The 71661-nt window shown below is 45.8% G+C and overlaps 1 protein-coding gene across 8 annotated transcripts; it reads right to left on the bottom strand.

Moving 5' to 3' along the window:
* Positions 1-17849: 17849 nt before the first annotated feature.
* On the bottom strand, positions 17850-69977 carry LOC128816782 (E3 ubiquitin-protein ligase TRIM39-like). Of its 8 annotated transcripts, XM_053994694.1 has the most exons (14): positions 69802-69975; positions 52663-52761; positions 49800-49901; positions 39112-39264; positions 38679-38846; positions 38180-38347; positions 37598-37762; positions 36749-36913; positions 35684-35848; positions 35209-35343; positions 33907-33933; positions 21695-21780; positions 21081-21158; positions 17850-18472 (listed from the first exon to the last, which is right to left on the bottom strand). In XM_053994694.1, the coding sequence occupies exons 2-13, from the start codon at positions 52721-52723 to the stop codon at positions 21117-21119; spliced, it is 1437 nt and encodes a 478-aa protein (XP_053850669.1). In that variant the 5' UTR covers positions 52724-52761; positions 69802-69975; the 3' UTR covers positions 17850-18472; positions 21081-21116. The 8 variants fall into 8 exon arrangements, with proteins under 8 accessions (XP_053850669.1, XP_053850670.1, XP_053850671.1 ...); XM_053994695.1 differs by lacking the exon at positions 33907-33933; XM_053994693.1 differs by lacking the exons at positions 17850-18472; positions 21081-21158; positions 21695-21780 and adding exons at positions 32849-32942; positions 33162-33276.
* Positions 69978-71661: the final 1684 nt, after the last annotated feature.

Genomic DNA, 71661 nt, shown 5'->3' with positions numbered 1-71661 from the left:
AGGTGCAGCAGCAAGCAGCCTGAAAATATTTGGGACTCAATGAACCAAACTGTACAGCCATAAGTAATTCAATTTTCAACCAGAATTCAGACTCTAAATGGTGCACAAAACCTTTTGGTACTATCAATTGGGTCAGATTGTATCTAGGATTAACCAATTCAAAACTAGCACCCTTATTTGTCCTCCTAAAAGGTGATTCTGAATTAACTTCCCCCAGAAAATTAACCCCAGAGGCAAAAGCTGCTCTCAAAACAGTAGAGCAAGCTATCACAAACTGACAAGTCCACCGGATATGCTCAGAAGCGTGTATCACTGTGTTCATTCTTATTGTTAATTGTAATCCTACAGGTATTATTGGACAGTGGAATACACACTGGCCTGACCCTTTCCACATTATAGAGTGGGTGTTTTTACACCCAACCAAAAAAGACCAACCAAAAAAGATGGCACCAATGGTCTTTGAGCTAATTGCACAGTTAATATCAAATGCAGTCAATTTGCAAACACGTGTTTGCAACTGAATGCTAGAGATCCTTCCAAAATTATTATTCCTGTGACATAAGAGCAGTTTGGATGGTGTTTTGCCAACTGTACAGCCTTGCAAAGTGTTTTGCAAAATTTTTCTGGACTAATCACTTACCACTTACCAAGCTATAGATTGCTAACGTTATCTCTAACAGAGATAGAGTTACTATCTCTGAAACCCCTAAATAGCCGAACACCCTTAAAAGGTGCTACAGTGTTTACTGATCATTCTGGGAAAACAGGAATGGCCATTGTGACATGGAAAGAGGAAGCTGAGTGGCAAACATTGGAGGGATATGAGAGAGCATCACCTCAAATAGCAGAACTATGGGCTGTAGCTATGGCTTTACAGCATTTTCCCCACACTCCTCTAAATGTTGTAACTGATTCTGCATATGTGGCTGACATCACGCCAAGATTAGACCAAGCATTACTAAAGGAGATTGATAATTCACAACTATTTAAATTACTAGAAACTCTATGCCTTACTATCCAAGACAGAACATGCCCTTATTACATCAGGAGTCACACAAGTTTACCAGGTTTTATCACAGAGGGCAACACCAGAGCAGATATGCTAGCTAGCCCTGCTTGGACAGCACCACAACAAGATACGCTAGCACAAGCAAAAGCATCACATGACTTTTTCCACCAAGGTGTTCAAGCCTTACAGCAGCAATTTCAGCTGTTAAACACAGACACTTGTAATATTGTTAACACCTGAGCTGCACCACTACAGATGGGGGTGAACCCCCGTGGGTTACACGCTTTGTAAATCTGGCAAACTGATGTCACACACATCCCTGAATTGGGCCATTTAAAATATGCACATCTCAATTGATACTTTTTCATCATCAATGTGAGCTACAATACACACAGAAGAAAAAGGTCGGGATGTCATCACATGCTGGCAATCAGCTTTTGCAGCTTTGGGCATCCCTCACACCATCAAAACAGACAATGGCCTTTCATACATTTCACAGAAAACTAGACAGTTTCTACAGCTCTGGAGTGTGTCATGCCAAACCGGTATTCCCCATTTAGCAACTGGACAAGCAATAGTGGAAAGAGCACACAGTACTTTAAAAGGTATACTTAATAAACAAAAAGGAGGTATGCGTGGTGAGACCCCACAGAGCAGAAGAGCTAATATACACTAAATCATTTAACAGTATTAAAAAAGTCCCAGAACCCTGTTACTTTAAATCACTTCTTATCAGTACAATCATCCTGTGATGTTCAGCTGCCCAAACCCCAGGTAATAGTGAGAGACCTCCTCACCAATATATGGGGGGAGCGGGGGGGGGGGGGGCGGTGCTTAGGATCTTATTACTTGAGGACAGGGATATGCATGTGTTTCAAAAGACAGTGGGACATGTTGGATACCTGCCAGATGTATCCAGCCTGCACTACCTCCTGCCTGGGACTGCAGCATCCTCCTGATGACCCCTCAACAGATATCACAGAGCCGTGTAACCAGAACATTTGATCACCTACTTCATGGAATCTAGAGCTCTTGAAGTGACAGTTCATATAAGGACTTCATTTGTTTACAAATTATTTTTTCCTGTTTACAAACTCTTCTTTCTGTTTATCAATTGTTTCTCTGCTAGTTGGGTTTTTATCAAACAGTTCTAAGTGTTAAATAGTTTCTTATTTTTAGAGTTAAATTGTAACTTGTTGTTGTAGTGTACAGCTACGCAAACGGAGCAAAAAGGCTTTGTGAATTTGAAATGGGAGTTTCTGTTTCCTAAACCTAAAGCTGGAGTTTCTATTCTGTATTTTTACATGTATTCATCCTTCCCCCTGAAGTTATTCCCATTGGATCTTACCTAAAATGTATTCATGCTGGGCATTGTTCTATTGGTTTCACCTTATCTCTTATTTTCCCCTATAAAACCTATGTCTCGACCCCAGACCATTGTCACTTGTATGTGTGGCGTTCGAGCAAATACAACCTACTTTGGACTGCACAAGAAGTGTCCAATCTCTTGAGTCTCTTTATCCCAGTTTTGATTGCGCTCTCTAAATGACTCTGCCTGTATCAAACGAACCCACAAAGGTGTTTGTTGCTTCTCTCCGGCTGCTTCCAGAAGCGCCCAGCCAGCGCCCCGGGAAAGAGGAGCCGGGTGAAAACAAGGAAGTCGGAGAGAAAAGAAGCAACAAGTGGCACCCAAACACGGGGCTCTGATACGGCAGCTGTTTTTAAAGCGCAACAGATAGCGCTCCGGTTTGGGGCTTTTCCAGACGCTGATTTCCACCGCCGTCACCGCGGGAGACACGGCTGCTGATGCCACCACCATTGAGCCGTCAGCGCCAGAGTCCGCCCAGCAGGAAAAGCCTCTTGGACCACGGCGAGTCCAAGGGGGTTTCCGCTCCTTCTGCTCTGCCCCAGCAGCACTATCGCCGCTGAGAAACTGTTCTGGCTCCTGCCCGATTCCAGGTTTCCAGCGGAGTGAAGACGCAGCTTCTGCACACCCCAGAAGACGACTTCAGACCAGGAACTGCTGTTCTTTTTTTGTTTTCTAAGGGTCAACGGTTCGGTAAGATTCAATACTAATGCGGGAGGGCCCCGGTTAGTGGATCTGGGTGGAGGCACCCCTGTTCCCACGGAGGGAAAGGGCACGTGAGCGCGCAGCGTGCGGTGTGCCGCCGTCGGTTTTTAGACTTTTTTAGTTTTTTTTCTTTGTTTTTTCAGCAGCAGGCGGGTGAGGCTTGCTGGTGGGCAGAATGGGTGGGAAATTGTCCACACAGCAGAAAGAGATTTATAACCAAGTAAAAGTAACCCTGACAGAGTCAGGAGAAAGTTTTTCTAAAAGTTTTGTGAAAAAATTTATAAAGTGGTTGATTTTAAGATTTCCAAACATCTCAGCTCAGGATGTGAGGAAAATGGGTTTTTGGAAGCATGTTGGGGCAGTTTTAGCAGAAGGCACCAAGAAAGGGGATCCTTCAGTGAAAAAAGGCTTCATGAGGATCTTTTTGTTAGTTTATGATATTGTCAAAGAAGGTGCAGACAGTCGGGAAATGCGGGAAACTGAAAAGAGTCCATCTGCTTTGTTTTCCCCTTCTCCCCGATCCCCACGGTCTGAAAATGCTAATCGCTCTGTTGAAACTTCTCTTCCTAACGCCTCTTCTGATTCTTTTCACAGTTGTGTCCCAAAAATGCTGTACTCCTTCTAACCCCTTCCCTCAACCCCCACAGGATGAACCACCACAAGATGGCGGCGGCTGCGTGGTGGGGGTCTTTGTCTCATCACAAGATGGACAAAGAAGCGTGGTGGGAACTCCTCCTTCCCAGGTACCCCCCCACACCAGTCCCTGACCCTCCTTCCCTTTCTCCTGACCCCTCCTCCTCCTCTTTTGCGGCAGACCAAATCCCTCTCAGGTGCTGTTGCAGGCCTCCACCCACAGCACCGCCCCTCCAGGTGGTTCCTTCAGCTCCACCCCTCGAGGTTGCACCACCCGATCCTGCCCCGCTCCACACAGCATCACTAACCTCAACCACTCCCACACCAGCCTCCACCCCCGAGCCTCCGGACCCTGCCCCCCCTCCTCCTGCTTCCCAAGCCCCGGCCTCTGATTCCCATGGCGAAGGGAAAGGCGGGGAAGCCGAAGCTGGGAAAGAGAAAGCAAGCAAGGATTCAAATTCCTTGTTTCTCGCGCCAGTGTTGTACAACGCAAGAGGGCAAAACCCAGATGGGAACCACTTTCATACGAAAGCATAAAGGAACTCAGCAAAACAAAATGTGAATATGGACAATAAAGCAAATTTTTTAGGAGCATGTTAAAGGCAACTTTCAATTCTAACACCTTAGTTCCCGCTGATTTAAAGCACTTGTTCAGTTGCTTGCTCCCTCCATCAGAATACAGAATGTGGGAAAGAACTTGGAAAAGGTTTGCAGGAGACCTTCTTCCAGGAATTTTGCAGAGTCCCGATTATGCAAAAGATATAGAGGATGATGAGATCACCCTCGAACATCTTGTGGGTGAAGGGGATTGGAACCAAGCCCAAGAACAAGCAGCAGGGATTCCAAAACCAGTGTTAGACCTCACAAAAGACGCAGCAGAACGGGCATTTCTTAGTATGCCCTCAAAAGAACCTATAATACCTTATATCGCTCTCAAGCAATCTGTTTCAGAGCCATTCATGGATTTTGTTGATCGAGTGAGAGACACGGTCGAGAAAAAGGTGGAAGGGCAAGAAGCATGAGACGAAATCACGTTTGAAATTGTCACCACAAATGCAAATGATGCCTGTCGGTGAGTCATCATGGCTCTTCCAGCGTCTCCTCCACCTACGCTGGATCGGCTCATCGAGGAGTGCACAAGAAAAGCCACACTGATGGCAGAGGACTTGGTGGAAAGTCCTCAGGAAAAAGTGGTTGCTCCAACATCAGCAACCCCAGAAACTCCAACATCGAGTTCTCCTCCTCCCAAACGCAGGTGTTTTTACTGCAATCAGGAAGGCCATTTCATCAGCCAATGCCCGTTTCGGGGGACAGTGACTCCTCGGGGGGGAGGGAGTGGGGAGAGAAGTCTCCAACCAGTAAAAAACTAACTGGGGAGCGCGGATCCACCCCCCGTGATGATACAAATGGGGTGGGTCAAGGGGTTGTTGAAGACCCCACAGATGACGCAGTTGCGTCAAACAGGAAACGCCGCAAGGGAGGAAGAGAACCCTATTTCCTGTTTTTCCTTTATACTGGCAGAATTTTTATAGTTAGTTTACCCTGTTGTATGATTTCATTTTTCTTTCAGACTAGCAGGATGTCAATTCCTACATTCCTGCTCCTCATTTGGCTCCAGAAAAGCAGGAGAATGAGGACTGGTTAAAGGGCATGTTTAAGGGCTGGGATCTTTCTGGGTGGGTGTTGTCCCTTCTAAAGGACATTTGTTATTTTGTAGTTGCAATCTTTTTAGTTTTGCTATCATTTGGGATTTTTAAGTGAATCATTTCTAGCATTGCCTCCTCCAAGTCTGCAGCCTCCGCACCTGTTGTAGTTGCTGCTGCCACCACGAGAGGAGAATGGTGCGAAGATGGAAAACAAAACAACACTGCAGTTTGATAGCCGCAGTTTCTCCTTCCCCCAAAGCTCCGTTCATTTTATTAAACAAAAAAGAGGGAGATGTTGTAGTGTACAGCTACGCAAATGGAGCAAAAAGGCTTTGTGAATTTGAAATGGGAGTTTCTGTTTCCTAAACCTAAAGCTGGAGTTTCTATTCTGTATTTTTACATGTATTCATCCTTCCCCCTGAAGTTATTCCCATTGGATTTTACCCATAATGTATTCATGCTGGGCATTGTTCTATTGGTTTCACCTTATCTCTTATTTTCCCCTATAAAACCTATGTCTCGACCCCAGACCATTGTCACTTGTATGTGCGGCGTTCGAGCAAATACAACCTACTTTGGACTGCACAAGAAGTGTCCAATCTCTTGAGTCTCTTTATCCCGGTTTTGGTCACGCTCTCTAAATGGCTCTGCCTGTATCAAACGAACCCACAAAGGTGTTTGTTGCTTCTCTCCGGCTGCTCCCAGAAGCACCTGGCCAGTGCCCCGGGAAAGAGGAGCCGGGCGAAAACAAGGAAGTCGGAGAGAAAAGAAGCAACAACTTGTAACTATAACTAGGTCGCCTGTGGCATGCTAGCCCAAAGGACTGTGATCCCATCTAACAGCTCCTAGACATGAGTGCTGCAGCTCAAGTGGTACATGGAACGCATTGCTAGCTGGAGAAGCTAGGTTTGTCAAATTAAGTAAAAGGCCTCATTCAAATTGAACCAATGCCGTCTCCTGCCACCCTGTTTGCAAAGGGCCCTTGCAGATAGGTGACAGAGACCAGGCTGCAATTTTTAATAAAGAAAGGAAGGGGGAGATGTTACTGTACAAGCTGGCTTGTACTGGGCAATTAATTCAGTTATAAATAAGAAACTCAGCCTGATTCCAGAAATCAGCCCCTGGGTTGACAGACAGGGTGCTCAACCAATGCTGTTCCATCCTAAGCTGCAGACATCTCACTGGTCAGGCAGCTGGGCAGTTTTAAGAGCAGACCAATGAGCATTTTAGACTGGGATGTTTAAAACCCCCTATATAAGGCTGGGTTCATACAGTGTATTTATGACCCCTGGATCGGCCCATGTTGCATCCCGGAGTTTGGGTTTAGATTAGGGTTTTTAATTTATGTTAAAATAAGTCAAGTTCTGTAATCCCGCGTTTCCCCCGTGTTGTTCCCGCCCGCGGTTTCTGGCCCCATGTTGCCTGCTGCCGGCTCTTACCCCTGTGCCGCTCCTGTAACCACCCTGCCGTCCAGCCCCAGGAAACCCCGTGCTGGCCACCCCGAGCCACACGGTCCCGCTCAGCCCGCTCTGGCTCGGTGCCCGCCCCTGCGGGGTTCTCTGGTTGGTCGCTGTTGCTGGCGTCACCGCCACGGCAGCCGCCCCTATTGGGCGGCCGGCCGTGGATCCTCTCGCCACGCCCCTCCATAAAACCCTATCCCACCGGCAGTCAGCCGCCATTTTCTCCCATGCGAGTGCCGGGAGCGGTCGCGTCTTTCCATCGAACCGCGCCACGTGACCAATAAACCGTTCCTGCCAAGCACGGAGTAAATGGACAAATTCCTTCCTCTTTGCCGGGTCCCTAGCGCACGGTAACAGCGGTTGGCCAGCCCACGCGCCCGAGACACGGAGCCGTGTCCGGGAACCCGCGGCAGCAAACCCTGGTAGCACGTGGAAGCTACACCACAGCCGGGCTCCCAAGAGCCGCGTGCGGCCGGGGAGAGCAAAAACCCACGCCGCAATTGGCACCCGAACGTGGTGCCGAGGCCAGCGCTGAGCTGATTGCGTGGACGGAGGTTCACCGCGGAGCTCCAGGAACAGCGCCGGGAGCCGCCGCCGCCGGCCAGGGGCCGCGCTGCCGCCAAGGGGGGAGCGCCGCCGCCAAGCCAGAGCGGGCAGCGATCCGCGCCAGACCACAGCTCCGTGCCGGACGGAAACCAAGAGCAGGGGCTCTCCAAAGTACGTCAGTGAAGTCTCCGTCGCCCACGAGGGACCAGACAGTGTGTCCCGCGTGGGACAGGAAGTGCAAACTTTCGCAGCCAGGAGGGCGGAAGAAAGAACACTTCCCGGGACTCCCGGACCCTGGTAGCAGCTTTTCTTTGCAGAGACTTCAGTCTGGTAAGTATTAGTCGTGGAAACGTGTCCAGCTAATAGGGGGAGGGCTGGCCGTGTTCCCGAGGTTGGGACGTGCAGCGCGCAGCACGAACGGCAGCCGCTGGAGTCGCCTGCGTTTTCTTGCTTTTTTTTCCTCTTTTTTACTGCCCCAGAGGTGAGGTGGTTTGGGTGGAAGAAGCATGGGGACCGTGCTATCTGCCCAACAAAAGGAATTTTATTCCCAAGTTAAAGAAATCCTTTTGGTGAAGGGCCGATACCCAAAAAATTTAGTTAAGAAATTTGTCCGGTGGTTGTTCTTTGCTTTCCCCCGTCTGTCTACCGAGGACGCGCGCAAAACAGAATTTTGGGAGCAAGTGGGAAAAAGGCTAGCAGAGGGGATCGGTAGGGATCCCTCCATAGATGACTGCTTCCCTAAATTCCATTTGTTGATCACGGATGTAGTAAAATCAGACCCCGCGCGAAACTCGGTTGGGGAAAGGAAAGAACCATCCGGAAAATCTGTTACTCCCTCTGAATCTGTTTCCCCATCCCCTTCTCCTACCCCTTCTTCCCCTAACCTGGGTGGGCGAGGGGGGGCACCCCGTCAGTCTGAGACGCAGGGCAGCTCCACAAACGTGGACTGTGCGCCTGGCTCCCCCAAGCCACCCCGGCGTCCCCGCCTTAGCGAGATCGGTCGATTCGCTGAGGCCACGACCCTAAACCCCTTTTCCAATCCCTTGTTCCCAGTTGAAAATCCCAGTTTCGGCGCTACCCCCGCGCAGTTCTGTTTCTTTAAACCCCTTTCTTTGTCCCCCTGAGGAGGCTGAGGCCACGTGGTCGATCTCTTTGTCTTCCCAAGATGGAGGGCGGCCACATGGCAGGGTCTCTTCTTCCCACAACCCCTTTCTGTTCTTTGTTCCTGGTGTCCCCGCCTTTGACCCAACCCCCACCTGCCTCCCCGTGGGCGTGGGCGCCGCCCCCTCGGGAGTTCAGGTTACTCCCTCACCCATTGTTCTCCCTCGAATGGGTGTTCCCTCCAGTCCTTTGCATGTCGTCCCTGCTGAGTCATCAACTCCGCCCTCCTCCACCGGGGAGAGCTCTGCCATCTCCACCCCGCTGCCTGAGGGAGGCAGCCCCCGTCCTATTGCCCGTACCCTGTCCCCATCTTCCCATGGGTCCCGGAGATCCGGGCGGGAGGGAAGAGGGGGGAGGGAGGAGCGGGAACCCCTATCCCCATCTTCCCATGGGCCCCGGAGAGCCGGGCGGGAGGGAAGAGGAGGGGGGGGGGGACGGGAACCCCTACCTCCAAGTTCCCATGGGCCCCAGACGTCTGGGCGGGAGGGAAAAGGAGAGGGGGGGGAATCGGAGCCCCTGCCTCCACATTCCCATGGATCCCGGAGACCCGGGAGGGAGGGAAGCAGGGGGATGTGGGTTTCTGAGCATTTTCCAGATTCCGTGGAATGGGTCGAGCCGACAGATGAGAGGCATGTAGAGGGATCGGAGGTTCAGGACAAGTCTGTCCTGGAAGTGGCATCCATGAACACTGCTGCCTTGGATGCCGTGCCTCCAAAGAACGCTGGTCCGAAGCAGCCTCCAGCAAGACGCCAGTGCTTCCACTGCAATCAGAGAGGACATTTTGTGGTTCAATGTCCGTTTCTGGGCAGGGCACCCCCAGGGACAGTGGGAGGGGGGAGAGGGGGGGGAGGGAGATCCCATTCTCCCAAAAAACTGAAGGAACAACGCGTACCTGCCTCGCGTGAAGATAAAAGTAAGGCAGGCCACAGCACCTTAAGGAGAGCTGTGAGTTATCAAGTAACTGTGCAGGTGGTAGTTCAGAACATCAGGGTGCCTTTGAGCGTGGCAGATGACCCCACCAATTGGGGGGTTGCATCAAACCGCAGGCGACGCAAAAGAAAAAGGACCCTACAATCTCCCTAAAAAAATGTTTTTCCCCAAAGCCCCAGTCTGTGTGTGTCCCAAATCCCCATGTTTGTAATAAAGTTGTCCCAGTTTCCCTATCCCTAAACACCCTGAGAAGAACCAGCCCCAGCACCATCTCCAGGCCCTCTCCACCTGCGTAGCAGTCACCGCAGTTGCAGCACCAGAAGAAGCTGGGAGAAGAGGCCACCGCTTGAGAGACTGAATCAACACCACTGCTTTCTTTTTATATTTTATTAAGCGGGGAGATGTTGCATCCCGGAGTTTGGGTTTAGATTAGGGTTTTTAATTTATGTTAAAATAAGTCAAGTTCTGTAATCCCGCGTTTCCCCCGTGTTGTTCCCGCCCGCGGTTTCTGGCCCCATGTTGCCTGCTGCCGGCTCTTACCCCTGTGCCGCTCCTGTAACCACCCTGCCGTCCAGCCCCAGGAAACCCCATGCTGGCCGCCCCGAGCCACACGGTCCCGCTCAGCCCGCTCTGGCTCGGTGCCCGCCCCTGCGGGGTTCTCTGGTTGGTCGCTGTTGCTGGCGTCACCGCCACGGCAGCCGCCCCTATTGGGCGGCCGGCCGTGGATCCTCTCGCCACGCCCCTCCATAAAACCCTATCCCACCGGCAGTCAGCCGCCATTTTCTCCCATGCGAGTGCCGGGAGCGGTCGCGTCTTTCCATCGAACCGCGCCACGTGACCAATAAACCGTTCCTGCCAAGCACGGAGTAAATGGACAAATTCCTTCCTCTTTGCCGGGTCCCTAGCGCACGGTAACAGCGGTTGGCCAGCCCACGCGCCCGAGACACGGAGCCGTGTCCGGGAACCCGCGGCAGCAAACCCCGGTAGCACGTGGAAGCTACGCCACAGCCGGGCTCCCAAGAGCCGCGTGCGGCCGGGGAGAGCAAAAACCCACGCCGCAGGCCCGGGTGCCCGGCCAGGCCAGGGAGATCCTCGACTGACCAGTCCGCAGGGAGGGGCTGATGGCATGTGGATAGCTCCACCGAAATAGGCAAGAGGACACTCGGGCTGCTGTATTCCTTGAGGATTTATTATCGGAAAAGCAGAGGGCGAGGGAAAAACGGAGGGAGCAGGGAGACAATCACTCAAGTAGGGAGCAGGCTCTGAGTGCCCTGAGAGAATGCAGGACTGGGTATATAACAGGAGAGGAGTGGGAGTGGTTGGGATACAAATGGTCCAATGGGGTAAGGGCCAAAGGGAGGAGTAAGGATGGGGTGACATACAAGGGACCAGTGAGGGTACGGGGAAGGAGTGGCTATACCAGGTGAGCCAATGGGGGTAATAGAAACGAAGAACTTTCTAGAATCAGGGAGTACATTAAACATTGATTGACAATAACAATCAATGGAGGGTACAACATGTGACTGACAGGTCCCTTTAGATTTCCGTTGCCTCCCAAGGGAGTGCAGGGGCCCCTCCCACAATACAGTAAAACAAAACACTCTCTATTGCCACATGGACATTGGGGTGTGTGTAATCCCTGTCTCTGACCACCAACTCCACATAATGTGGCCCCCCACATAATACTACTGTACCCCTTCCTGTGGTGGGAAACCACATCATAATTACCCCTTTTATCAAACCACAGTCATTATCTTAAAACCAGGTAAGATACCTGCCTTCCACAACTCCAACAGGAAGGTTATTTCCAAACCTAATCATATCAACTATTACAAATATCTTTCTTCTTTCAAATTTGTCTATAAACAGTAACATGGATAAATATGTTTTTCTTTGCACCATTATTGTCCTTCTGTTTGGACACCGCATTTATTTACTCTTCTGAGAGGGTTTTACCAGAGGGTGCCCAGGACCAGCCCATCTTAATCTCAATTTCAAGATACCAGCACTTCTCTGCAACCATTTATGTTCATTATCCACTCAAGTTCCATTTCCTTGCACAAATTCCCAACATTAATAACATGGATATTGACAGAAAATCAGTTTTCCCTCACCTTAGGCAGGAATTGAAAGCAAAGCATTGTATGTGAACAAAAAACAGGTATAGATTATGAAGGAAAAGTCTTCAACAGTAATAAATGCACAATGATTCATCAATCTGTTTTTTTTTAACACATGACAATTAATTAATTTGAACTGCAAAAGTTCACATTATCACAAGGAAAAGTGATAATTAAAAATACTACAATATTGTTTATCTGTTTATTTTTATGGTCTATTTTTCTATTCTCCAAAATGAAATGAATAAACTTATCTTACAGTTTCCAATTTATACATGTTAATGTTATTAGTATATACAGATTACCGAAAATCTTCAGGTGTTACTTGTTTGGCCACGTGGATTCCCAGACTGTGATGTAAGCTCTGAGTCCTTGCTCACAAAATTTGTTGTTGTTGTTTTTGCAATATTCAAGTCTACTGTATGTGCAAACTGTATAAAGAAAAATTAGCCCAATTTCCAAGTGTGTGGAAACACATTTCTAGAACTTTAAGTCAGATTGCATTTGATAGGGTGTCTCAGGCTTAAAGTTGTTTTTATTTGCAAGACTTATTTAAAAGCATAAACCTTTCATGATATTTTACTAAATTCAATTTCACCTGTCTTTTCTATAACATTCTAAAACCCGCATTTGACTTTATCTGTGTTGTACAAAAATAAGATACTGCTGTGAACATTTTCAATGGGAGTTTGTAGAAAGACCAAACCACAAACAGCTTCTGCTAATGAAGAAGCTATTTCACAACAGAAGCCTCGTGGAGCAGGAAACTGAAGACAGAGCAGCACTTTGCCCAGAGCTGGAAGACACTTGTAGTGATAAAATAAATATAATTTAGCTGTTTCACCAACCTGTATTTACATAAGTTCTGAAAATGCCCAGGTGCACTGCCCTTTTTCAAGGCTCTATCATTATTAGGTTGTTACAACCCTGTGGTTTCAAACCCCTAACTTTTTGTTCCTGTCATATTCACTATTTTGTAGTCTTTAAAAGAAATAGGAAAGGAACTCCTTACTAATTTGTAAAATATTATTTACTCAATAGGTAGATGTTTTTTTTCAAGCAGTCACTCCCAAACTCCCATAGCTACAAATAGAAATTATAAAGTACCAGATACCTTCACTCAACTCTTTGAGAAACACTGCATTTCTATGAACAAAAACTATCACCAGTATCACTTTTCTTATTCCATAAAAACTTTTATTGTCTTTTTCCTTCCCTAAGATGGGCAAGCACATGTGCCAGTGGCTGCACTGTGACCAGAACAAGAACATGGTGTGAAATCTGTACACTCAATATCTGACTTAACTAACAGATAAAGCCAACAAGTGACTTGGGAAGCGAGGAATAAAAAAGTTAAAAGATTGAAATTCCAATCTTAAAGGGAATGTGCCTTCACATTAGAAGAAAGATTTCAAACTAATTTTCCCATCCATACAAATATCTACTTGGTATTTACAGGCAAAAGAAAAAACAAAACAAAACAAAACAAAACCAAAAAAAAAAAAAAAAAAAAAAAAAAAAAAAAACCAAACAAACAACAAAAAAAAAAAGGCCAGACACAAACCAAAAAAAAAAGGAAAAGATGGGGGTGGGGGGAAGGCAATGACATTATCTGGACAGCATGTTCCTGTGGGGTTTTGTCTGGAGCACAGGGGTACAGGCAGTATCTACAGACAGACTGTCAATAAAAAGCACAAGTGAGTGGCTCCTGTTTTACACCCCATCCCCTCCACTCTGCCTTCCCATGCAGGTCCCTCCAGAAGAGCTCAACAGCTTCATTCCTAACTTCAAAACATGAATACCCACAGAAGGAAGGTTCTTTCAGAGCAGAAATGCTCTATTAGTAGTAAATTAAAAGTTAAACATTTGTCAGGTTAGGGGATTTAGATGAGGAACATGAAGCTGTTTTATTAAACTAATTTCTTAATTGAGTGCAGATTCCTGTGCATTTGAAATCATGCTCTTACAGTTTTATCTTTGAGAAGTAAAAAAGATTATTTCAATGGGCTAAGGCAGGCTTACTTTCCTGGAGTTCTTTGGAATGGATATCTTGCATGATTGAGCAGAGCTTTTTACAATTCTCAAAGCAATTTACTGGGATTGAGAACAAAATTTTTGGTAGAGCAAGTTGTTCAGTCCTGGATGATTACTTCTTATTTCAAAACAATTACAATAAAGAGAAAATGGATTACGTTCCTGTAAAAATACGACTCTTTCTAAGTAGCAGCAAAGAAACACATGGATACACAATTATAGCTGACTAAAGAAAAAAAAGACAGTCCACATTTTGCCCAAATGTGCCAAATTAAAACTCACTGCTTCTTCATTTTTAATAATTTCAAAAGAGCTATATAAAGTAGGATACATCCCCCCAGTAATCAGTAACATGCTTTTTCCCATTCTGTGTTATTGGTTCCCGTTCCATGCAGGCTGGAAGTAGATGGTGCAATGCTGAACCACAACACAAGCAGAGCAAGGGTATTGCTTGGGACTGAACCTCAGATTATTGGATCAAATAAAATGGAAAGCTGTTGCTTTGCTCTGCACTTATTCCACTGACAAAATACTTCTGCCAGCTCTGGAAATAGGAACTTTTAATTGAAAAGCTTTGGGTTGTGTTCCTCATACAACTGCATTCCATTTGCTCTCTGGAACTTCAAGTGGGGGAAGGAAAGCAGCCTCAGTTTTCAAAGGTTTTTGCAAATGTTACTGACGCCTATTTGAAAAATTGAGACCTCACCAGCTTCTGTCTGAGGAGGGAAAGCAGGAGATAAATTCATTTAAATCTGTGATAAGGTTATTGAACAAAATTAAATACAATAAAAATAATTTAGCAGCCAGAGAAAAATGTAGAGACACAGAGATTTGAACTCTCAGGCTCTTCATTCAAGTAATCAAATAGTCAGCAGAATTTTAACGTTTACATAAATATCTTGCTTTCAAACATTTACTAAGTCAAAAGCGCATCATTTAGACATTATCAAGTCACATCACTAACATCTAAATCCGGTTCTGCATCAGAGTTCATACAACTCCTGAAGCCCACAGAGCCCCACATTTCCCTAAAACTTGGGACAACATAAGGAAAGCGACACTTGAAAAGGCAGCCTGTGATTAATGTGAATTTATAAGGATCAATGAGAACTAGAGATGTACCAATATATGGGTCTGTCATTGAATCCCAACAATCTATTCCAAGGTTCCCAGTTATTTGCTAATAGCAGATCTCTTCAGTGGAAGGCATTTGTACCTAGCAGCAGAATAGCAAACAAACTTGGGGAGGGATACAAGGTCTTTTTCCCCCTTTCACAAAATTCTTCTGCATAACAAGGCTTCAATCATCCTCACCTGCAGCTTCACCCTGCCTTATGCCAAACCACTGACAGGATGTCGGCTACTATCAAGGCTTCATAAATATAGTGATTGCTTGCAAAAAAATCACTTTTCCAAAAGACAGAGGGCCACATTCCTTAATCTTCACAGTGCACAGACATAACTGACAACAAAGTACATGAGAAAGTGTCGCGGTGTGCTCGGTGTTGTGCATTTGATGGGGGTGCGACACCTCCCCCAGGACCCTGAGCCTCCTAGGCAGTCGCTGGTGGATCAACATAGGAATGCGAGATGGGCCTTGCTTATTTATCCGAGGATTGTTTATTAAACCATAAGGGTGAAAACAAAAGCACTCATAACTCAAATGTAGAACAGAGGCAAGGACCATGAACAAAGGCAAGGCAGTGGGTTTTAAGGGACAGGACCAGGTTGGCGTTTAGGGCTGGGAACCAATAACAAAGGGACTGGGGAGGAACACAAGGTGGGGATTACAATGTTTAAACCAATAGGGAGTTACAGGGGAGGAGAACAGTCTAACTAAACCAATGAGGCATCAAAGGATACAAAAATGACAGGGAAATCTCTGGAAAAATGGGTAGGTATGAGGGAGGACTGATAGCTAGGATTAAACCAATGCCTCAGGGGAAGAGGGGGGGGATACAAAACCAACTATTGAAAACAATAATATAACAAAAACACACCACAACAAGAAAATACAATAAAGGACCAAAAAAAAAAAAAAAAAAAAAAAAAAAAAAAAAAAAAAAAGACATAAAAGGAGCAAAATCTGAAGATTAATGCATATTGTAACATCTGTGTTCCCCTCTCATTTACATCTCTGGGCAAAGACAGCCAGCACTGCATCACAGTAGAGACAGACAAGACACATTTTTCATGCAGCAATAGCCCATCTTTCTTTTTCACAGCTCATATTTATACAGTTTTCTAAAAGCATAATGTTTAATTGTAATTGGTTAGTAACTTGTTGCTTCCCAGTTCATTGGTTAGTAGTTGCTAGAGTATGTGCTTGCCAAAACTATCTTCCCTAAAGATGTTTACATTCATTTTCATTGGTACAAGGATGATTCTCACTGTGACAAATTCCTTTCTCACAGTTACTTGTCAGGCCAGCTGTAAGCCGTACTTAGCTGAAGTACCAGACCTCAGCCATTATTTTACAAGGGTAACAAGGCTCTTATTTTATAAGGCTTTACTTATATGCAACAATCCATCCTTTGTTATTTATGCAAAGGGTTGTGTATCCTGATGTTAAAACACTTTGCACCTGTAAGGCCATTATCTTATTAAGACTATTACTGCTCATCTGCTAGATACAGGATAAGATACATGGGATACAGATCGCAATCAATAGAAACTTATCAAATACAATAATGTCACTGACAAAGACACTCACATTATAGGAGAACTAAAGGATAATGTCCAAAGTCTCCTAGGAAATGGAAATAAATGGCTACTGTTCTAAAGTTCATATGGCTGGAGCTCAGGGGCCGTGCTGTTTAGGCAGGATGAAGTACTTTAGCTGGAAATGCTGACTTAGACATTACTGAATGTCTTTCTGGAAGCATGAAACAGGGAATAACTGAAGGTCAGTAGGAACACAATACCATGAGAGATGGCTGGCTGCCTCTGTAAGCTTGCAGACACAGCCATGTCCTGGCAGTCCTTCTCCTACTATTGCCTTGGCCATGAGAGCTGGATGGTGATTAGGTCATTTCTCCTCTCACTGGGCCTCATCTCCATGGAGGTGATCAATGTTTGTCTAGACAAGCAGCAGGTAATCACTTTAGACCTGTTGGTGATAAAACACATGAATACCCTCTCCCTAGGTTAGTAAATCAGCTAGCCCTTGCCATTGTATACTCAGCTGGGGGTCCTTACATAGAAGCTTTTAGAAATTGGTTCTGCACATACAAATCTTCAGAGCAGTATCATTCTGCCGGGGATCAAATTTGATGATCTGCTTTCAAAATTTCTAGTGTAAATATTGCAATATTTAAATGTTCTTGAGGATCCATATTCCCCCTTCTTTGTTTTTTCAGCAACATGTGTGTCTCTTGTTATAACATGAAGGCATCATTAAAGCAAAACAATACATGTGCTAAAACAATAAACTTACACTAAGCAGAAATAAGTAAGGTAATACACGTAATTAGTAGCACATGAGAGATAAGATGGTGATTTAGAACAACACATCATCAATTCTCTAAATACTGTACCATCACCCAGAGTCTTCAACAGCTGGCACGCCTTGTTTCACAGTGAGGACCTGGAGAACCATTCCTGAGAAAAGTTTCTAAGTTTACCTCAAAAGGGGATCCAGCTGTATAAACTCAAATTGGCAAGTCAAAGTAACTGGGTACAGTTTTGGCACAGAAAACATCTGTGTCTGTTGGCACTTCCCGACCAGGTAGGACCAGGGCTTAGCCAGAGTCCTGGGCTTAACTGGAAAGGTCTGATTAACATATCCTACAAACAAGTCTCTACTAATAGCAGTTGGGAAAGTTCCTTAAAATTATACATGTCTTGCAGGTAGCTACACAACAGTATGTGAAAGTTTGTAAAGCAGCTGGCTTTGTAATTTATCCCTAGTTAAATAGTAAATGGTACCATAAACAAACTGCAAACAATGAAAGGAATGCGTATGTGTAACCTCAAATAATATCTTATGGATAATGCCTGTTACAAAAAGTCAGTGAATTCACATGATGAGATTAATAACAGAATCATTAACACATCAGCAGTAACTGTCCTAAGAAGTCAAGATCATATTTTTCCACACATCTACGCATATATTATTGTCTTCGTTTGAAAAGACAGGAATCTGTGAAGGAAGGCAAGGGCCTCCCATGAAATGGAAAAGGTAAACCCCCTCCCTCCAAATTATCACAATTTCAAAATAAAAAGGCTCTCAGGCAAAGATATGGGAATGAGAATAACAGTTCTTTACTAGGAAAAAACTAAATTTAAAAAAATGTAATTAGTACAAACAAAACTACTGATAGAGTCAGAAACCTGACACCCTGAGGAGTCAGGGTGTTGTTGATAGTCCAGTTAAATGGTGGCTGCTCCTCCTGCTCCTGGAGTGGCAGATGAAATGCTGCTGAAACGATGGCCCAGTAGAAGGGTGTAGTTTTCTCTGATAGGCTGGTGATGGGCCTGGTCTTCCTCTGGGAATCCAGTGAAGAGGCTAAGCTGCTGTCTCAAGAAATGCTGATTTTATGCAGGTAAGGATGCTTGGCTCCTCCCTCTGGGTGGAGGATCTTACAACGGGATGATGTAACCTTCTCAGTCATGCAGTGAGCCATTCAATGGCACATTAACAGAAGATATCTCCCCGGAGAGAGACATTGTTCTTGGAAGAGATAAGAAAACTGCCCAACAGAAGATACCTGCCCCACCTCCGACAGATGGCAAATAGAATATATGCTTATCTTACAAGCAGGACAGTTATATTAAAGCAAAATAAAAGTAAGAAAGAAAGCACTAAACAGCTTGCAACTAACAGCCATAATTTGGAATTGTTAGTCATTCTTCTGTGCTGCCTATGGAAGATAAAACAGCAAAGATTGTTATAAATAATTATGTTAATTAGCCAGTGCAAAACATTTACACCTATAGACTCTTCAATGAAATCAAGAGTCTAACAAACTATATTTTCGCATATTTTACATAAGTTATTATTTTATATCTTTCAACAGGTATTTACCAATGCTTCATCATAGTTGTTTCAGTTGGTTCCGTCTTATCTCTATAACAAAATAACTATGTCTTGTAATTTAAATGAGCAGATTTCAACAGAAATTAGCTTCGCGCAAACTTCACGTCACTCATCTCTAACAAAAGAATTGCATTTTTTAATTTAAACAACCATATTTCAACAGAACCTAAAATAAACTTCACTGAAACTCAATATCATTTCTATATAACAGAAAGTACACCTAATCGAACTTTAAGTTAACATTACTGAAACTGAAAAGAAATTGGTCTTAACAGAATCTAACAGAACTTAAATTGAACAACACTTAAATTTTGCTTAAACTTTCCAAGACCTAATCTTGAAATTAATCTGAACAGAAATTAACTTAATAGAAGTTAACCTTAAGAGAATTTAAATATAACAGAACCTTAACACAAATTAAATGTAACAGAACTTCAAATTAACAGAATGGAAACCTAACATCACTCAAGCTTAACAGAACTTAACATCACTTAAATATAACAGAACTAAGGTCAGAGTTGAGACTGTTCCTTTAAAAGTTCCAGAAACAACAGAGTTTAACTCATTTTGACTCTATCACTATGAAAAAGTTACTGGAAATCTGTCATACAACAGTTAAACATCAGTGAACAACATGTAGGTAAACAACTGTTCCATGACTGAAATAGTAGCAACATGAATTTACTGGAGAGATTATAAAGGTGTGGTAAGTATGATTTTATGTAATTTAGTTTTGAGAATAGCTCATGGTAACTGGAAATATTATTGAAAATACTTACTAATAGTGAGGATTTTTCTGGTATAAGTATATCCTTTGTCAGGATTTTTCAAAGTGCAGCTTTACTCAGAAAAATGACAACAGTGTAGATTTTATCAAACTGCCCTTCAAACTTGCACCTTTTTGAAATTGCCTGTACAATAGATTTGAGCTTGGCCTAATAAAGGTAATGGGATATAAATACTGAAGGCTAAAACAGCAAAAACCTAGTTATATAGTACTGCTATGAGTTTTGCACAAGTAACTCAGGTCAATGGGTGTGTAAGACTGATACTTGTATATAAGCAGCTGCAAAGTCAGGGTTTCAGATTATTCTTATGGAGTGAGCTACTGCTCACTGCAGTTGTGTCCATCAATGTACTTAACCTGTTTTGATATCAAGTCCAATTTCAATTCATATGTGGCAAGGAAAAATAACCACTCTTGAATCACTAAATAGGTATATGTAACCAAAATGCTGTCATGAGCGTCTTTATGGCAAAAAGATTCACAACAAAATTACTTTATTAAAGATATGGAGTAAAAAGCTAGCAAACTGGTAAAGCTGGCATAATTTTGTCTGCCTTTGCAGTAGAATTTCATGTACTGATCGTAGCTAAGTCTCAAAGAGCTACTGCAGATAAAATGGAAGGTTTGCCGTCAATGTGAGCAAATGAATGCCTGATATATGACTTAGCTAATTGCTGCCAGTGAATCATTCACTGTGCTGAGTCTGGGCTTGAAAATTAATTGCTGTTCCATTAACACCCACCTTAAATATTTGCAAGGAGGGATCCCCTGAATTTTTTAAGGTGGCATCCAATCTTACGAATATAAACCTTCTTGTCTACAAACTGAAATATTATCCAGTTGCAAATATTTTAGGTTTGTAAGTTTTTAATTGTTGTGGTAATAGCTAACACCATTATAACATAGCAAAGATTCAGTGTTAATTTAGTGCAATCAGACCTTAAATCCAAATTCTTGAAAAGGGAGTATACATCCTACATGGCATGTTCTACCAATCATGCAATATATCAGCATTTTTGTTAAAGAACTTAGATATTGTCATGTTACCCAAATGTAGGAAGAAACTACATTTACACAGACAGTTTTGAATCTCTCTAGTAAACAACCCTGTTAAAAATCACAGCTCAGTGAAAATACAAGGTTAATTTTAACAAACGTATTTCAATGCATCTTCTAGGCATTCTGATAGCAATGTGCCATAGCTTCAGCATTTCATGCAGACTGTGATCCTGACATAAAATGGAGCTGGCCAGCAGCTCCTGGCAGGCATCAGGTCGGGGAGCTGCACAGCATGGGAGCCCAGGAAGGGGTGGAGGAGCTCTGATGAGTCGATGGGGCTTTCAAGCCCAGGGAGCCAAAACCAGCCATGGGGCCAAGTGTGGGCAAGGGGATCAATGTATTCCCTGGATCCATTCTCAGGATCTGTGCCTTGGATGCATGCCCAAGTTCATTATCAGTATCTTTCTTAGTATTCCCTGTTGCAGCTGTTCACAGGAATTTTAAATCAAGGTGTCTCTCATTTAAGAAGGAGTTATAAGGGGTTTTTTAAACCCATAACAACAGTTGCTCTTATTTGGAGAAATTGTTGGAATATTTCCAAGCTGCATCGACGTTATCACAATGTGATAACTCTTAGGATACTTACAGTTCCATGGTTCTTCATCCAGCAAACACCACTGACCTAAACAGTTGTACTGGCATCTTGCTTTCTGTTGGATTGTGCCTGGCAAAGAAAGTCCCCTGTTGTTGTTTCAGGGTCTGACCTCTGCTCTCTGCTTGCAGTCTGAAGGTCATAAAGGTCTGCCTTGCCAAATCGCAGTCATCCTCCTCACTGTAATCTTATCTTTTGTCATTCATAGGCAGAGGAGGATAGAACAGGTTTGTCAAAACAGGGGGTGTTAAGCAGAGGGTCTCTCATGAGCCAGGTGGTGGCAGAAGCAGCAGCAGCTGCCGCTTCCCTATCAGCTTTTGATTGCAGCAATAAGTCCCGAACCAAGTGCCACATTGTTAACAATCTTGTGGCTATTTTGTCTCCCTTTGTAGCTGCCTCCCATAAGCTTGCCCAGCTTCCTCCCACGTTTTGACGAAAAAAGCAGTCGGTACAGCTACTCTCACCCCATTTCTTTTGCACTACAGTAATAAGTTCATAATGACTGTTTATTGCATTTTATCCATTATTTACCCAACATAAGTGTCCATATATTCACTATAGATTTTTCTTCGGTCAAGGCTTGAACCCCATTATTCCCAGCAGCTCACCTTGAGGTCTGGATTATTTGCAGCTCTTCTCCTGGCTGTATTATCTCTCGCAACTCTCTGGCTGGGGCTGGATTTGCAGATGCCCCCTTAAATACACAGTAAAAGATAAGATAAGCCCCAGGAAAAACAGAAGAGGATGAAATCTAGCCATGGAACCAGTCCTTGAACAGGCTCCATTCCCCAGCTTCCCCAGCTGAACTCTCACACCCCTTCCTAGAATTATCCGTGACTCCTGTCCTTCCACCTTTGTCATCATGAAAAATCAATTTTTTCTTGAACACTGGAGAAATCTGGAGACAGCCCTTGTTCATATACGCATGCCTTGGACTACTATTAGGTTTTTTAAAAAAATTCCAAGTTTTGTGTCATCAGCAAAACTGGCACCAAGGGACATCACAGTGGTGTGTTTAGGGGAACAGATTGTTCAGTCTTTCCCCCTTTCCGAGCAGCAGCACATGAGGTTATTAAAGATTTACTGCTTCTAACTCTAGTCACAGATTACAATTAACATCCTGAGCCATAGGAGCTTTTCAAAAGCTGTAAATTTTACCTGGAGTGCAGAAACCTACTCCTTGCTTTATCTCACTTGTCTTAGTTATATTAAAAAGGAAACAGTGAGGTTGGAAAATAATGTTGTGGCAGGGAGCAATGAAGGGGAGATAGAATTTATCATGCTGAAAAGGCTTTAGCCCTGCAAATGAGTTCTTTGCAGCAGTTGTCAGAATCAGGAATAGCAGAGGCAGCACTCCTGGGTGGGGCTGCTAGACCAGGGAACCTCAACAGCCCAATTCCACAGGAGCTGCAGATAAGAACAAAATGCTGTCACAGGTCTAATAACTATTTCCCTCTCCTATATATTAAAAAAAAATTTAAAATCATGTTTTTATTCTGTTGGGTAAAAATTTACTGGAATTAGAATACTTCTGCCTGAGCAGAGAAGGGGAAAAGGGGAAAAAATGCCCCATATCAGAGCTGTGTATTTTTACATAGTATTAGAAAAGGAGAACATATGAAGTATTTACATTTTGATTTGAACTTGAAAGAACATCTCATTCTCTGGGGTAGTGCACCTGGCTATCAGTGGCCACAGGATGGAGTTTTGTCGACTAGTTGTCCCCCTTGTGGCCGGAAGGCAGACACACAAGTGGCCGCTCCCAAGTCTCTGCTGAGACTGTTGCGGGTGGCAGTAATTGCTGCGGCATGGGTAGCACAGCAGAGGCACAGAGCACAAGGAAACTGAGGCAAAGGAATAAGGGAAGGACACTTGTCTGAGTCTCCAAAGATTTAATTTCGAAGCAGGGGCAGAGCAAGTGACAAATCTGAACCTGAACAGACTACTTTTATAGGGTAGAGGGAACACAGGGAGGACACAAACTTTGACCAATAGGAAGGCATTAGGGGAAGGCTAAGAGTTCCCCAGTAGAAGCCAACACGGGGAGGGAGCAAACCTTACAATTCAATTCTGCTTCGAGGAAGGGATGAAAGACAGGGAACACTCCAGAACCAAAGGAGTATGCTATCTTTGACAGACAGGGGTAAAACAAGGGAACAAGGGAGGTATACAGGTGGATTGATGTGTGGATTGACATACATTTTGGTGGGAAAAACTGTGGTAAACAACTCAGGACTGAACCAATAGGGAAGCCAAATGGGGTACATAGACTGAACCACTTATAACTTATAACAAGGAATATTAACACATACTACAGAAGAACAAACTGTAAAATACCAGACTACCACAGGGTAGTAGAGTGCAGCACAGACAAGACTTACCCACACCAACTAGTCTGCATATTATTATTCTGAGTAAGAGCACCAGAAGGCTCTTTTTATTAAAATCTTGACATGGGGTTTTTTTTCAGCTCAAGTTTTCCCACTTATTTGCACCTGAAATCACAATGTTCCTTTGCAGACTTAAGACAAGCTTTCTTCTGACAAAGCAGGAGGCCTTTTTTCATGCTTATAAACCATCCACTGCTATTTTAGCTTTAGAGAAACCACATCAGCAAAAATATTGCCAGAAAGAACTGCACCCAGGTGCAATTCTAAACATCAGAGCTCAGAGCATCTTGTGGATTCCCCAGGGCTAAAACCAAGCTATAGGACCTCCAGGATAACTGGCTGCATGCAGTGACCAAATTCAACACTTGTAGCAGCAGCTATGAGTCAAGGGTTCAGCTGGAAATATATTTAGTATAATTAAAAACTGTAGATGAGTTGAGGGGCCAGCTGGGAATATAATTGGGATAGTAGAAGACTGCATATTTTAGTTAAGATTTTAAAATTAGTTAAGAAGCTAAATTAGTAATATAGGTGGCAAGAATCTAGTACCTTATTTAAAGAGTAACAAATACATTAGGAAAGAGAAGCTAGGAGTGACAGGGATAGATGTAGCAATTGTGAATGAGCAGAGACCATAGAAATACCTTGCCTTAAGAATAATCAAACAGTTGGGAGAGGCTTGGACCATGACCAGCAGATCAAAAAGTCCTGCCAACTGGCCACAGGTGAAGAGTTCACCATGAGGAAGACAGCTTTCTTCCTCCCATACACCCACTCCCTTATTTTAAAATCCCACTGACCCAATTAAGGGAGTACAATCGCGCAGCCATAATGGATATTCATCTAATTATAATACAAAGTGGGCAGGTAATGATTATGTATTATAAGTCCTTAGAAACTGCTTAGATATGTAAAACTTTTTCTGTATAAATAGAGAGCAGGAGTCTGCAACTCCTTGCACATGTATTTGGAAATGATTCCACATGTGTCCAGCACACTGCAATAAATACCGTTCTTTTCATCTTTAATTAGTTGAAGAGTTGTCTATGCATCAACTATTCAGGAAATTGAGTGACATACAAATAAACATATACATCTGAGTTCTTTAGAGTGATGTCACTTCTACTACATGTGTGTAAGCATATGGTCTGGCAATTAATGATGATAATAAGTGCTGTGATCCTACTCTGGGCAGGGACTAGCACTAGATATTGTTGAAGTTTTAAGTAATTTTGCCGAATAATGTTGATGAAGTATATGCTACTAGCTGGAGTATATCAATCTCTTCCCTTGCATCACAATATATATAAATTCATCACAATAAAAATTTACTAAACTCAATTTTTGCACATTTTCTCCTCTAGTTCTCCTTACTAGCCTGATCTCTGGAGGTGGCATGGCCACTCATAAAGCAAATTGTGTCTGTAAGTGAGATTATCACATGCTTCACAGAAACATGTTCTCTGTATCCTTGAGAGCAAAAGATCATTTGGTATCAAAGTGCAGGAAAACTATGAAGGGAGTAATGAAGCAATGACAAGTATCAGGAACATAATCTAAATGGAGAGTTAGCTCATTAAAGCCCCTGGTTAACTTTGCACAGGTTTAAGGCTGTTACAAGTGGTAACAGAACTTACGTGCCTCATATTTTTAGATTAAGGGAGCTGGTTGAGCTTGAGACTTCCTGCAGCCTTCTCTGCAAGTGAGTGAAAGGACAGAAGAGTTTCTCAGAGGATAGACTGGGGGAAGGGCAGAAAAAAATGTGAATTTGGGGATTCCTTAAAGCATCAGCCTGGAGCAGACACAGGCCATGCTGTTTTTATTTAAACAGGAGCTGGACACACATCCAGGACCACCCCAGGCCTGTGGAACCAGCTGTCTGCAATTTTTACAGGTGAATACTGACTATATAACTGAAATACTGATGCCCAGAGGCACCCTGTGTCTGGAAATCAAGCTATCTATATGCAGTAGAAGAAAAATGAGGTTTCCCCTCTCCATGACCAGCTTCCCCACATTGAAGTGCAGCCTTGAGGTGCATCACTGGTAGAGCATTAACCTTCTCTTTGACCACAGCCCTTTGCCAGTCCTACTGCAGCTTCCTTGCACAAAAAAGCATCCAAATAACATCACCTTGCATCTGACCAGGATAAATTAGCTATTTTATGGCAGGAGCAGAGCAATGAGTCCTTGTGAGGAGTGTGGTTTGGCTGCCAACAGCCCTGTCCACGTCAGGCAAGAGAGTCTAGGCACAGGTTCCCCTTCCTGAGGGTGCCTCCAGCAGAAACACGTTAATTACTGTACTTAAAAGTTAGTAAAACCTTCCACAGCTGGGAAAGCAGGATAGCAGAGGCCTCATCTGTTCATTAATTTGTCATATGTGCTTCACCTTCAATTGTTCTTGGCAATGTTTTGCATAAGCACACACAGGTTTCCGAGCTGAAAACATGCTGGAAAATGTTGGGGTTACTCTATGTAAGTAAAATACCAAATCAACTACACCAGCTTCAGGGCTTCACATTCTTTCAGAGCTCCACATCCTTTCAGAGCTCAAACATCCACTCATTTATTATTCTATTTGGAAAATCTTGCGTAGTACTCAGACTTCCTCCCTCTGGGGGAAATCAGCATATGGCAAAGGCAGGATTAGAGCAGTAAACATATTCAAGTGAAGTCCTGTTCCATGGGTTTAATTGCTTTGAGGTGAAGCCATGATTTGATGGAGGATCTATTTGCTGAAGGATATGTTCAAACAAATCAGTGAGTTACTGTGGTTAATTTTAAATGCAAGTTCCAGAGGTATCATTCAGCTTCTTTCTGGATAGAGGAAGGAGAGTATGGAACACATTGCACTGCTCTATGTGAATTGTAATGAGACACTTGTTTACTACCACATCTGTTGTGGTTTGACACAGAAATGAATTTTTTCAGAAAGTTAGTAGTCAAACTAATTAGTAGTTAGGGTTAAATATTGGCATTTAGACTGACCACTAAAGGTATAAACACACTTCTGAGAACACAAGGGGTTAAAAGTAAGAACATCTAGGGGAACTGTCTCTCTTTAGTTCTGGTCCTTGGAGAGGGCAGACTCTCCCCCGCCCAGCCACAGGTGGGGGAGGGGAAGCCATGCAGCCTAGTCAAAGTAAGCGAGGGATGAAGCAACTAGAACCGGACGAGCTTCTGCAGACGGAAGAGTAGAGAAAAACAGAGATGCTTTTGTCTCCACGCCCCGCCCCAGAGGGAAAGAGACAAAGAGCCTGACAGCATCTAGAAATTTGCTGGCAGAGGAAGAGGAGATGATGGGAGAGTTAGAGTTCTGGGCAGAGATTTCAGCCATCCGGGGAGTCTGAGACTTTTAACCCTTTTCCTGAGAAATGAAAGCTTTGTAAAATATTACTCCTCCTCGATTTGAAGTAGAAGAGACACAGTCTGGGATCTGAGATGTTAGAAGAGGACATTTTAGATAGAGATAATAGAGTGGCTTGTGGCTAGACTTTTCTTGTTAGCCATAGACTGAACCAAATTCTCTTGCAACAGAGACTGCATTTTTAAGAGGATACAGTAGTGAACCAAAAAGACCTGCTTCAGTGACTACCAACGCAGGAGTGGAGAGAACAAAAGAAAGCTGAGGAGGGTGTGGTGATGCCCTCTGTCTTCAAGAAGAAGATGATCTCTGTTCTTAGACCCTTGGCCCCAGGGGAAAACAGGGAGGAACTGTAGTCCCAAGATAAGAAGCTAAACTGTTGTCTCTTTAAGTCCGTGGCAAAGCATCCTTAAAAAAGCCCTATGAGCAGTCTGTCCATGCACAGTAGTGAGAGCACTGTAACACAGAAAAGAGAGTGTCACACTAGCAAATTTTCTCCAGGCAGTTGCCATGTGTAACATAAAAACACAAGAAGTAACAACTGTGTTTCCTGGGGGGTTTATGGTGCAAGAAAGACTCCTCTCTCCCTTGATAAACTGAATATTAATTATCTGAAGGGTAGCAACTTAATCAAGAATCCCGGGTAATGTTTCATAGTGGTTGTTTTAAAAATTAGGTAGGGGCAGGAGGAGTGTTTTAGAAAGTCTTCATCCTAAATTTAGTGTGTGTGTCTTTTAGAGTAGTAGTAGTTTAATATTTTTTTTCCTTTGTTATTAAGATCAAGCCTACTCTGCTCTGTTCCTGATCACGTATCACAGCATTTATGTTAAGAAGGTGTATTTTCATAAGGGTGCTGGCATTGCGCTAGCATCAAACTGTAACAACATCCCAAGTTCAGAGAAGCAATAGAGCATTAATAAATTATTTTAGCAACAGGTCCAATGTTGAATGTATGCTACTGAACACTTTTTTTCATATTACCATTTGAGTCTTGCAGCTTGCAGAAATCATTGCAGATGAAAATTCTCTTAGACAGTTTCTTCTAGTTTCTTCTTTTTGCCAGCTGCTGGGTGATCTTTCTACTCTTGTGTACATCACAGACTCTAATTATCAGACCTACCCCTCAGATCACCAGAATTCACTTCACTGACAGGGAACAATAACTGACATTGCCATGTCCAGTCTTTTTTTAAACATGTCTAGGGGTGGTGATTCCACCACCTCCCTGGGCAGATGATTCCAGCACTCCTTCAGTTTTCCTGACATTTAACCTAAACTTCCCCTGGCGCAACTTAGAACTGTGTCCTCTTGTTCTGTCAGTGGTTGCCTGGGAGAAGAGACCAACCCCCACCTGACTACAACCACCTTTCAGGAAGTTGTAGAGAGTGATAAGGAAACCTTGAGGTTTTCCCGAGTAAACCCCAAATTGGATTAGATTCTGACCCTGCGGAGCAGCAAATCTTATGCCAGGATGTGGGAATCCTTGGAGCAGACTGTGGACATCCAGCTACTTAACACCACCCAGAATGTGACCTTGGAGAACCCCAGGTGAGGGAAAGGTGGGGGAGGACCCCTGGGGATGCAGGGAAGGAGGTTTGGGTGGAGTCATCATTCCATGGTGGGAGCATCTACCAGGGTTTGGTCCATTTCCTGCTGGTCTCCCAATGCTCCCACCATCTCCCAGTAGTCCCACCATTATCTCCCATTGGTTCCAGCACCTCCCAGTGGTGGAGAGACTGTCTCCTACTAGTTCTACCACCTACCACTTGTTCCACCATAATCTCCCAGCAGTCTTACCATCCTCCCCTGATCCCACCCCTCCATTTCTCCTCCACGGGGCCTACTTTTACAGTGGCCACAGCCCCCCCAGCCCTTCCATGCCCCTGCCTCCTCCAAATCCTGCCAGTTCTCCAGCCCCCATTTTGTGGTTGTGTGGTGCGGCGTTCTGCTGTCTCTCCTGGCTCCGGAGCAGCCACCATGCCCGACGGGGCACCGCGGCTCTCCCCATCCTGGTCCTGCCGCTGTTCCTGGGCGCCACACGCTCCAAGAAGGTGGGTTGGTCGTTTCTACTGCTGCACACGAGGGACCTCAATAAAGGGGGTGAAGGAAGGACCAAATTCCCCGCGGCAGGAGCCGAGAGCTGTTTATTGGTGTGTTCCCAGCTTCTGTGTTGGGGAATATGGCCGCGCGGCCCCGGCCGCGTGGAGCTTTTATGGGGGTGGAGCGGGGGGTGTCACGTGGTCTGGGGAAGCCAATAGGGGCATGGCAGGGACGGCGCTGGGGCCCAGGGCGGTCCTGGGGCTGCGGGGGTATGGTGTGGAAGGCAGGAGTCAATGGGGAGGCAGCAGGGGCGGCGCCGGGGGCCTGGGGAAACCCCGGCCACCGGGGAGGGGTAACGGCAGGAAAGGACTAACAGGAAGGAACAGGGGGGATGGGAGCCGGGCCCGCATGGTAAGGCAACCTGGGAACCGGCTACCGCAGCGGGGAAAACCCGGGGGATACACGGGGGTACACAGAATTTGCTAACACACATCAGAACCCTGATCTAAACCCAAAGTCCGGGATGCAACAGTGTGGGAGTCCTGGTCTATGTGGCCATGACCTTCACCGTGGCCATCTTCTCCTCCAGCCCCCCGGACTACCACCTGTTTCCCATGGAGCTGGGTCTGGAGCTGATCCTGCTCAAAGCTCACCTGGTCAGGTTGGAGGACAACTTCACCCACATGTCCCAGAGGGGCACTCCCCTGCCAACCAATGGCACAACTGCGTGCCACCATGTCACCCTGGACACCTGCCAAGAGCCCATCCAGGTGAGTGTTGGCCATGTCAAGGTGACAGCCACCATGTCCAACACACAGAGGTCCATTATCAGGGTGGTTCCACAGGAACGGAAGTACTCAGGGAAAGAAGCCAGAGAGAGACTGCCATCCTATGTGATACCAGAAGGGTTCATTTAATTTTTACTGTGCCTGTGAACTTTCAGCAGAGAAACAAGGCATGCAAAATTACTTTCCCGGCAAGGACAGTTGGAAGATAAGAAGAAGACATCTGGCTCAAGAATGTAGTAATAGACAAAACAAAGATTGAATCTGGGAACTTGGCATGGGATTTTGTAGTAATGGGTAGATTGTAATATGCACTCACTTGTAAAATCATGTGTGCATGAATGGTTAGAGGTATCCTTTGTGCAACCTCAGTACTGAATAAATTATGCCCTCTTTAAATTAAATTAGTGTTAAGGAGTCTTATTCCGATATTTTGGAGATTTCGTGACAGTAAATTGGAGAGCCAGCCAGAAGATCAGCCTAGAGTTTCAATGAATCTGCGGTCAACAGATCTCCAGCCAGCTCTGAAGAATTCTCAAAGAGAACCTCAGCTTCTGACCAGCAGGGACTCGAGGCAAGATCCCTGTGGTAAGTAAAGGCATCATTTAAATTATTTATCTTGGTATTATTGACAAGGGATATGAATCCCCACACAGAGTTACAGGTAAGGGGGATTTGAGTCCCTGCAAACAGGGTTTGAGTCCCTGGCTAAGCTTATCGTGGGAAGACCTCAGGGGGTCAGAGTTTCCCCTGTCTAAGGCTCAAGTCCTCAAAAAGTCCTAGGGGTTCAAGTCCCCTAGAAGGTATTAGAGGTTGTCCCGGGAGGTATCAGGAATTGTTGTATCAAGCTAAACTTGTAGTTCAAAGAAAAATCATTGTTCCACTGTCTCGTAGCACAGGCTGTGACCATCTTGACTTGGGCGGAGGAATTAAGGAAAAAAACCAGTCTCCATTTACAATTGAAATCCAGTCCTGGCCTTATCTGGAGCCACTTTTGTGGTGAAGTTTGGTTAATTCCTTTGCATTCTTTGCATTTTTCTTGAACTCTGCAAGTGTGTTTATGTGAGAGTGTTGTATTAATTTGAGTTTTCCAGCATATCAACATGGGGATGCCCGTGATATAAAAATTCATTTGCAGAGAGAGTGTTGGAGTGTGAGTGTTTGCTGTTTTGGAGTTGCTTTAGTTTTGTGTGCGTGGCTGAGATCTCATTTGTGGACTTGAAGCACCCTCTTGTGTCAGTTTTAGTGATTGCTGGTTTGGCAGTCTCCTTTCTCTTCCCTACTCCTCCTTCCATTACAAATCCAGAAATACCATTATAACTTTCAGATATAAGAGCTTGTATATTTGTAATTTTTGAAAATGGGGCTGGTTTCTTCTAAAACTAAATTGTGAGATTTCAATTCTCCATTGAAATGTATATTGAAAAACTGGAAACAGATAGGAGGAGACCCAGCAAGTAAACCTTGACTAATCCAATATGGTCATCAGTGGTGGCCAGTATACGAGCTAAACTACCAGGCTAAGTGGCCAGAGAATGGTACCTTAGTTTAGGGAGGGATAGAGGGAAATGGAATTAATTGCCTTATGTGGATTTATTCTTTTATTTGGAAAACCATCTGAAACTGCAAAAGGAGTGGCCAGTGTTCGGGTGAACCTGGGGTAAACAGAAAGTCTCTCATGGCCTGGTAATGGTAAAAGTACCTTTCTTTTTCTATCGATCTTGACGCATGGGTGACATGCCTCACCTCTTCTATATAAAGAAGATCTGGAGAGACTACTGAAGTATTTGAAACCATTCTCGAGACCCAGACTGACTAGATATACGGGTTCTGCTAGATAATCTAGTCAAATCTACAGAAAAAGAGATGGTACTCCAGACTACTAGGAGGGAGGTGAACAGTATAGACACAGAGGACAGGCTACCAGGAACTGTTGAAGAGCACTTTTCCTCCCTGGACCCCCACTGGGACCCCAATTCCAGGGAAGGGAAGGATTTCCTGGGACAATATCAAAAATGGATATTATTTGGCTTTGAACATGCAATGCCAAGGGAAGTCAATTGTTCTTAACTTTATGAGGTGAAATAACAACCTCATGAGATTCTGACTGCATCTGCAGAATGCCGAAGGGCAACTTCCAGCTGGAATTAGGTTTGAGATACACTAATATTGATCCAGAAAAAAACAGAGGAATGAAAAAAAAATACAAAAAGAAACAGGCAAAACCCACAGAGCAACAGTATCTCTAGTCAGAGAAACCAGCGGCCCAGCCAGCCAAAAAGCCTGCCCAGAAAGAAGGAGCTGCCCCTCACTTTGCCCCCAACTCTTGCTGGAAACCCTGGTTCGACTCTCATTAATCCTGATGATCCCAAAGTTGGGGGACTGGGGGGCAGGGGGCAGGTCAGCGACCACCCCACAAAACAAACAAAAAAAAACCCAAAAATTGATCAAAAAAACCGTCCCAATACAGTAATTTTTCAGGAAAATTCACAATCCACAGGAAATGCTTTTTTCATACTATCATGAAAGAAAATTTATTTCCCTTGACAACATAAAATTTCCCTCAAAAAACTTTTCATTCTGATGCATAATTTAGAAAGCTGACCACTATGACAGATTTGCCCTCTCCTTCAACACTTTTGTTCAGAAGACACAAATCAGCAGCCTGATTACAATGGGATTCAATCACAGTATTGACCTTTGAAATGCAGAGTAAACTACTCATCATCATCAGAAAACTGCAATATTGCTAGTGGCTCAGTGTCAGGCTCAGCAGCAGCAAGGCCTGTAGAAAAGAAGGGAAGGAATTTGCCTTCCTGGCTGCTGCCATCAGCAATGCTTAAAGTGTACAAAGCTACGGCCTTAAAGACATCATAAAAAGAAACCTGCTTGGCTGGGATGTCCAAGAAGATCCCAATCTTTGACAAATAGCCAGTCACAGTCAGACAGGTCCAAGGATTCATGCAGGCCAAATAATCTTGCCCATCTACACACGCAATAACCCAGAAGCCATTCTCAGGACACAGAGTCAAAGTCCCTTTGCGAGTCACAGATTCACAGGCAATGCCCAAGGCCCAGTTTCTTCTTGTCCCAACATTTACTTCCCAATAGTGTTTCCCAGAAGTGTATCCTTCCTTTGCCAACACAAACAGATGAGAATCAAATCTCTTCTCATTTCTGAGCAAGAATCTGATGACACCAGTATCTTTCACTCTCTTCCCATCCGCAGAGATTTCCAATCTGGGATGAGCCGTGTCAGCATCCAGGATGACATCTCCTGCAATGGTCAAGTCAGGCCATGAAGAGCAGAAAACACGAGCTCTGCTTTTCTGAGCCTTTCCCTTCTCTGCCTTCATCCCTCTCTCATTTGTCCTTCCCTTTCCCCACCTCCATGCTCAGGTGCACTTGGCAACCTCTTGTCTTAGGACACCTCAAGCTTCTCCCTCTCCTCCTGCCATGTCCCTTCCTGCCAGAGAGAGTGGCAGCCAGCACATACCAAATGCCAGGCACTGCTCCAGTGCTCCTGGGATTGCAGCAGGCAGCTCCAAAGAGGAGGCTGTGGTGCTCAATTTCCTCTGCCTCCATCTCTGCATTGCTGGAGGGGGGTTGGCCTGAGGAAAAGGACCAGGAGTTGGCAGCAGTTGGAATTACGTTTGGATTAACTCCTTGCCAAAGTCTGAAGGGGATTTTCAAGTTTTAAGCATGTAAGCATTTTTTTTCCTCAATAACAGGAGAGCACCAGTGTATGATACTGCTTGCACATGGATTTGAGTGGAAGAGTAGACTGCACTGCCACAAGGATAAGGGAATGTTTCTTGCCTCAGCTTTCCACATGCATCAGGGGATGGGAGGAACCCCTGGTAGGATTCAAGCAAGGTGCAATGTCACAAACTGAGGTCCTCTAGCTCAATTCTGATTGAAAGGAGAAGGAGCTGCTCCTGCTGTGGAGCAAGATCAGCTCCAGAAACTTTTCCTGAGAGGCCCAAGAGCCAAATCAGAAGTGGCAGCTGGAGCTGCAGTGGCCAGTGCAAGCCAGGAGTGCCTGCTCCCCACAGCTGAGAGGGCTCCTGACAAACACAGGCAGGGCCTTGGGCACACATAACAGCAAAAAAAGTCATCCAACCACCCTTCCCTGAGTGTGTTCTTCCCCAAAGAGCTCTCTGAGGGGGTTGGGTGTGTTTTCCAGAGCTGAAAACACTCAGGCTCTTGGGTAATCACTTCCTCATCTCACCTATGCTTACCTTTGTAGGACCGTAGGACTGGAAGGTCTGTGGGAAAGGAGAAAAGCAGGAAGTAACTGGATTTGTCAAGGCTTGCTCTAGCAATGAAGCAAAATTGGCCAACTCTCCCCCCTCAGTGACAATGAGGCCACTCTCATGCTCCCCCTACTCTGACACTGACAGTATGGTCAGACACAAGGCTCTTAGTCTTGCTGGGGTGCTGACAGCACAATCAAACAGAATGGGATTGACGATATCTCTTACACATGACAGCCATCTCCCTATCCTTCATGACACTGATGTCACGCCCATGGTCTCATATTGCCCCACCACACACACACTGTTCTCTTAACCAGTTCTACTCTCATTTCATCGAAGACTCACAGAGAAAACAGTACATCAGGGTGTGTGATAATTTTGTTTTCCAGACATGGGGCACGTGGCTTCAATTTGCTTCCTCTGAGGACCAAGGAGGACTAAAATGTGCTGTGAGATGAGCTCAGCCTCTCTTCTTTTCAGATGGGAAAGGGAGGCCAGAGGAATGGCCAGACGCTAAACTAAAAAGGAGATGGGCTTTCACAGAGAAGGACTTGCCAGGAAGCAAAGGTGACTTTCCTGCACCAGTTACCCCTGAAGACCCTTGTCAAAGTGATCGAACACTGCTGGGCCAGGGGGAAGAGGAGCAGGGCTTGCCCAAGGCCTGAGCCCCTATGTTTCATCTGGGACTCTCACATTCCTGTGGTCCTTCCCTCCCTGAAGTGTCCAACTCCCAGTGTTCTGGGGCACATGGGCTCTGGAAAAAGGAGAACAAAGACCCTCCCAGCTCAATAGAACTGGTTTGGTTGGACTGACTGCTGGAGGCTGGGGAAAGAGCACAGGTCCTGTGAGCTTTCCCAAAGGCTTGGGAAAGGCCTGATGGGCAGGATGGAGGGTTGAGATCAGCCCCCTCCATCTCTCCAAACAGCAGCTATGGGTTGTGGGAGACAACAACGTTTGTTAAGAGGAAGAGAAGTGGGGAAAGCAAGATAATACTAAGGCATGGAGGTGGGCTCCTTTACCACATATTGGGTCATAGAGAGCCCACTATATTCCCTTCAAAGACAAGGTAATGAAGAGGGACCTTGACCACCTGCAGTCATCATCTCAGTGTTCAGATGTCTTTGCAGGTGGGGACTAGGTGTAGCAAGAGCTACTTGCCAAGAAAATCTGTCCCTCTCCATCCGCTTTGAGGAGCTGTGTACAAGAAGCTCACAGAACAATTTGCCTGTAAAGCAGCTTTTGCCTTCAGAGAAATGAAGTTCTGCTGGAAAAGGCTTTTCTCACCAAAGTCATATTTTGTGGACCTCAATGTGGTCTGCAAAGTTTTTTCCAGAGTTTGAATTTCTTGGGAAAGCTGCTGGATGTCCATCAGCCGCATGGATTCCAAGACCCTTGAGGTATTTTCCTTCACTCTCCTTCCTGTAAGAGAAGACTGGTGCCAGTGGGACAGTGGTTTTGCCTCACCTGAGATGAGGTACGATACCACTAATTACACTAGACCTTTCTTCTTAGAAAGGACCAAGAACACACTGTGCTTTCACTCCCTCCAAATGTGATGGAGACAACGGACCTTAACTGACACCCAGTGCCATTTCACCATCAAAGGTGTTTCACCATCATGGGACAAAGGAGCTGCTACACAGGAAGTTCTGCCCCGTGCACCCACTCGGAAGAGGCAAAGAACTAGCTCATAGGACATTTGTAGAGCAGCTTTTGCCTTTTGAGAGATGAAGGCCTGCTGAGGAATGGCCTAGCTTACCTAGTTCATTCTTCATGTCTGCTCTTATCATCTGCAGGTCACACTGTGTGGACCCCTCCATGTTCTGGAATGCTTCCTGCAAAGTTTGCATTTGTTGGGAGAGCTGCAGAAGGTCCTTCTTCCACATGGATTCCATGGTCCTTGTATTTGCCTCCACTGTCCTTCCTGTGAAGAAAGAACCATCTCACTGGAACAGACTCCTTGCTGTCTTGAGGGGGACATTAGCAACCTGCAATCACAAGGCCTGAAAGCTCTGATTTAAATTCCCTGCCAGAGCATCTTTCCTTAGGACTCTCCTACTCCCTGCGGACCTCCCTAAAGACTTGACCAAGGCCTGCTGGGCTGCACTGAGGGCAGCACTCACCCAAATCCATCTCTCCAGACAGCATCTGTGGGCCCTGGGAAACAACGCCCTTTGTCATGAGGAAGGTGTGGTGGGACACCCCCTACCTGTCCCTCAGACTCCATTGTGGTCTCAGGAATGTTCACTGGGCCTCAGCCTTGGTCAGTGGATCCCGAGATTAGATATGGGCCCTGTGCCTGCCCAGGGAAAGATCCCTGGACATCTGGCAGAGAGTGCCAGGTGCTGCCAGTGCCCTCCCCTGCCCCCACCTCATGCACTGGCCAGGGAGATGCTCCCAAGCTGAGCAGGTGAGCATGGGGAAGGGCTCACCATGGGCACAGACACGCAGGATGTGTACAGCTCGGCTTTGGCCAGCGTGGCACCAGGAGTGGGGCTGTAGCAGAAGGGCAGTGGGGAAAGGGACAGAGACAGGGACAAGGGTTCAAGGGGAAACCTTAACGAGTATCAGACAGTGAAAGAAGTCAGATTTCAAACTCTCTTCAAGGACAAGGGAGAGAAGAGGGACCTTGAGCTCCTGCAGTGAACACTTTAGCATGGAGGTGTTCCAGTGGCATGGATGACAAATCTATTACCCATGTGAGGACTGTCCTTCCCCATCCCCTTTGAGGAGCTGTGGAGGATGTCCTCACAGGAAAGTTTGCCTGTAAAGCAGTTTTTGCCTTTTGAGAGATGAAGGCCTGCTGAGGAATGGCCTAGCTTACCTAGTTCATTCTTCATGTCTGCTCTTATCATCTGCAGGTCACACTGTGTGGACCCCTCCATGTTCTGGAATGCTTCCTGCAAAGTTTGCATTTGTTGGGAGAGCTGCAGAAGGTCCTTCTTCCACATGGATTCCATGGTCCTTGTATTTGCCTCCACTGTCCTTCCTGTGAAGAAAGAACCATCTCACTGGAACAGACTCCTTGCTGTCTTGAGGGGGACATTAGCAACCTGCAATCACAAGGCCTGAAAGCTCTGATTTAAATTCCCTGCCAGAGCATCTTTCCTTAGGACTCTCCTACTCCCTGCGGACCTCCCTAAAGACTTGACCAAGGCCTGCTGGGCTGCACTGAGGGCAGCACTCACCCAAATCCATCTCTCCAGACAGCATCTGTGGGCCCTGGGAAACAACGCCCTTTGTCATGAGGAAGGTGTGGTGGGACACCCCCTACCTGTCCCTCAAACTCCATTGTGGTCTCAGGAATGTTCACTGGGCCTCAGCCTTGGTCAGTGGATCCCGAGATTAGACATGGGCCCTGTGCCTGCCCAGGGAAAGATCCCTGGACATCTGGCAGAGAGTGCCAGGTGCTGCCAGTGCCCTCCCCTGCCCCCACCTCATGCACTGGCCAGGGAGATGCTCCCAAGCTGAGCAGGTGAGCATGGGGAAGGGCTCTTCAACCTCTTGGAGGTGTTTCAGTGTCATGGAGCAGAAAAGCTGGTTTGCCATGTAAAGGCTCTCGTTCTTCATTCACTTTGAGGAATCTGTGGACAATGAGTTCACAGGACTCTTTGCCTGTGCACTCTTTTTTCTTCAGAGGAATGAAAGCCTGCTGCTGAATGGCCTAGTTTACCTAGGTCATGCTCCAAGTCTGTTCTGATCATCTGAAGGTCATGCTGTGTGGTCTCATATGTGTTCTGGAAATTTTCCTGCAGAGTTTGAATTTGTTGGGAGGTTTCATGATGGTCCTTCTCCAGCCTGGATTCTAAGGTGCTTGTTTTTGCCTCCACTGTCCCTCCTGAGAAGAAAGAACATTTTCATTGGGACAAAGTAATGGTTTTCTTGAGGGAGAAACCATTGATCTGTAATGACGATGCCCAAAAGCTCTGATATAAAATCCCTGTCAAGGCATCTCTCAGGGCTCTCTTAGGCTTCTCCCACTCCCTGTGGGTCTTCCTAATGCCTTGACCAAGGGAGCATGGAGGGCAGGAATGATCCCACTCTATCTATCCAAAGAGTACTCTTGGCAGGTAATACTCTTTGTCACGAGGACTGTGTGGTGCCACAGAGCACAAATACTGTTTCCCGTTTGAGGGCTGTCTTTCCCCATCCCCCTTGAGGAGATGTGGTGGACAAGTTCACAGGACAGTTTGCCTGTAAGGCAGCCTTTGCCTTCAGAAGTATGAAGGCCTGTTGTGGAAATGCTTCTGCTCACCTACTTTGTTCTCCAGGTCTGTTCTGATCATTTGAAGGTCACACTGTATGGCAACCTTCATATTCTGGAAAGTTTGCTTCAGAGTTTGAATTTGTTGGGAGAGCTGCAGAAGGTCCTTCTGCCACATGTATGCTATATTCCCTCTGACATTTGCCTCCAGTGTCTTTCCTGCAAAAAAGACTGGTGTCACTGGGAAAATTATTTTTCTCCCTTGAGGTGAGGTCTTGTCCCACTAATGACACAAAACTTTCCTCTTAAAAAGGACCGAGGAGATGTTGTTCTTTCACTCCCTTCTACAACAAGGGAGAGAAGAGGGACCTTGACCATCTCCAGTTGCCACCTCAGCATCAAAGGTGTTCCACATGACTGGGATATAACTACCAAGGAAGTTCTGCCCATTCTGACAAAAGGCAAAGGATTAACTCACAGGTCAGTTTACCTGTAGGGCCAGATTGACCTTCAGAGAGATGAAGGCCTGCTGGGGAATGGTCCTGCTCACCTAGTTCATCCTTCAGGTCTGTTCTGATCACCTGAAGGTCACGCTGTGTGTACACATGGGTGTTTTGAAAAGCTTTCTGCAGAGTTTGAACTTGTTGGGACACTTCATGGAGGTCCTTCTTCCACATAGATTCCAGAGTGTTTGTAGTATTTGCCTCTATTGTTAATCCTATAAAGAAAGAACAGTATCATTGGGACACTCTCATTACCTTCTTGAGGGAAAGAGCAGTGTCCTGATTTAATTTCACTGCCAGAGTGTCTCTTCAGGTTTTCCCCTTGAGTATTCTTGATCAAAACAGCTATTCCCTACATAAGATTGTACTTCTCCATCTGCTTTGAGGAGCTGTGGTGGGCGATCACACAGGACAGTTTGCCTGTAGAGCAGCTTTTGCCTCCAGGGAGAAGGCAGCCTGCTGGAGAATAGCCCTGCTCACCTAGTTCATTCTCCAGGTCTGTTCTGAGGAGCTGAATATCACGCTGTGTGGACTCCTGCTCATTCTGGAAAACTTCCTGCAGAGTCTGAATTTTTTGGTAGAGGTGCTGGTGGTTCTTCAGCCAAACAGTTTCCAGGGAGTCCACTCTCCTTCCTGTGAAAAAAGACTGGTGTCACAGAGATAATGATTTTTCCTCCCCTGAGGCAAGGTCTTGTTCCACTAGTGACATAGGCCTTTCCTCCTAGAAAAGACCAAGAAGACACTGTTCTTTCACTACCTTCAAGGACACTGGAGAGAAGAGGGACCTTGACCACCTCCAGTTGCCATCTCAGCAATCAAAGGTGTTCCACTGGCATGGGACATAAGAGCTGCTCCCAAGGCAGTTCTGCACAAGGCACACACTCCAAGGGCTAACTCATAAGTCACTTTGATTGTGGAGCAGAGTTTGCTTCCAAAAAGATAAAGGCCTGGTGGGGAATGACCCTGCTTATCTGTTTTTTTTTTTTTTTTCTTTTTCTTTCTTTATGCAGGGAGGGCACAAGAAATTCAATGCTGTTTCCTCATGTCCTCATTTGTGACATGGAAACTTTTTTCTACTACAGTTTTTACCTGTTGACAGGAGTCTCAGCACAACTGTGAGCCCTTCTAAACATGAGCTTGCAGCTCTTGTGCTGCTGGTGAGAAATACTGAAAGGAACCCCATTGCCTTATCACTCCCCAATGGTCTGGCCACAGGGGAGAGCCCAGGCCATGCTAATTGCCAAGTGTTCCTTGAGCAAAGAACATTCCTCTGCCAGCATCTCAGCTGGAAAGAGAGGGAATGGGAGAAAAGCTGGCCTTAGACCCCAGGGAGGATGAGATCCAGAAGAGTCCAGGCTGTCCTGGTCAGTGCTGGGAAAAGCCCACTGTTGGGGCAGCTCTGCACCCTGGGAACCTGGAGTCCTGAGCATCTGCATGGGGATGGGAAATGTAACAAAGGACTTGTTGGAGGCCTGTGGAAGTGGGAATCTGTGGAGGGGTGAGATTGTTTGATCTCACTGCACTAGACTCTCATGCATCTTCTTCTTGCTTGGCAGAGGTTTTTTTCCAAGTATTGTGGGTATGTCCTGGCACTAATACATCAGAGAAGCCTAATGGAAAGGCTTCTCTTTGTGTGAGTGGAGGTCTCATAGAACCTCCCCTTGGTCATCTGTTGATAGTCTGACAAGAGAATGAGTCTCATAGACATGCAGAATTGCAGAGTCAAACCATCAAACAATGGTTTGGGTTTTAAGAGACCTTATAGATTCTCTCTTTCCAACCCATCATCATCTCTTTCCAACCTTCCACTAGATCACATTGCTCCAAGCCCTAAACAACCCAGCCTTGAACCCTTCCAGGGATGAGGCATCCATAGCTCCTACAGCAATCTGTGCCAGGGCTTTACCACCCTCACAGGGAAGACTTTCTTCCTATTATCTGATTTAAATCTACACTCCTACAGCTTAAAATCCATTCCACCTTGTCCTAGTAATCTGTGCCCTTGTAAGAAGTCCCTCTCCAGCCTCCTTGTAAGCCACCTTTAGCTACTGGAAAGATGTCAGAGACTGGGCAAGTTTAGTGTCTCGAGCCAATGCTTTTCTGTGTGTCCGTATATGTGTCTGTGTCTCTGCGTCTCCATGTCTGTCTGTCTCTGTGTGCATGCCTGTGTGCTTCCGTGTCTGTGTGTCTCTGTCTGTGTCTCTGTGTCCGTGTCTCTGTGTCCGTGTCTCTTGTCTGTGCATGTGTCTGTGAGTGTCTGTGTGTCTGTGCGTGCCTATGTGTCTGTCTGTATCTCTGTGTTTGTGTGTCTGTGTGTCTCTGTGTGTGTTTGTGTGTCTGGGTGTCTGTGTGTCTCTGTGTGTGTCTGTGTGTCTTTCTGTGTGTGTCTGTGTATGTGTCTGTGCATGTGTCTGTGTGTCTCTGTGTCCATGTGTGTGTGTGTCTGTGTGTCTCTCTGTCTCTGTCTGTATGTGTCTGTGTGTATGTGTCTGTCTGTATCCATCTGTTTGTATGTGTGTGTCTCTGTGTGTGTCTGTCTGTAGGTCTGTGTGTGTCTATGTGTGTGTGTCTGTGTTTGTGTTTCTGTCTGTGTCTGTGTGTGTCTGTGTGTGTTTGGATGCAGGTCAGGCCTTTATTTCCAGTGAGACAGTGCCCCACCCCCAGACCCTTCAGATTGACTGAGCTGTCAATCAATCAAACAGCAGGGGGAATTTCCTGCTCAGCCTCTGATTGGCTGAGGTTCCAGAAATCCCATCTAGGCGGTAGGCCCACAAAGTGCCAAGGGATTAAAAGGGATGACCATCCAGTACCAAGCCATCTGGCCCTGCTGCCTTTTTTGGGGTTCTGATCTTATCCACACCAGAACCCTATGAGTTGGTAGCTATGTCTGTGTTTTTTCTATATCTTTTCTGTCTTTCTCTCTGTCTTATCCTAATTCTCTTTTCATGGAACTTTGTGGGTAACTTCATATCTTAAAGATTTAACAGTTTCTAGGTTAAATGGGCTAAGTTAATGAAGTTGCTATCAAATTAATGCTAAGTAATGCTATTATAAGTGGTTTCATATTGAATTTCATGTTGTATTTAATCCTTTTGCCAAAACTTGCTTGATCTTCTATATTTTTGCACTAAACTTTTGTGAGATTTTCAGCTCTTAAGAATATCTGGTGGGGATTGATTTCTCCTTTGTGCTAGCTAGAATCAAAGAACCTTGAGTTTAACCCCTGGATTTAAGTATCCAGGGTGTAACAAAGGGTCTCTAAAGTCTGCCTGGAGCCTTCTCTGCTTCCATTGTTTGTCATAACTACCATAGGCAATGAATATGGACCATTCTAGATACACCAGGTGGGTGCTCCTGATGCAGCAGAACAGCTGACAAGACACCAACCCTGCTGCTCTGGAAGACATCTAAGACAGATAGAACCCATAATCATAGATAAAATGAACTCAGCAGACATCTTAGCTGCCAGGCTAAAGAAAAAGGACTTTCACACTGTTGGGGTCTTGCCAACCTGACCCCTACGGGATGTCTATTTACTATGGAGATCATACATATGTTTGTATACTTATCTATACAAACATACTTCACATATATATGTGAATGTTTATGTATATATGTTGGAGGGTGTAGGACATGTGAATGAGTAGATGGCATAGATTAAGTGGTGGAAAATGTCCTGGTTTTTGCAGTGGCTGGGAAAGGGGCATGACCAGGACCCTAATGTGATTTGTTACAAACTCACATCATTGGCAGGGGGTGGGGGAAGCGGAAACCAACACTGTCTCTTCCGGAGAAAAGGAGTTCCTTCTGGTCAAGAAGAAAGGGCAGGGGGGGAAGTCATCCTATATTTGTTTATTGTCATGGGATCCTTGGTGTGGATTTTGCATACAAATGACTCTCTCTTTTGTATACTCCCGTTATTAATATTGTTGGGTTTTTTCCTTATCGCTGATTCCAGTAAATTGTTCTTATCTAAAACCATGATCTTCACTTTTTGTGCCTCCAGTTCTCAACTCCATCCTGTAGCAGCAGGAAGAGAGAAGGAATAGGCGACTGAGAGTATGGTGTGTCGTTAGGGAGAGTCTCAGTGGGAGCAGTGAACTGGGGAGTTCCATTCCTAAACCACAACACAGACACAAATGGAGATGAGGCTGACGGCACAGAGCTTGAGAGATGCAACTGGTGTGAGGCCAGTACAGCTTTTGGGGAGCGGTCAGTCCTGCCTTGTCATGAGCAATGAGGTGCTGGTTTGGGCCCTTGGCCATGACACTCTGCCACAGGTTCCTGAGGCTTGGCAGGGTCCTGCTTCAGCTCCCACCCAGGAAGGAAAACCAAGTCCACAAAAGCCCCCCAGAAAGGACTGAGCATGGCTGTGCCCTCAGACACCACAGAGCTGGAACTCCTGGCACTGGACTAGGTAAATGAGACCTCTCCCAGCCATGGCTGCAGAGATCTCTGGACTGGCTTTTGCCAAGGTGGGAGGCACCACTAGCACTTCTAGGAAAAAAGGTCCAGATCTGATGAATGAGCTCCATTAGAAGCACTGGGGAGAACGAGACCAATGGAGGCAGAGGAAGGGACCCTTCTAATTCACCCCAGGAAAAGTACCCCAATCCCATCCTCCTTCCTCCTCTTGCCTGTAGATACCATGGTCCACCCAAACTCTCAACTGCATGTGGAGGCATCTCCCTTCTGCCTCTGGAAGACAGATGGCAAAATTCTACCTGCAGGACAACTCAAAAGAATTTGAGCTGAGTGGAAGTTAATGCATCTGTGAACCAGAAGTAGACTACATGGTATTTCATCCTATTTGTCAGAGAGTAGTCTTACAAGAGGCTGAGAAATTACATCCTGCAGCCTCACTTCTAAGAACATGAGGTCCTGTGAACCAAGAGGCCTTACCTCGAAATACCAGAACAGAACCAGCAGCCAATGTGAGAAGGAATAAAAAGAGTTGTATCCAGGAGGCAGAGACATCTGCAGTATATTGATGACATCATTGTGTGGGGGAAGACGGCAGCAGAAGTGTTTCAGAAAGGAGAGAAAATAATCCAGATTCTCCTGAAAGCCAGCTTTACCATCAAGAAGAATAAAGTCAAGGGACCTGCTTGAGAGATCCAGTTCCTGGTAGTGAAGTGGCAAGATGGACGGCGTCAGATTCCCACCAATGTCACCAACAAGATCACAGCAATGTCTCCACCAACCAGCAAGAAGGAAACACAAGCTTTCCAAGGTGCCATAGATTTTTGGAGAATGCATATTCCTGAGTACAGCCAGATTGTGAGCCCTCTCTACCTGGTTACCCGCAAGAAGAATACTTTCCACTGGGGCCCTGAACAGCAACAAGCCTTTGCCCAGATCAAGCAGGAGACTGCTCATGCAGTAGCCCTTGTCCCAGTCAGGACAGGACCAGATGTGAAGAACAGGCTCTACTCTGCAGCCAGGAGCCATGGTTTGTCCTGGAGCCTTTGGCAGAAGGTGCCTGATGAGACTTGAGGCTGACCATTAGCATTTTGGAGTCGAAGCTACAGAGGGTCTGAAGCCAACTATACTCCAACAGAGAAGGAAATTTTAGCAGCCTATGAAGGAGTCCAAGCCGCCTCAGAGGTGATTGGTACTGAAGTACAACTCCTCCTAGCCCCCTGACTACCAGTACTGGGGTGGGTGTTCAGAGGAAAGGTTCCCTGTACCCACCATGCCACCAATGCTACATGGAGCAAGTGGATTTCTCTTATCACACAGCGAGCCCAGACTGGAAAACTGAATCGCCCTGGGATTTAGGAGATAATTACAAACTAGCCAGAAGGTGAAAACGTTAGTCTCACTGATGAAGAGGAACAAGAACAAGTGACACATGCTGAAGAAGCTCCACCATATAACCAACTTCTAGAAGAAGAACCACGCTACACTCATTTTACTGATGGTTGTTGCCGCATTGTAGGGATGAACCGGAAGTGGAAAGCAGCGGTATGGAGCCCCACACAACAGGTCGCAGAGGCCACCTAAAGGAGAAGGTGGATCAAGTCAACTTGCTGAACTCAAAGCTGTCCAACTGGCCCTAGACATTGCAGAAAGGGAGAAGTGGCCAAAGCTCTACCTCTACACTGATTCATGGATGGTAGCCAATGCTCAGTGGAGAGGGCTGGAAAAGTGGAAAAAGGCTAATTGGCAACATAGAGGAAAACCAATTTGGGCTGCTGAAGAGGTGAAAGACATCACTACCAGCCTAGAGAAACTGCCTGTGAAAGTTCACCATGTAGATGCCCATGTCCCCAAGAGTAGAGCCAATGAGAAGCACCAAAACAATCAGCAGGTAGATCAGGCTGCAAAGATAGGGGTGTCAAAGAAAGACTTGGATTGGCAACACAAGGGGGAGTTGTTCCTAGCACGATGGGCTCATGATGCCTCAGGCCATCAGGGTAGAGATGCCACTTTTAAGTGGGCACAAGACCGAGGGGTGGATTTAACCATGGACAGTATTTCTCAGGTTATTCATGACTGTGAGACGTGTGCTGTGATCAAGCAAGCCAAGCGAGTGAAGCCCTTATGGTATGGTGGACGGTGGTCCAAGTACAGGTATGTGGAGTCCTGGCAGACTGACTACATCACGCTGCCCCAGACACGCCAAGGCTAGCATTATGTGCTCACAATGGTAGAACCCACCACAGGATAGTTGGAAACCTACCCTGTGTCTCATGCTATGGCCCATAACACCATCCTGGACCTTGAAAAGCAGGTCCTTTGGAGGCATGGTTCCCTGAGAGGATTGAGTCAGACAATGGGACTCATTTTAAGAACAGCCTTATCAACTCCTGGGCTAGGGAACATGGCATTGAGTGGGTGTACCATATCCCCTACCATGCACCAGCTGCAGGCAAAGTGGAGAGGTACAATGGACTGTTAAAAACCACCTTGAAAGCACTGGGTGGGGGATCTTTCAAAAATTGGGAGCAGCATTTGGCAAAAGCCACCTGGTTAGTTAACACCCAAGGCTCTATCAATCGAGTGGGCCCTGCCCAATCTGAGCCTTTGCCTATAGTAGATAGAGACAAAGTCCCAGTGGTACATGTCAGAGGTCTGTTACGGAAGACAGTGTGGATCAATTCTGCCTCGAGTACAGACAAACCCATTTGTGGGGCTGTCTTTGCTCAGGGACCAGGTTTTACATGGTAGATAATGCAGACAGATGGAACAACACAATGTGTATTTCAGGGAGGTCTGACTTTTGGGTGAGAACTATGTGTAAATATCACTGTTTGCTGAATGTTACTGCCATTGTCTGTGTATAGCTGGATATTGGATGTATAATCTATGTGTTTGTAGGGTTAGAATATATATATATTAGTTTTAGTAGTAAGCTGATGATATGGGGATAAGGGGTGGAATGTCCTAGGTTGACTGTATGATGCTTTTATCCCCAGTCGTCTGTTCTGTGTATGCTGAATAATAAGTTTTGCACCTTTAAGACTTGTTCCAGGAGTGAAGGGGAGAGAAGAAGCGCGGAGTTTGTTTTCAGAAACAGCACTCACTCCTCCACATTCCTGCTCCTGGACAATGTTGTCTGCGGATAGACAGACAGCAAGACAGAGCTCTCCTTTGCTTTTTAGTTAGTTTTAGCTAGCTGAAGCCAAGAATTTCCCTGGACTGTGTCTTTTCCTTTTCTTTGGACCGGCTCAAACCTGCTCTGGACTGAACACCCAGAAGAGCACCGGCAGCTTGCACCTGTGGTCCAGCGGGCCGGACCTGGGCCGCGGCATTTCCAGCGCCAGAGGGACTGATAAGTGACTGAGTGAGCCAAGCTGCAGCCCAGGGCGGGGGGATTTTTCTGAGTTTGTCTCTTTTGGAGTGGCAAGAAGTTTTATTGTTTAATATTGTTTAGGTTTTCTTGTTTAATAAACAGTTTTTTCCACTTTTCTCCAAGGAGGTATTTTTTTCCTGAACCGGTTGTGGGGAGGGGCCAATTGAATCTGCTTTCTAGAGGAACCCCTTTGGGGATTCTCTCCTGCCCTGAACCAGGACAGAAGTTTACATGAAGCTGACTTCTGTTAAAATCCACTAATTTAAATAGTTGTTTTGTTACAGAGATATGATGGAACCAACTGAAGAAACTATGGTGAAACATTGGTAAATACCTGTTTAAAGATATAAAATAGTAAGTTGTCCAAAATATGTGTAGATACAGCTTGTTAGACCCTTGATTTCATCAACAATTCTATAGGTGTAAGTGCTTTGCACTAGTTAATTAACATAATAATTTATTACAATCTCTGCTGTTTTATCCTCTACAGATAACACAGAAGAATGAGTAATAATTCCAGATTATGACTGTTATTGTGTGTAAACTGTTTACTGCTTTTTTTTTAATGTTGTTTTGCTTAATGTTGCATATGCATAAATGTCTTGAAAAATATTATCTCAACTTCTTAAGACAATTACTGCTGATATTTTAACCTCATAACATAAATTCACTGACTTTTTATAACAAGCATTATTCACAAGATATTACTTAAAGTCACAGATATGTATTACTTTGGTTATTTGCAGTTTGTTTATGGCATCATTGAATATTTAGCTAAGGATAGATAACAAAGCTGTCTGCTTTACAAACTTTAACATATCTTTGTGTAGCTATCTGCAAGATATGTGTCATTTTAAGAACCTTTCCCAACTGCTATTACTGAAAGGCTTGTTTTTAGGATATGTCTGGGAGGCTCTTCCAGTTAAGGCCTGGGCTCTGGCCAAGCCTTGGTCCTACCTGGTCGAGAAGTCTGCCAACAGACCCAGGTGTTTTCTGCACCAAAACTCTACTCAGGTCACTTTGACTTGCCGATTTGAGCTTATATATCTGGATCCCCTTTTGAGGTAAACTTAGAAACCTTTTTCAAGAATGGTTCTCCAGGTCCTCACTGTGAAACAAGGCTTGCCAGCTGTTGAAGACTCTGGGTGATGGTACAGTATTTAGAGAATTGATGATGTATTGTTCTAAATCACCATCCTATTTCTCATGTGCTACTAATTACATGTATTACTTTACTTATTTCTGCTTAGTGTAAGTTTATTGTTTTAGCACATGTATTGTTTTGCTTTAATGATGCCTTCATGTTATAACAAGAGACACGCATGTTGTTGAAAAAACAAAGAAGCGGGAATATGGATCCTCAAGAACATTTAAATATTGCAATATTTACACTAGAAATTTTGAAAGCAGATCATCAAATTTGATCCCCGGCAGAATGATACTGCTCTGAAGATTTGTATGTGCAGAACCAATTTCTAAAAGCTTCTATATAAGGATCCCCAGCTGAGTGTACAATGGCAAGGGCTAGCTGATTTACTAACTTAGGGAGAGGATATTCATGTGTTTTATCACCAACAGGTCTAAAGCAGTTTCCTGCTGCTCGTCTAGACAAACATCAATTGCCTCCAAGTGATGATGTCTCCAGTGAGAGGAAAAATTACCTAATCACCATCCAGCTTTCATGGCCAAGGCAAGAGCAGGAATAGGACTGCTAGGACGTGGCTGTGTCTGCAAGCTTACAGAGGCAGCCTGCCAACAGAGGCCTTATGTCCTACTGCACTCACCATCATGGTATTCTGTTCCTACTGACCTTCAATTATTCCCTGTTTCATGCTTCCAGAAAGACATTCAGTAATGTCTAAGTCTACCTTTCCAGCTAATGGACTTCCTCCTGCTTAAACAGCACGGCCCCTGAGCTCCAGCCATATGAACTTTAGAACAGTAGCCATTTATTTCCACTTCCTAGGAGATCTTGGACATTATCTTTTAGTTCTCCTATACTGTGAGTCTCTTTGTCAGTGACATTATTGTATTTGATAAGTTTCTATTGATTGATGATTCCATGTATCTTATCCTGTATCCAGCAGATGACCAGTAATAGTCTTAATAAGATAATGGCCTTACAGGTGCAAACTGTTTTAACATCAGGACACACAAACCCTTTGCAGAAAAACCAAAAAAAAGCAGGAATTGTTGCATATGGGTAAAACCTTACAAAAGAAAGGCCTTGTAAAATCATGGCTCAGGCCTGTGGCAGCAGCTCTCTGGCCACAGAGAGAAACAGACAGCTTTCCCAGGTATCGTTGTGGGAAAGGCTGTGAGAAGATCAGAGAAAAGAATGAGAAACAATTCTTATCTGAACTTGCTGCACCTGGTATTGTGAACATGTGGAATGTATTATGGAGATTTGTTTACCAAAGGGTGGTTTCTTAATTAGCCTATTGTGATGATGTTTTGATTGGAGGTCCAATTAGGTCCAGCTGTATCATAACTGTCTATAAAAGTATGGGGTTCTTAATAAAGGCAATGATCTGTCTACTGAAGTACGTGGAGTCTATGCCACTTATTACCTGGCGGGGGGCCCGTTGCTGTGACACAGGCCTGCTGCTTTGGCTGGGTACAGCTAACAGCTAGTCGAACAAGATCCCACGAGAAGGAATTTGCACCTGTGTCAAGAAAGATTCTACCTGTGTGAAACATCTTCTTCCCAGGAGACAAGAATGTAAACAACTTTAGAGAGGGAAATTTTTGACAGACATGTACGCTGGCAACTACAAACCAATGAGCTGAGATTCAGTAAGTTACTAACTAATTAGAATTCAACACAATTCCTTCAGAAAACTGTATAAATATGAGGTGTGAAGAATAAAGATTGAGCTGTGGTGGATGAAGAAACATGTGTCTTGTCCATCCTTACTGCAACATACCCAAATCCCACCCTCCTTCCTCCTCTTGCCTGTAGATACTATGGTCCACCCATGCTCTCAGCTGTATGTGGAAGCATCTCCCTTCTGCCTCTGGATTACAGATGAGCACATGGGAAACTTCTACCTGAGGAGAGCTCAGGGTGAGGAAGGTCTGCTACTTCTGTGGGCCAGAGCAAGACTTCACTTGGTGTTTCATCCTTCTTGTCAGACCAGTCTAACAAGGAGCTGAGAAAATGTTCTCTTACAGTCAAAGAGTGAAACCAAACCTCAGAAGTGATATGTAAAACCCTTAGCCACTTCACCTGACCTCTGCATAGAACCTTCCTCTACCAAGCATGAGGAACAGCCTCTGCCAGAGCAGGTTCAGCAGAGAGCTTTCTCACAGTGACCTCCCAGAGCCTCACTTCTGAAAATATGAGGTCCTGTGAACCAAGAGGCCTTACCTTGAAATACCAGAACAGAACCAGCAGCCAATGTGAGAAGGAATAAAGAGAGTTGTATCCAGGAGGCAGAGACCCACTGAGATGCACCTGGAAAAACAGAACCTTTGGGAAAAAAAAAATCTGAGAGTCATCTGGCAATGTTCAATCTTACCCTTAAACTTAAGCAGCCACACAAAGAGATTTTGTGGAGATAAATGGAGAAATAGTCACAGTCCTACACAGGTGGTCAGAGCCTGCCTTTCATCGAGATATGCACATCCCTAGGGCCAAGGGGGATCCTGCTCATTTCACACTGCAACCTGTCCTGCCTGCAGTGCCCTGTGGTGTCTGGGATGGGTCTGGCTGGACTGGAGAGCTGTCACCTTCCCTGGCACTGGAAAGGGCCTTACAGGGCTCCTGAGACAGTGAGCCTCCAGCAAAGACTTCCGGGGACAATGGAACTCACCTGAAATGCGCACAGTAGTTTTTTTCTCCACCTGCACCAGGGGGTTCAGGATTTGACAGGTGACTCTTCCCACTTGCTCTCCTGTAACTGTGACTTGACTACACACACTGAAGAACTTTTCACTGTCCTGGTTACTTTCAGTGTCTGCAGAGAACCCCTGCCCATCCTCAGTTACACACTGGACAACAGGTTCAGGAAACCATCTGTGTGATCTGCAGCCAAGCTCAAGCCCTCACCCCTGGGGGCCCTGAATTTCAATGAACATTTCACCAGTACCTTAAAGGCAAGAGAGTTTGTTAGTGAAGAATTTGTTTCCTTGAAAGCAGCTCTTGCTTTGATTCACAGCTCTTTCTTAACCCAGAGTTTCCTGCCAGTTTCTGTCAGTCCTTCACACAACCTTTATATTGGTCTTTCTGTCATTCCGCACTCCGTCTGCCATAAATGCCAAATTTCCTTTGGCTTAGAAAGAGCTATGATGTGGGATGGATTTGCTTCTCAGCTCCCCACTATTTCATGGAGCAGGCAGGGAGAAGGTGTGTGGTTTGTATTCTTCTTTTGGAATGACTCTGTAGGACCCCCATCCAATTTTGAGGACTGGTAAAGCAGGACACAGCACAGTAAAGCCCAGGCACCTCCCCATTCTATGCTGGAACTACAGGTGGGCATAGATGGTCACTGAAAAGGATTGCACCAAAGCTTCACCCGTGTGATGAGGTGGGATGCACCACACACATTTCAGAGTCATACTCCTGATCAAAGCTGGATTTCATAGGAATTCGTCCTGTGTAATAGTAGGAAATGGGCGCTGTCTTGAAGCTTTTTCTCTCTCCTCTCCCAAAAGCATCTCTAATGCCCTTTGCATGAGGGGATTTAGATTTGATCTTAGGAAGAAATTCTTGATTAAGAGTGAGGCACTGGCACAGTTTGCCCAGAGCAGCTGTGGATGTCCCATCCCGGAAGGGTTCAAGGCCAGGTTGGACAGCATTTGTTCCTGCCCATGGCTGGAAAGTTCAAATGAGAAATTCTTTAAGGTCCGTTCCCACTCATGCCATTGCCTGATTATAAGATTCCCTGATTCCATCATTCTGTGCTCTTTTTCATCAGTGAATCAAGGTTGATCAGCTCCATCTGACATTATCAATATCTGCACACAAATGATGCTGACTGTCCAGCTGGGGGAATTGGCAGTACAGAACACCTCCTTAGCCCTTACCCCAGCTGAGAAGTCACAAGGTGGAGGCCTTCATTCCCATCAGTCCCACAGCCAGGGATGCTGAGCACTTGGATGTCTGTCAGGTGGCCTCATGCCTCCCCACCAGGGATTATTACAGCTCACTAGCCCCATGTGGGTCAGAACAGGGCTCGGGCTGGGTATGGAGGTTGCAGGACATCTTGACGGGTGGCCCATGCTGGGAGTGGGGAGGGGATGTGTTGGGTCATATGAGAGGCATCAGCTGGGGGACAGTGACATTTTGGAGAGCTCTTTTCCCTCTGTAAGAGCTTCCCTCCTTCCCTACCCGGCCCAGAAAGTCTCCAACCTGCAATGATGAGCTTGGTGCCCATATCAACAATCCGGTCCCTGGGTATCACAGTGCAACTGTACATTCCTTCATCTGCTGGCTGGACGTTCTTCAGTGTCAGGGACACATTCCCAGTGTCAAATCCATCTCTTGGCACTGATGTCTGTCCATGGTATTTCTGTATTGGTTCACCTCCAAACTGCCTGTATGTGTAGATGTCCTCTCTATGCCTGTCTGTGATTTTTCTCCACTGCACTTCAGGATTGTCTAGTGGCTTTGTGGAAGAGATGGTGCAAGGAAGGATTGTATCCTGACTGACAATTCCAACTACATTCTCAGGAGAAGTGAGCTCATAATTGCCTGTGAGTGAGCATCTGGCTGAAATCAATCAAAAAATGTACTGGTATGAAGGAAACAGGTCTAGGAGTAACAGTAGGGAACAACTGAAAGTAATAGATTAGAGGGAGAAAACAGGATGATATAAATTGTACAGGATGGGATTATTTTGGGAAAAAGGAAAAAAATAAATGCACAAAAGCATGTCCAGAGCCATTTCATGCAGCTCCCCAGCTGGCCTTGCCCTTTGGCAGCCCTGTGTCACCAGCAGCAAGGCAGCTGTGACAATGCCAACTGGCCATGCAGACAGGGAAATGCTTCTGGCACTGGGGCAGAGCTGGACAGGACACAGATGTCTTGGCTTAGGTCTTCCCTAGCTTCACCAGGGGAGAGAACCTCGGACTTCAAACATCTGGAATCCCCAAGACCAGAGGGGCAGGGCAGCTCTGGCCCTTGTGGAGTTCAAATCAGGGATACTCAGGAGACCATGACCCTCAGCTCCAGGACTTCTGATCATCTAGAATCCCCCAGAAAGGAGCAGAACAGCTCATGGAAGCATTACCTGAGAAAGGGATAGCCAGAAGCAGTGCCAGAGCCAACAGAAGCCATCTCCTCTGCTCCATCCCTGCAGTCCAAGGGGTGGGATGATCCCACAGCTGACCTGGAACAGGCACAGAAGGGAAGTGAGAAAAGAAGGGAAATCCTGTCCCAACCCCTTTGGATCTCTCTCCTGGCACTTGTCACCAGATGTGACTCCTGAAGGTGCCAAATCTTGAACAGCTGAGATCAGAAATCAAGAAAACTTGTGCCTTTCTGAGATCTCAATTACACTTGCAACTTCTGGGAATTTCAGTCTAGCATGCTCCCAGGAAGCTGTGACAGGGAATGCAAGAGAAAATTCAACCCAGTCCCTACTTTCTGCTGTGAAATTTAATGGACACCTTAACACACTAGTTTAAATTTTGGGTTGGAATCACAGAATCTCAGAATATTTATGTTGGAAAAGGCCTCTGAGATCATAGAGTCCAATCTTTGACAACTAGACCAGGCACTTAGCACCACATTCAGTCTTTTCTTGAACACTTTCAAGATGTTGACTCTACTACCTCCCTGGGTAGCCTGTTCCAATGCCTGACCACCCTTTCAGTGAAGAAATTCTTCCTGACATCCAACCCAAACCTCCTCAGCACAACTTAAGGCTTGAATTTCCTCTTGTCATTTTGCTAGTTTTCTGAGAGAAGAGACCAACTCCCAGCTTGCTACAATTTCCTTTCAGGTACAGAGAGTAATAAGGTCACCCCTTCTCTCATTCTGTTGAGTTTGTGTGGGCAGGTTTTGGTAGCAGGGGGGTTACAAGGGTACCTTCTGTGAGAAGCTTCCAGAAGCTTCCCCCATGTCCAACAAAACCTGAGCCAGCTGGCTCCAGGACAGATCCACTGCTGTGCTCAGCTCTGCACAGATTGTGGTGATGCCTCTGTGATAACATATTTTAAAAGGAAAAGAAAGTTATTGTGCAGATGTAATTGAGTCCAGAGAAGAGTGAGGTGAGAACGTGTGAGAAGAACAGCTCTGCAGAGAGCCAGGTCAGTGCAAAAAGATGGGCAGGAGGTGCTCCAGGCACCAGAATGAAGATTCCCCTGAGAGTCCATGGGGAAGCCCATGGTGAGGCAGCTGTGTCCCTGCAGCACATGGAGGGTACAGAGTGCAGAGATCCACCTACAACCCTTGGAGGAACTCCATGCTGGAACAGGTGGATGCCCAAGAGAGGTTGTGACCCCATGGGAAGCCCATGCTGGAGCAGAGTCCTGGCAGGAACCTGCAGACCCATGGAGAGAAGAGCCCAGGCCTGAGCAGGTTTCCTAGTAGGGATTGTGATCCTGTGGGCAACACACACTGGTGTAGACTGTACCTGAAGAAGAGACCCCATGAATGTGTGGCCTACATTGCAACAGTTCACAGAGAACTGTTGCCTGTGGGAAAGACACACACTGAAGAAGTCTGTGGAAAAGTATCTGCTGTGGGAGGGACCCCACACTGGAGCAGAGGAAGGATTCTGACTCCTCTTCCTGAGCAGAGTCACAAACAAGGTGTGATGAATTGACCATTGTTTCCATTCCCCATCTCCCTGTGCCACTGTGGGGAAGAGTGTCCTAGGGTGATGGTATGGTGCTTGTATCCCAAATCGTGTCTTCTGTTTATGCCTGATATTATGTTCTGTGCCTTCAGGACTGACTCTGAAAGTGAAGGATTGTTTTGTCTTGTTATCAGCCTGCTCACCTTCCCCCATGGTCTGTGTCTAGGAGAGGCTTGGCTGGCTTGGCTTGCTTGCTTGCTTGCTTTTGCTTTTGCTTTTGCTTTTGCTTTTGCTTTTGCTTATTAGTTAGTTTAGCTAGGCAGTCCAATTTTTACCCTGGACTGTTTCTTTTTTCCTTCCCTTTCCCTTTCCTGAATATCATCTGAACCTGGTCCTGGGAAACATCAAGAAACACCAAGAGTCTGCAGTCTGTGACCTGCAGCAGCCATCCCCAGCGCTGGAGACTGATAGCTGGGTGACCACTCCCAGGAGAGACTTTCTGAATTGTCATCTCTTCAGAGCAGTGAAAAAGTTTTGTCATCTGGTGTTGTTTTTTTTGTATTGGGGAGTGTTTTGCTTGTTAAATAAACAGGTTTTTTTCCATTTCTCTCTGAGGAAATCCTTCCTGAACCAGGTGGGGGAGGGGCTGAGGGGGTTTGCTTTCTGGGGGCTCCTTCCAGAGGTCTTCTCCCAATTTTTGCCCTAAACTAGGACAAATATTTTGGTGCCCAACGTGAGGCTCGAGAGAGTGGAAAAACCCCTGTTCTAATCATATTTTGGTTGCAATTACTCTGGGCTGGTATAGAGCAGTTACTGGCTATGTTGTTTGAATTCATAATGTCTCTTGGGGTGGAGGCCTGCATGTGTTTCTGGTCCCTAAGGTTTTTTGAGGTCTTAATACCTCTATGGTCCTTAGGTTTATTTTCTTATCCAGAAGTAGCTTCGGTATTGTCCCTAATACGTAGTTTTTGCAGTAGAGGGGCACTGACCAGAATATCCATCGGGCTGGGCTTGGTCGTAATAGCTTGCAGGAGGTTTATAAAGGTGCTGGAGTCTGTTCCAGGAATATATGGTTCATGGTTATGGTTGTGCACCCAGTTTGTTAGAGGAGAAGCAGGAGATGAGGCTTTTCAGCCTTTGCTTTCCTTCTTCTCCTCTGAATCTGTTACATCCCTATTGAAGAATGTTCAGTTTCCCCTGAATGTTAAAGAGACCATCTTTCTGGTATTTAATTTGGTAAGCTTTCTCTATATAGTCTGCAGCTTCTCTAGAATGAGGGCTGAGATTTCTAGAAGGGCTGATGAGACCCCTGACCCAGGAGTAGACCCAGGTGTGAGAAATCCTGAGTGGTGTGGGAAATGGGAGGATATGGGCCAAATCTTAAAGGAGTTTTCTGACCCTATAGTCTGGGACTTCCCATGTGAACAAATTCAGAACCCAGCTGAGGTGGCAAAGTACCTGAAAGAGAAGTGCCATGATACCCCTAAGGAGAAAAAGATCATTGCAGTGAGCTGGGCCCTGGCACATCGCACTCTGCTTGATACTGTAGGGCAGTAGACAGAGGAAGGGGGGCAGGGAGATAAACCAGCAGCAATCCCAGTCACTCAGGCTGCAGCCAACAGCCCAGGCTCGAAGCCAGCAGCTCAACCAGACTGTAAGCCTCAACCAATGGCTGTTGCTACTAGCACGAGAAGTAGAAAGTGCACAGACAAGACCGATCGACCAATGGATGACGATGATGATTATGATGCAGGAGAAGGACCCTCAATGCCTCCTAACATAAAAGCAGGAGTCAAGGCAACTGGTACAAGATCAGAGGCCAATATTGAGTCCTTTTCCCTAAAGGACCTCCGTGGCCTGAGAAAGGATTACACTCAATGACCTGATGAGTCTATAATTAGTTGGTTGGCCCATCTTTGGGATGCTGCAGGTGAAGCCACAATTCTGGATGGCACTGAAGCGAGGCATTTAGGATCCCTGTCACATAATCCTGTCATCGACCAAGGAATGATGAGGGGAGCTAACCCTCACAGCCTCTGGGCACGGGTCCTGGAAAGTGTAGCACAAAGATACCTGTGTGCAGATGATCTTTATATGCACCAGAGCCAGTGGAAGACTATAAAACAAGGGATCCAACACCTGAGAGAAATGGCAGTGGCAGAGATTATCTTCTCAGATGAAATAACAACTAGGAATCCAGACATGGTACCATATACATCTGTGATGTGGCGAAAACTTGTACAGCTTGGGCCACATGAATACGCTTCTGCTTTAGCAATAATGAAGTGGGATGACAGGGATGAGACCGTGCTCGATATGGCAAAGAAGCTCCGAACATTTGCAGATGCTGTGCATGGCCCGACACATGCCGGAATTGCAGCAGTGGAAACACGTCTACAGAAATTAGAAGACAGGATAGAGGAGAATCATAAGAAACTCAGGGAGGAGATTAAAGAGGACCTTCTCCAAATCTCGGCAGTACAAATTAGAGGCCCTGGTATCCAACGCAGACGTTCCCCAGATGGGGAGAGAAGGTACACCTCATGATCTGAGCTGTGGTTCTTCTTGCGTGATTGCAGAGAAAACATGAGGAGATGGGACGGAAGATCTACTGCTGCTCTGGCACAACGGGTGCGTGAATTGAAGGAAGGTAAGACTCAAAGAGCAAGTTCCACTAAAAGGAAAGCAGCCCCAATTGCCCGTAGCCAAGCCTCCAGGTATGATGATGATGATGACGACATATCCAATCCCCTAGAAGGAACCTCTAAGACATACGCCCAAGGAAAGAAGGATAACCAGGCTTAGACGGGCCCTGTCTCTAGCCAGGTAGAGGTGAGGGAAAACCGAGTTTTCTGGACTCTGTGGATCCATTGGCCTGGCACATCAGAACCACAGAAATATAAGGCTTTGGTTGATACTGGTGCACAATGCACATTGGTTCCATCAAGACATGTGGGGGCAGAATCTGTCTCCATCACTGGCGTGACAGGGGGATCACAGGACTTTACCTTGGAGGGAGCTGAGGTGAGCCTGACCGGAAATGAGTGGAAGAAACACCCTATTGTGACTGGCTCAGAGGCCTCATGCATTTTCGGCATAGATTACCTCTGAAGGGGGTATTTTAAAGACCCAAAAAGAGTCAGGTGGGCATTTGGGATAGCAGCTGCAGTGACAGAGGGCATCCAGCAATTGAACACCTTGCCTGGACTGTCCGAAAATCCAACTACAGTAGGACTTCTGAAGGGAGAAGAGCAAAAGGTACCAATTGCCACTTCAACAGTGCATCACCAGCAGTACAGAACAACTCGAGATGCTGTGATTCCCATCCATAAGATGATTCAAGAGCTGGAGAGCCAAGGGGTGGTCAGCAAAACCCACTCACCCTTCAACAGCCCTATTTGGCCTGTGCGTAAATCTGAAGGAGAATGGAGATTGACTGTGGACTACCATACATTGAACGAAGTAACTCCACCGCTGAGCGCTGCTGTGCCGGACATGCTGGAACTCCAGTACGAGCTGGAGTCCAAGGCAGCAAAGTGGTATGCCACTATTGACATTGCTAATGCATTTTTCTCCATTCCTCTGGCAGCAGAATGCAGGCCTCAGTTTGCCTTACGTGGAGGGGAGTGCAGTATACCTGGAACCGATGGCCCCAGGGGTGGAAACACAGTCCTACCATCTGCCATGGACTGAGACAGGCTGCACTAGAAAAGGGTGAGGCTCCAGAACATTTACAGTACATTTACATTTACAGATTATATCATTGTGTGTGGGAACACAGCAGCAGAAGTGTTTGAGAAAGGAGAGGAAATCATCCGAATCCTCCTGGAAGCTGGTTTCGCCATCAAGAAGAGTAAAGTTAAGGGACCTGCTCAAGAGATCCAGTTCCTGGGAGTGAAGTGGCAAGATGGACGGCGTCAGATTCCTACAGATGTCATCAACAAGATCACAGCTATGTCCCCACCAACCAACAAGAGGGAAACACAAGCTTTCTTAAGTGCCATAGGCTTTTGGAGAATGCACATTCCTGAGTACAGCCAGATCGTGAGTCCTCTTTACCTGGTCACCCACAAGAAGAACGATTTCCATTGGGGCCCTGAGCAGCAACAAGTTTTTGCCCAGATTAAGCAGGAGATCGCTCATGCAGTAGCCCTTGTCCCAGTCAGGACGGAACCAGATATGAAGAATGTGCTCTACTCTGCAGCCAGGAAGCATGGTCTGTCCTGGAGCCTTTGGCAGAAGGTGCCTGATGAGACTCGAGACCGACCGCTAGGATTTTGGAGTCGGAGCTACAGAGGGTCTGAAACCAACTACACCCCAAGAGAGAAGGAAATCTTGGCTGCCTACAAAGGAGTCCAAGCCACCTCAGCGGTGATTGGTACAGAAGCGCAACTCCTCCTGGCACCCCAACTACCGGTGCTGGGGTGGGTGTTCAGAGGAAAGGTTCCCTTCACTCACCATACCACCAGTGCTACATGGAGCAAGTGGATTGCTCTTATCATGCAGCGCACCCGTATTGGTAAACTGAATCGCCCTGGGATTTAGGAGATAATTAGAAATTGGCCTGAAGGTGAAAACTTTGGTGTCACAGATGAAGAACAAGAACCAGTGACATGGGCTGAAGAAGCTCCACCCTACAACCAATTGCCAGCAGAGGAAACACGCTATGCTCTTCACTGATGGTTCCTGTCGTGTCGTAGGGATGAATCGGAAGTGGAAAGCAGCTGTATGGATCCCCACACGACAGGTCGCAGAGGCCACTGAAGGAGAAGGTGGATCAAGTCAACTTGCTGAACTCAAAGCTGTCCAACTGGCCCTAGACATTGCAGAAAGGGAGAAGTGGCCAAAGCTCTACCTCTACACTGATTCATGGATGGTAGCCAATGCTCTGTGGGGATGGCTGGAGAGATGGAAAGGGGCTAAATGGCAGCATAGAGGAAAACCAATTTGGGCTGCTGAAGAATGGAAAGACATTGCTACCAGCCTAGAGAAACTACCTGTGAAGGTTCGCCATGTAGATGCTCATGTCCCCAAGAGTAGAGCTAATGAAGAGCAGCAAAACAATCAGCAGGTAGATCAGGCTGCAAAGATAGGGGTGTCAAAGATAGACTTAGATTGGCAACACAAGGGGGAGTTGTTCCTAGCACGATGGGCCCATGATGCCTCAGGCCATCAGGGTAGAGATGCCACCTATAAGTGGGCACAAGACCGAGGGGTGGATTTAACCATGGACAGTATTTCTCAGGTTGTCCATGACTGTGAGACATGTGTTGCCATCAAACAGGCCAAGCGGGTGAAGCCCTTATGGTATGGTGGATGGTGGTCCAAGTACAATTATGGGGAGGCCTGGCAGATTGACTACATCACACTGCCCCAGACACACCAAGGTTAGCGCTACGTGCTCACAATGGTGGAAGCCACCACGGCATGGTTGGAAACCTACCCTGTGTCTCATGCTACAGCCCGTAACACCATCCTGGACCTTGAAAAGCAGGTCCTTTGGAGGCATGGTTCCCTGAGAGGATTGAGTCAGACAATGGGACTCATTTTAAGAACAGCCTTATCAACTCCTGGGCTAGGGAACATGGCATTGAGTGGGTGTACCATATCCCCTACCATGCACCAGCTGCAGGCAAAGTGGAGAGGTACAATGGACTGTTAAAAACCACCTTGAAAGCACTGGGTGGGGGATCTTTCAAAAATTGGGAGCAGCATTTGGCAAAAGCCACCTGGTTAGTTAACACCAGAGGTTCCACCAATCGAGCAGGTCCTGCCCAGTCTGAGTCCCTGAATATAGTAGACGGAGATAAAGTCCCAGTGGCACATATCAAAGGTTTGTTAGGGAAGACAGTCTGGATCGATTCTGCCTTGAGTACAGACAAACCCATTTGTGGGATTGTCTTTGTTCAGGGACCAGGTTGTACATGGTGGATAACGCAGAAAGATGGAAAAACACGATGTGTACCTCAGGGAGACCTGATTGTGGGGTGAGACTCATATGCAAATATCTCAATTTGCTGGATGTTACTGCCATTGTTTGTACATTAAGCCACACAGACATGAGACAGAAGGAAATGTGTAAGTGTCGAAGGTCTGAGTAAGTGAAAGATGGAAGTTTTACTTGATAAAGGTTTTACATGATGTTTGGTAGTTATGTTGACGATTTGGAGATAAGGGGTGGAATGTCCTAGGGTGACGGTATGGTGCTTGTATCCCAAATTGTGTGTTCTGTTTATGCCTGATATTATGTTCTGTGCCTTCGGGACTGACTCTGAAAGTGAAGGATTGTTTTGTCTTGTTATCAGCCAGCTCACCTACCCCCATGGTCTGTGTCTAGGAGAGGCTTGGCTGGCTTGGCTTGCTTGCTTGCTTGCTGGCCTGCTTGCTTTTGCTTTTGCTTATTAGTTAGTTTAGCTAGGCAGTCCAATTTTTACCCTGGACTGTTTCTTTTTTCCTTCCCTTTCCCTTTCCTGAATATCATCTGAACCTGGTCCTGGGAAACATCAAGAAACACCAAGAGTCTGCAGTCTGTGACCTGCAGCAGCCATCCCCAGCGCTGGAGACTGATAGCTGGGTGACCACTCCCAGGAGAGACTTTCTGAATTTGTCATCTCTTCAGAGCAGTGAAAGAGTTTTGTCATCTGGTGTTGTTTTTTTGTACTGAGGAGTGTTTTGCTTGTTAAATAAACAGGTTTTTTTCCATTTCTCTCTGAGGAAATCCTTCCTGAACCAGGTGGGGAAGGGGCCGAGGGGGTTTGCTTTCTGGGGGCTCCTTCTGGAGGTCTTCTCCCAAATTTTGCCCTAATCTAGGACAAAGAGGTAGAGCTGGGAAGGAGGGAAGGGTGGGGGGAAGGTGTTTTAAAGATTTATTTTACTTCTCATTGCCCTGCCCTGCTTTTTTTTTAGTAGCTAATTCTATTAATATCCCCAAGTCTGTTTTGTTCTTGACTGTATTTGGTGAGTGATCTCTCCTGGTGCTTAACTCATGAACCTTCAATATATTTTCTTTCCCCTGTCCAGCTGAGAAGAGCAGTCATGGAGCAGCTTTGATGGGTACCTTGGTAGCATCCAGCCAAGGTCAACCCACTACACTAAGTTAAACAACCACAATTCCCTCAGCCACTCCTCATTGGACATGTGCTTCAGACCCCTCACCAGATTCACTGCCCTTCTCTCTGGACTCGCTCCAGCACCTCAGTGTCTTTGGTGAATTGATGGGCCTAGAACTTGACACAGCACTTGAGGTGTGGCCTCACTAGGGCCATGTACAGTGGGACAATCTCTACCCTGGTCCTGCTGCCATGCTATTCCTTATACAAACCAGGACAACAGAGATCTTCTTGCCTACTTGGGCGTGTGCTGGGCCATGTTCAGACACTGTTGACCAGTATGCCTAGATCCTTATCTGCTTGGCCACTTTCCACCCTGCTCCTAGCCTGTAGTGCTGCAGGAAGTTGTTGTGGCCAAATTGTAGAACAAAACTCATGGTCTTGTTGAACCTCACGCTGTTGGTCTTGGCCCACTGATCCAGCCTAAATCCCTCTGAAAAGCCTGTCCACCCTCCAGCAGATCTGTGCTCCCACCCAGTTTGGTGTCATCTACAAATTTACTGAGTGTACATTCAATCTCCTCATCAATGAAGATTTTAAGCACAACTTATCCCTAGGGGAAACCACTGATGACCAGACATCCACTGGATGCAGCATCATTGTCACCACCCTCTGGGCCCAGCCTCCAGTCAGCTCTTAACCCAGTGAAGATGCACAAATCTAAGCTGTGGTCTGCAGCTTCTCCAGGAAATGCTGTGGAAGACTGGGTTGAAAGCTTTAATGAAGTCCAAATAGACACATTTACAGCCTTTCCTCATGCACTAGATGAGTCGCCTGGTCATAAAAGGAGATCAGGTTGGCCAAGAAGGACCTGTCCTTCTAAGCCCAGGCTGGCTGGGCCTGATTCCCTGGTTGTCTTGTATGTGCTTTGTGATCACTGTTAAGATTATCTGTTCCATAACTTTGCCAGGCATTGAGGCCAGGCTAACAGGCCTGGAGTTTCTCAGAACCTCCTTTCAGCCTTTCTTGAAGATGGGCATCACACGGGGACCTACAGTCATCTGGGACCTCCCCTGTGAGCCAGAAGTGATGATAAATGACACAGAGCAGCTTGGTAAGCTCTTCCACCAGCTCCCTCATCAACCCCAGATGAATCCCATCTGATCACATAGATTTGTGGGAGTCTAAGTGGCTCAATAGGTCACTATTTACCCCTGGGTTACAGAGGGTCCATTCTGCTCCCTGTCCGTGTCTACCAGCTCAGGTTTGTGCTGAGGATAAGAGGTCTTACTGTTAAAGAATGAGGCAAAGAAGGCATTAGGAACCTCAGCCTTTTCTTCATTGTTGGTGATACTCTTTCCTCCACATCCAATAAAGAATGGAGATTTTCCTTGGTCTTCCTTGTGTTGATGATAGATTTATAAAAACACTTTTTATTATCTTTTACAAGCAGTGGCCACATTGAGTTCTGACTGAGCTTTTGCCTTTCTAATTTTCTTTCTACATGATCTAATGACATCCTTGTATTCTTTCTGAGGTGTCTGCCCCTTTTTCTAAAGGTCACACACCATCTTTTTTATTTTGACTTTTTGCAAAATCTCCCTATTCAGGTAGACCTATCTCCTCGCCCACTGTCTCACCTGTCAGCACACAGGAACAGGTTGCTCCTACACCTTTAAGATTTCTTCCTTAAAATATGTCCAGCCTTTCTGGAAGACCTTCTCTGTCCATACATTCAAATGGGAGGAAAAGTATGAAGAAATAGTTTATGCCCTCCCATACCTACCTTTGGAGGAAGGGGAATCCATGGCACTTGCTATCCCAAAGTTATCTCCCTCTGGAAACAATTAGGCTGCAGAATGACAGTGCATCAGCTCCAGAATCATTTAGGGAGCTGTACCAGGGTCAACTTTGCTGCACTACACTAAAGATCCTGCCCTTCTCTGTTTCTAGCTCTCTCAGTGCATTTTCACATTTCCAGGATGTGCCTGACCTTAGCCCCCACAGCAACACTTTTGGTGTGATATCTTTATTAGTTTATTCATGTTCAACATTCCATGCTTAACATGAGCAGTAAAGAAGGTGAGGCATCCTGATGACTTCCAAGCAGGAGTCAATCACCCTGCACTGCAGTCTGTGCATACTTCCCAGAGAAGATGACCTACAGGCCTCACAGCTACATCTGATGTGACTAAATTGGATGCTATTAGAACAGGCATGGTGATGGATCAAGAGCAGTGACAGGGCAAGTATTCAATTCACATGGTTTTAGTCGCAAATTTTCCCTTTTCACTTCCTAAGGAAAGACAGGGACTCCCAGAGATATTTCTTCAAATTCATCATTGACCAATAAGATGGGGATTCATGTCCACTCCGATCTCCATAGCACAGGCTCTTTGCTGGTTGCTCTGAGCTCTATTTATGGTACATGGAGGTAAATGAGCACTCTGTTTTGGTTTCAGCTGGGATAGAGGTGCTTTTTTCCCAACTAGCTGGACCAGGGCTGTGGTTTAGAATCAGTATGAGAACAATGCTGATAAGATTGTTGCTTCATTGTGCTCACCCCAAGTCAAGGATTTTTCAATGTCTTTTGCTCTGCCAGCAAGCAGATGCATGAGAAGTGAGAAGGAAGTACAGACAGGACAGCTGACCATAACTGGACAGAGGAATATTCCAGATCATAGAACATTGTGCCCTTTATGTAAACTGTGGGAAGTTGGCTGGAAGGGGGCTGATTGGTGCTCAAGTACAGGCTTTGCATCAGTCAGTGGTTGGCAAGCAATTACTTTGGGCATCACTTGGGTTTTGTTCCTCTCTCTCTTTCTCTCTATTTCTCTCTGTCTATCTCTTTCTTTCTCTCTTCAACACATTTTTTTTAATTGCCATTGTTTATTTTATTTTGTTTCAAGCTCTTCTTATCTCAGCCAGCAAGTTTTAGTTTTCCAAGGGGCTGTAGGAGTGGAGTAAGTGAGCAAGTGTGTGGTATGTACTGGCCATCTGGTGTTAAATCACCATCAAGTCCCATAACATTCATGAAGCCAAAGGTCTTGGAGTGAGATGGCCACAGCCACCAACCACATGTCCATAAACTACACGGATAGCTCAGGTTACTGAATATGAAACTGGCAAAACATTTTAGAAACTGTCCCGTCAAATTCTGCTCTTTCTACTGCACAAGGGTTTTCATGGGATTGGACGCACACTAAGTTCATGCTTTGCAGACAATTATGACATGAGGCCGCATGGAATTTTGTTGGACACATTAGTTTGGAGATCTAATATGGAAAAGAGTTTTATCTTGATTAGAGATATGGGAACTGCTCCTCAATCACTTAAAAAGAGGTCTCAGGCTGTTTATAATATGTTTATATAATATATATATTTATATACATTTATAATAATATCTCAGGATATTATTATGGTTGCGATACTAAACCAGGTATTTGGAGAGGGGCAGATATGATACAGGATTTGTAGAAACCTGTTCCACTCTGGGTCAGCAGTTGAAGGCTTAGAAATAGAAAATGTTACAAGATCAAAACATCTGACCTAGAACTCCAGCCAGAGCATGCTGAGATCTTACACACCTTGTTTAGCAACACTGAAGCTTCTTCTAACAAATGTTACAGTCTTTTTAAATCCAACTTTTACAAAATTTTCCTGTCATCCAAGAAAGGCCCAAAAGAAACCTCACTGTCTAACAAGTCATCAGTTCATTTGGAAGACAAAACTGCATTCCAAAACAAGTTGAATGCTTTTCCAAAGAAAACATAGAATCACAGAATCGACAAGGTTGGAAAAAGACTTTTGAGATCATTAACCCCAGCGTATAACCCAAAATCACCTTGTCAGCTAGACCATGGTACCAAGTGCCACATCCAGTCTTTTCTTAAACACGTCCAGTGACGGTGACTACACCACCTCCCTTGGCAGCCCAATACCCAATCACCCTTTCCGTGAAGAACATTTTCCTAGTGTCCAACTTAAACTTCCCCTGGGGCAGCTTAAGACTGTGTCCTCTTCTCCTACTGCTGGTTGCCTGGGAAAGAGACCAACCCTCACCTGACTACAGTAGTTGTAGAGTGTGATGAGGTCTTCTACCGAGCCCCTTCTACAGGCTAAATAACCCCAGCTCCCTCAGCCGCTCCTCACAGGACTTTGTGTTTCAGACCCTTCATGAGCCTTATTGCCCTTCTCTGGGCATGCTTGAACATCTCAACATTCTTTCTAAATTGAGGGGCCCAGAACTGGACACAGAACTCAAGGTGTGTCCTCACCAGTGCCAAGTACATGGGAAGGATCACTTCCCTATTCCTGCTGGCCATACTATTCCTGATCCAGGTCAGGATACCATCGACCTTTTTGGCCACATGGGCACACTGCTGGCTCATGTTCAATCGGCTGTTGACCAGTACCCCCAGGTCTCTTTCTGCCTAGCTGCTTTCCAGCCACTCTGTCCCCAGCCTGTAGTGCTGCAGGAGTTGTTGTGGCTGAAGTGCAGGACCGGGCACTTGGTCCTCCAAGTTGAACCTCATATTGTTGTATTTGGCCCATCTATCCAGCCTGTCCACATCCCTCTGCTGAGCCCTCCTAACCTCCAGCAGATCAATGCTCCCACACAGCTTGGTGTCATCTGTAAATCTGCTAATGGTAGACTCGATCCCCCAGTCTAGATCATCAATAAAGATATTGAACAGGACTGGGACCAACATTGATCGCTGGGGGACCAACACCAGATCACACAGTGACTGGCAGCCAACTGGATGCAGTACCATCCCCATCACTTTCTGGACCCACCATGACCCAGTTCTTAACCCAGCAAAGATGCATCTGTCCAAGCCATGGGCTTCAGCTTTTCCAGGAGAACACTATGTGAGATGATGTCGAAGGCTTTGCTGAAGTCCAGGTAGATACATCCACAACCTTCCCCACATCCACCAGGCATGCCACTGTGGCAAGCACATTTCTCTCCCTCTCAGGATTTTTTATAAAGGTGCACAGAGAGAAATGAAAGAGAAAACAATTTCTGCTCCTTGTTTTTCTCTTGTGGAATGTGTTTGGAGAATTGTTTACCCAGAGTGAGCACTTCGTTGGATCATGGTGGATTGTTTGGGCCTGATGGCCAATCGGATCCACCTGTGTCTGGACTCTCGAGAGAGGGTCACGAGTTGTGAGTAGTTAGATATGATAGTTAGAGAAAGTAGCATGTAGTTTTTAGTATCTTCTTTTATATAGTATATTAATGTATTATAGCATAATTATAATAAAGAAATCATTCAGCCTTCTTAACTAAGTCAGACATCATCATTCTTCCCATTGGGTTCGCCAACATCTACAACACGCCACCTCTTAATAAAAGGAGATCAGGTTGGTCAGGCAAGACCTGCCCCTCCTAAACCCATGTTGGCTGGGTCTGATCCCCCAGGTATGACACCCTATAGGTGTCATATGATGGCACTCAGGGTGAGTGCACTCAGGGTGATGTCACTGTTCTGTAACCTTCCTGCCACTGAGGTCAGGCTGATGGGCCTGGAGTTTCCCAGATCCTCCTTCCAGCCGTTCTTGTGGATGGGCATCATATTAGCAGCTCCAGTCCTCTGGGACCTCCCTGCTGAGGCAGGACTGATGGTAAATGATGGAAAGTGGCTTCGCGAGCTCTTCTGCCTGATCCCTCATCACCCTAGGATGAATCCCATCTGGTCCCATGGACTTGTGAGCATCTAAGTGGCTCAGCAGGTCTCTAACTGCTTCCTCCTAGGTTACAGAGGGGCTATTCTGCTCCCCATCCCCATCTACTAGTTCAGGAAGCCATTTGTCCTGAGGACAATATGCCTTACTGTTGAAAATTGAGGCAAAGAAGATTTTAAGTACCTCAACTTTTTCCTCATCTCTGGTAACTATATTCCCCCCCACCCCCGCCAAGTCCAATAAAGAATGGAGATTTTCCTTGCTCCTCCGTTTGCTTTTTATTGTCCTTTACAGAAGTGGCCAGATTAAGTTCTAATTGATCTTTAGCCTCTCTAATTTTCTTTCTGCATGACCTAACAACATCCTTGAGCACTTCCTGAGTTACCTGGCTCTCTTTTCAAAGACAATATGCCTTTTTTTTTTTCCTCAGTTCCTTTAAAATCTCCCTGCTCATACAAGCCAGTCAGCTTCTACACCATCTCATCTTTCAGCACATAGGAACAGGCTGCTCCTGTGCCTTCAAGATTTCTTTCTTGAATTATGTTCATCTTTCCTGGATGCCCTTTTTAGGGTCTTTTTCCCAAGGTGCTCTCCAAATCAGTCTCTTCTATAGGCTGAAGTCCACTCTCTGGAAGTCCAGAGTGGAAGTTTTGTTGATGCCCCTCATTGTTTCACTGAATATTGATAATTTTATTAGTTCATGGTCACTGTAGCCATGACATCCCCTGACCACCATATCTCCCGACAGCCCTTCTCTGTTTGCAAAAACAGCAGGTCAAGTGTAGACCCTCCCCTAGTAGGCTCACTCACCAGCTGCTGTGGTGTGGTTTTTGCTTTGTGTTTGCCCACTATTCTCCTCCCTAATCTCCTCCCCTCCCAAGCTACCCGTCTCCCAAGCCCTTCCCTAACTTCCTCCCTCCCAAGTTGTCAATCCTCCCTATCCCTACCCCTTTTTCCAGAGTCTTCCTTGTCTATCTTGTAGTATTCGACACCCCATTTGTTACTTTGTATTATCCCCCTCCCCTGCTCTCCCTGATAGATTTATAGAATGTTAGTCCTGCCCTAGATTCCTCCCCTGCCATGCCCTCATTGGTTAGTTTCCCTATACCACTCCCCCTATAAAAACCTCTGCAGACACCCTGGGCTTTGTCTTGGGGTCCCAGGTTGTGGACCTAATAAATCCATCCAGTTTTACTCCAAGTCCTGTGTCGTCGTTATCTGTTCCTGCGCCGGACCAAGCAATAACTGGGAATAGCAGAGCTCACAGGGGGAAAATTGCGCCCCTGCTGTTGCTGCCCAGCACGATACAGCGCACTGCGACAACCAGCTGTGACAAGAAGTTCTCCTCCATACACTCTAAGAACCTCCTGGACTGCTGCTTCTCTTCTGTGTTAAGTTCCCAGCAGACATCTTGCAGGTTAAAGTCTCCCACAAGAACCACAGGCTGGTGATCCTGAAACATCCTTCAGCTGCTTATAGATTAATACATTCACCTCTTCATCCTGGTTGGGTGGTCTGTAACAGACTCCCACCAGGCTGTTGGCCTTCCCCCTGATTCTTACCCATAGGCACTCAACTTTATCATCATTAATCTCAATTTCCATGGTGTCGAGAGCCTCCCTAATACACAGAGCTACCCCTCCACCTCTTCATCACCCGTCTCTTCTGAAGAGCTTGTAGCCATCTATTGCAATACTCCAGTCATGAGAGTCGTCCCACCACATTTCCATGATGGAGACTACGTCATAGCTTTCCCTCTGTACAGTGGCTTCCAGCTCCTATTGTTTATTATCCATGCTGCATGTATTAGTGTACATGCACTTCAGCTGGGTTGCAGATTTCACTCGACTCTGCCCTACCACCCTTGGGCTTCTTTCTGGAGAGCCTAGTTTCATCCCCTTACCCCTTTAAGCCTAGTTTAAAGCCCTCTTAATCAGCCCTGCCATGAACATAGCCCTGCCATGGGAACATAGGTCTAAAAAACTCAATACAACAAAAAACAAACACACAAAGGCAGAATTTCTCCATCCCTCTAAGCTTCATGTTTAGCCCTGCTAAACAGACACATGGGGATAGAGTGCAGCTAAGGGCAAGAATCAGTGCTACAGCAGAAGGGGGGGAAAAGGAGTGAGTTTGACACTGACTCTGCAACACCCATAAGATCCGCAAAGATCCCTGAACACTGTGGAATTATGAAATGAATTATTTTAATGGGTAAACAAAGACAATGCCATGATGACCTGAGGTTTGCTGCTTATGAACTGGTTAACCTCAATCACTCAAGGTACTAATCAGGAAATTTTAAGCTTAATAACATTTCTGTATGAGGAACTGACCCGTGGGTGGTCTGGGAGATATCATCATCCTGAGTTACCATAAAATCAAGGCAGTTTCACACTGTTTCAACTTCCAACAGGAAAGACAGCAGTCATACTTAGAACCAGCCTCATTTACTGAGAAGAAAGTTCCAGCATTATCATTAGTCCTACTTTGCCTCAAGGTCCTGCCCTAAGGGGGTACCCTGGGCCTACCTGTGCTTTCCAGAGGGGGAATTCTCTCCTGATCTGCTGCTCCCCCTGGACAGCAGCAGAACAGTCATTGGGAAACAAACATCAAGCTCAGAGGGCCAGTCCATATCTCAGCTTTTCCCCCAAATGACCATTCCCCATAACTTTTAGTTCCTCTCTGAGCCCTTCTGGGAACAGCTGTGCTGCTGATGCCTCCAGTTCTTGCCACCTGCACCTGAGGAGATCTGGAGGATAGGAAGAGCTTGCTGGTCCTTGTGTGCAAATCTGGTATGAAGGGAAAAGATGGGTTCCTTTCCACCCCAACAACAGCACCATATTCACCACTTGCTCAGGAGAGAAAGAAATAACAGAGATCTGCTTACCTGCCTTAGTCAGCAAAGATGAGCACTGATATCAGACAAGTATTTTTCCTCTTGCAAGAGAAATTTCCAGTGGCAGAAGGGAAGGAAAATGAACAGAAGAATCAGACCCTGAAGTTTAAATGTGGTGTGTCTTTGCCTAAAACTCACTTTGCTGCTTGAAGGTCAAATCTCATCTGCTATATGAGGGCTCTATGTTGATGACGTAGGCAATTAGGTGCAAATGGAGCTTCAATGTCAATGAGAGTTTTAAGATAAACAGAGATCCAGCTCTATGCCCTGTTTTAGAGCTAGAGCTGGATTTTACCTGTTGTCAGGTAAGAATGATTGCCACATCTTCAGTCTATAGATGAAAGGTGAACTTTTATCAGCTCCTTAAGGAAGTAACTTTGAAGAATTAAACTGAAATGAAGACTTAAACATCCGGGGATTAACTTGGGGTGTGACTCTGTTTGAAGATCAAGGAACATTCTTCTGTAAGACTGATGTTTTTGTTGACGGGTTACCTAGGGAATGAAGGTGGGGTTTTCCTGGGACTTCACAGTAACCCTTTAGAGAAATTAACTTGAAATGGGAACAATTCTGTTTTTCTAGAGCGCGACATCAGAAGTAGTCTTGAATTCCCAGTCAACTTGCCCCTTAGTGTCACTTCTCACAGCTGTTTCTTCCTCCAAAGTCTGTGCCAGAAGTATTTCTCATTGCCCTAGAAATAATTTGATATCGGGAAAGTCCTCTCTAACTAATTTGATATCCTACTATGATGAAAATAGTAGAACAGAAATATGTTGTATGAAGGATTCCTGGGTTATAGTGAGGCTTTTGATAGTGACCCTAACATCAGCCTTCTGGACAAGCTGCCTGGCTGTGAGACAAGCTGGTACATGGTACCCTAAGTGAAGAACTGCCTGATTGCCAGGGCTTCCAGAGTTGTAGAAAACTGTCTTGGTTTGAAAGACAGGTGTCTGCTAAGGAAGATAGGAGCCTCCCTTGGAATGGAAAATGTAACCCCCTTCCCTCTGAATTATTATAATTTTGAAATTAGGGGCTCACAGGCAAAAGATATGAGAATAGGAATAACAGTTCTTTACTAGTATGTATAATAAAGCAAACAAACAACAACAACTACAGATTAACAACAGAGCCCAGAACCCAGTGACAGCCTTCTCGGCCGCAGGCACCTTCCCCTTCGGTGCAGTTACGGTCACAGCCGGCAGGGGCGCTGGCAGGCCTCCGGTGGGCAGGGCAGGTGTGATGATCCCCATGTGACTGCAGGGGGCGCCCAGCAATGGCAGCTCAGCCAAGACAAGAAGGGAATGTAGGAGAGGCTTTGCTTCACAAACCCCGGAGGCAGTCAATCCCAGTGCCCCAGCAGGACTCTAAGGAGCACCAAGCTGGAACAGTGGGAATGAGCAAAAATCCTGGGGTGGTGGACGAAATGTATCAGAAGCTCTGCGGCGGTAGCTGGAACTGCGGGATGTCCCAGCAGGGCAGGGGATGCGGGGCCGCAGTGTAGAGAAACCCAGAGCAGTGCCAAAGAAGTGGCAGGGGTGGGGCAGCGGTGACCCAGCTCCCAGCAGGTCAGGGAGAGATGGGCTCTGGATCCCAGGTACCCGAGAAAAGTCAATCATAAAATATGCATTTTTCACAATCCCTCCTCTTATTCTTTATAAATCATTTGGCTTGAGCAATATTTCTTATCCACTTGCATTCTTTGGACTCTGTTGGTAATTAAATAAAACATGGGATTAAACAAGGAAGAAACATCAAAGCAGTTGTAACACATAAAAGGAAGAATCTTAATCCACCATCCCATTCTCAATACATTACCCCACCAGTTAGTTTTTGACCTTGTTTTCCCATTTT

Source organism: Vidua macroura, chromosome 19 (genome assembly GCF_024509145.1).
Source record: "Vidua macroura isolate BioBank_ID:100142 chromosome 19, ASM2450914v1, whole genome shotgun sequence".
Classification (NCBI taxonomy): Eukaryota; Metazoa; Chordata; class Aves; order Passeriformes; family Viduidae; genus Vidua; species Vidua macroura.
Note: the sequence above shows the minus strand (reverse complement) of the source record. Positions and strands in the feature narration are given on the sequence as shown.

Excerpts from the sequence above, each read along its gene's own strand:
- LOC128816782 (XM_053994689.1), bottom strand. The coding sequence starts at position 52,723 with ATGGAGCAGAGGAGATGGCTTCTGTTGGCTCTGGCACTGCTTCTGGCT. Across the intron at positions 36,914-37,597 it reads AGACTTGGAGCATGACCTAG|GAAGGACAGTGGAGGCAAAT; the intron begins GTAAACTAGGCC and ends CTTTCTTCACAG. Across the intron at positions 35,849-36,748 it reads AGACATGAAGAATGAACTAG|GAAGGACAGTGGAGGCAAAT; the intron begins GTAAGCTAGGCC and ends CTTTCTTCACAG.